General features: G+C 44.9%; 4 protein-coding genes across 5 annotated transcripts in view; 2 read left to right on the top strand and 2 right to left on the bottom strand.

Annotated features, from left to right (window-relative positions):
• The first annotated feature begins 57,200 nt into the window (after positions 1-57,200).
• Positions 57,201-60,514, top strand: LOC125536476 (GPN-loop GTPase QQT2). Its single transcript, XM_048699706.2, has 7 exons — positions 57,201-57,424; positions 57,534-57,657; positions 57,794-58,023; positions 58,366-58,656; positions 59,088-59,293; positions 59,358-59,647; positions 60,262-60,514. The coding sequence occupies exons 1-6, from the start codon at positions 57,362-57,364 to the stop codon at positions 59,644-59,646; spliced, it is 1,203 nt and encodes a 400-aa protein (XP_048555663.2). The 5' UTR covers positions 57,201-57,361; the 3' UTR covers position 59,647; positions 60,262-60,514.
• A 970-nt stretch (positions 60,515-61,484) lies between these two features.
• On the top strand, positions 61,485-63,049 carry LOC125536457 (uncharacterized). Of its 2 annotated transcripts, XM_048699694.2 has the most exons (3): positions 61,487-62,056; positions 62,165-62,260; positions 62,736-63,049. In XM_048699694.2, the coding sequence occupies exons 1-3, from the start codon at positions 61,624-61,626 to the stop codon at positions 62,858-62,860; spliced, it is 654 nt and encodes a 217-aa protein (XP_048555651.2). In that variant the 5' UTR covers positions 61,487-61,623; the 3' UTR covers positions 62,861-63,049. The 2 variants fall into 2 exon arrangements, with proteins under 2 accessions (XP_048555645.2, XP_048555651.2); XM_048699688.2 differs by having other exon boundaries at positions 61,485-62,260.
• A 1,118-nt stretch (positions 63,050-64,167) lies between these two features.
• On the bottom strand, positions 64,168-67,399 carry LOC125521989 (putative prolyl 4-hydroxylase 4). Its single transcript, XM_048687055.2, has 7 exons — positions 66,953-67,399; positions 66,780-66,837; positions 66,578-66,682; positions 66,179-66,236; positions 65,158-65,333; positions 64,922-64,979; positions 64,168-64,812 (listed from the first exon to the last, which is right to left on the bottom strand). The coding sequence occupies exons 1-7, from the start codon at positions 67,126-67,128 to the stop codon at positions 64,517-64,519; spliced, it is 927 nt and encodes a 308-aa protein (XP_048543012.1). The 5' UTR covers positions 67,129-67,399; the 3' UTR covers positions 64,168-64,516.
• A 1,753-nt stretch (positions 67,400-69,152) lies between these two features.
• Positions 69,153-71,471, bottom strand: part of LOC125521985 (type I inositol polyphosphate 5-phosphatase 10) — a 5,437-nt gene continuing 3,118 nt past the window's right edge. The window contains exons 8-12 of the mRNA XM_048687051.2: positions 70,985-71,178; positions 70,797-70,905; positions 70,516-70,664; positions 69,694-69,905; positions 69,153-69,564 (exon numbers count right to left, since the gene is read on the bottom strand). Of these exons, the coding sequence (XP_048543008.2) occupies positions 69,539-69,564; positions 69,694-69,905; positions 70,516-70,664; positions 70,797-70,905; positions 70,985-71,178 (690 nt within the window). The 3' untranslated portion in view covers positions 69,153-69,538. The remainder of the gene's footprint in view (positions 69,565-69,693; positions 69,906-70,515; positions 70,665-70,796; positions 70,906-70,984; positions 71,179-71,471) is intronic.

The following is a 71,471-nucleotide window of genomic DNA, read 5'->3' as shown; positions in this document are numbered from 1 at the left end:
TGGGACCGATCACTCATCTCGGTTAGACCGAAACGTTACGAAGGGAAACAGAGAGTTTGCAATCCCATCTCGGTGAGACCGAGCTGATTAGGGTTTCTGGCTATGGCTACGTCAAATGAACTCGGTGGCGCCAGATAGATCAAATCGGTGGGGCCGAGTTTGACTTTTGGTTTGGGACATATGTGGATATGAGAAAGTGGTTGAGGGTTTTTGGAGCATGTCACTAAGCATTTTGAGCAAGCAAGCCATTAATGTAGAGTCTTGAGCTTTTGCCAATATGTGTCCTTAGCATTTTGAGGGGTCAACATCCCTAGTCCATGCCATGCCAATCATTGAACTTTCTAAAATGATTATCTTTAAAGAGCATTAGTTCAATGAGCTATATGTTGTTAGGAATTACCAAAACCACCCAGGGATAGTTGCACTTTCACCAACGATTAGAAGCAATCTGGTCATCCAATCTGGCACGAAAGCCATGCAGCTAGTAGGTTGGTTTTCTTTTTGATCGCCTTCTTTTCGGTAACTGCTTCCGTTTATCACGCCAACCATATGGAATATGCTTTGTTTCCTAAACTTGCTTCCACAAATGACGTGATGCAGTGGCAGAGCTTACTGGAGGCCGACCTGAGCCATCACCCCCAAGCCCACGAGATTTGTTTAGATTATCCTAAAAAAGTGGCCCATCGAATCACTGAAATCCAGCCCATGCATTGTGTTGGTTGCCCTAGCCCATTGCCCTGCCACTAGCATGATGCATCATTTCTTGCGGAAATAATTTTGATAAATTGTAAATATTGATCATAGCTAAATATCGGAGTCCACTAAATATGATCTTTTAAAACGTATTTCTTCATGTATACCACATAAACATGTTTTTAAGCTGACCACAGAATCATCCCTATTAATGCATGGAAAGTAACTTTTTTAATGTGCCGAAAAATTGTTCACATGATAGTGCACACCTTTTTCTATTCTATGGCCACAATAGAAGTGTGTGAAGAAGCATCATTTTCCACTAGTTTTTAATTTACGAATGTGTATCTTACATATTTTGTCCAAGGTCAGTATAGTCAAAATGGTGCAACCCAAGTATGTGTGGTCCGTTGAATTGGGACGTGAGTACACCAACATGTGTGGTCAGAGAGCCGCATAAGAGGAGATAGGAAACAAAGGATGCATGTCGGTGTCAAAACCGGCGGATCTCGGGTAGGGGGTCCCGAACTGTGCGTCTAGGCCGGATGGTAATAGGAGGCAAGGAACACGATGTTTTACCCAGGTTCGGGCCCTCTTGATGGAGGTAAAACCCTATGTCCTACTTGATTAATATTGATGATATGGGTGGTACAAGAGTAGATCTACCACGAGATCAAGGAGGCTAAACCCTAAAAGCTAGCCTATGGTATGATTGTTGTATGATGAAGTTGTCCTACGGACTAAAACCCTTCGGTTTATATAGACACCGGAGAGGGTTAGGGTTACACAAAGTCGGTTACAATGGTAGGAGATCTTGAATATCCGCATCGCCAAGCTTGCCTTCCACGCCAAGGAAAGTCCCATCCGGACACGGGACGAAGTCTTCAATCTTGTATCTTCATAGTCCTGGAGTCCGGCTGAAGGTATAGTCCGGCCATCCGGACACCCCCTAATCCGGACTCCCTTAGTAGCCCCTGAACCAGGCTTCAATGACGACGAGTCCGGCGCGTAGATTGTCTTCGGCATTGCAAGGCGGGTTCCTCCTCCAAATTCTTCATAAAAGTTTGTAAACACCAAGAGTAGTGTCCGGCTCTGCAAAATAAGTTTCCACGTATTGCCACAGAGAGAATAATATTAACACAAATCTAATCTACTGATGTATTCTGCAGTGTGACATCACACTACGGCCAAGCCTTTATTCGAATCGTTTTCACTTTTCCACCTCAGCGTGTTTTGCGAGGCGGTTTCCTTGGCACGTCTTGTCAAAGCAGAGATCGTGTCCCCTTTATTTACGGGATTCTCATCAATACGGACGTGGGTAACCCAATCATGCCCGTTAGCATGTCTTCTCGATTAAAGGCGAGTCCCAAACGGTTACGGGAAGGGCTCCTGGTATTCAACCTCTTATAAAGAGACCAAGGCCTTACTCCTTTTCTCCAATCTCAAAACAAGTTCGCCCGTCGCCTCGAATTCCAACACCCTAGGTTCCAGATTCAGGCGCTTCGGACCTTCGACAATGTCCGGTTCCGACATTCAAGGCCGATGGATGCCCTCCTCCGTCACGGAGGAGGACGTGCTAAAGTTGAGAGAGGCTAAGTTCTTGACCGCCGAAATTTTTCATAGGTTGCCTGCTCAAAGGCAGGCTATTCCCAGTCCCCATCCCGGTGAGAGCGTAGTGTTCATGTCTCACTTCCTTCGGGGGTTAGGCTTCCCGATGGATCCCTTCGTGAGGGGGCTGATGTTCTATTATGGGCTGGAATTCCATGACTTAGCTCCGGAGTCCATCCTCCACATTTCCTCGTTCATCGTTGTGTGCGAAGCGTTCCTCCGTGTTACTCCTCACTTCGGATTATGGCTCAAGACTTTTGGAGTGGAGCCGAAGATGATCGAGGGACGGCAAGCAGAGTGCGGAGGCGCTGTCATAAGTAAGAATGCTGATGCTCCATGGCCCGAGGGCTCCTTTCAAGAGGAGCTCGGCTTGTGGCAACGAGAGTGGTTCTATATCACCGCTCCCAGGAGCGCCAAGTGGATGGCGCCTCCTGCCTTTCACTGGGGTCCCCCACCACGGCTAGCATCATGGGTCAACAAAAGATTAGATTGGGGGTTATCCAAAGACGTGCCCTTGTTGCAGGGCCGCATTAGGGATCTCTTAGAAAGAGACCTCAGCCTGGTCATGGTGACGCAGGTCATGCTGATTCGCCGAACACTGCCCGGCAAACGTCGCTCCCTTCGTCTGTGGGAGTTTAATCCGGAGGGACCACGAGCTCTCCAGCATTTTATGGGCGCAACGCCCGTGGAGATGTATAAAATGTTCTTCGGATCACAAGCAATGTGTCCGGATTTGACCGAGGACGCATGTTTAAGCTGCAATCGCCCGGATACTCAAGTAAGTAACCTTGTGCCCGGACTCGTTATCCGTAAAATTGTCATAAATTTGCCCCTAAAAGAGTTGTCCTTTTAAACAGGAGTGGATAGCGAAGGCAAAGCTGATCAGGTGCCCGGCTCCCCTTCCTGAGACCAGGCCGGATCCCGTGCTAGTCAGGATGTTGAAGATCGTGCCTTTGGAGGGAAGTGAGGGGGAGTACAAGGAAACTATGGCCTCCTCAAAGGAGGCTGCTCCGAAGGGAAGAACCGACAATTCCTTTCCTAAGGGGAAGAAGAGGGCCGCCTCTGATGACCCGGAGACCATGGCCTCAAAGCGGGGGAAAAAGTCCTCGTCAGAGGGTCCGACGCCGGGGGGATCCTCGGCCGAACTACGCCCTCAAAGGGATCAGCCCTCCAGCGAGCCGTAAATAGAGAAAGATTTTCCTTTAGAAGGATGAGAGAAATCCTTGCTTTTTATCTGAGAAGATTAACCGAAATTTTACTTTGTAGCTCGGACCTCAGCCCTTCTCAGCAGAGCTCGTCTTCGGGGGATCTTCTTCCGGAGATGATGGAGAGTGGAACGCCTCCCCCTGCCGTACTGCCTAGCGAGGCAGGCGACCCTGAGGTGTCGTCGCGGAGGGTTTCTCCGAATCCGGCAGGGGTGGAAGGTAGCCATATGTCCCCTCAAGGTTCTCCGCGTCCGGCCTTCGATGGAGGTCATAGGACGAGTCCGGCACCGTCCGATGCGCGGTCAGAGGAGCTGATGATTCTGCTGGAGCGAGATTCTATCTCAGAGGAGCACCATGCATTGATGGGTACGGTGATTTGAAGGATTTTGTCCGCAGAAAGCGGATTGCATGAGGCCGTCAGAAGTTTGCTGACGGGTTTTGAGGTACATTTGACAATGTACTTCTTTGTCAGTTGCGCATAATCGAGATGCGCCCTGTGTAGATAATAGCCCCTGAGACTCTGTGCGTTGTCAAAATTGACGGCGCGCAGAGGATCATAATCCCAGGTCTAAAATGTCGCCTTTGTATACAAGTGGCGAAGTGTCCGGAATCGAGCCAAACTAAAGTAGAAACTTGACGTGGCAGATGCCGACATCGCGCTCGTCAACGAGCGGCTTGATGAGGCTCAAGGTATGCAATTCCTCGGGCGGCATCTGGTAAGAGGAGCTTTATGCCAGTATCTTACAATGTGTGTGCTTGACGCAGATGGTGCGGCCGCCGTGGAGAGTCTTCGGGCAGAACTGGCTCGAGCTAAGGAACAAGCCAGGAAAAGTGATGCGGCTGCCGAGAAGGCCCTTGAAGAGCTGAGAGCCGAACAGGCTGCTCACTACTGAAGCAAGAAGGAGATGGACGTGATGGCCGTGAAGTTAAAAGGTGCCGCTGACCGTTGCAAGTTTCTTGAGAAAGAAGACCGGGCGAGACAGACGGACTTAGAGAAGGCCGTTGCTGATGCCAAAGACGCTCGCTCTGTGATGAGAGCTGCAAAGGAGGAGCTGCGTCAGGCCGGACAGATTGCGGCTGGAAAGCCCTTTATGCTACGGAGGAAGTTTTGCGATCCGAAGTTTGCTCCGTTGGACCGGATGTGGAGTGCGGAGGACACCTATCTGGATTTGGCAGCGAGTGCTGCTGATGCGACCGAATACTTTCGAGATCAAGAAGATCGCAAAGTGGAAAGGCTTTTCTGGTCGCAGTTCCAGAATCTAGAGCGTCCACTGGCAGTGGACGATCGTCTGGCTCAATGGGCCGAACTGAATAGGTTGTCCGGACTCGCCATGAAGTACGTCATGGGTCATCTGTGGCCGGGGAGATCGGAGCCGAAGAGTTATTTCAGCTTGGTGCAGCAATTCCTTGACGCGGTGCCACGTATCAATGCGATGAAGAGGTCAGCATGCATAGAGGGTGCACGGATGGCTCTTGCCCGTGTCAAGACATACTAGATAGAGATGGAGACCATCATTGTTGCATCCCGAGATTCGGACAAAAGCCGAGTACCCTCCGAGCACTATTTTCAGGAAGTCCTTGAAGGCGCTCATGTAATAGAGACGCAGTGCTCGAAGGATGCTATGTTCTGATAGCATATGTAATTATAAAGCAATATTTTGATGAATTGTAGTAGCCTTTTATACTTGTGCCTTCAAGTATTTGGAACACCTCCTGTGCGGCCGTTTTAAGATATATATACAAAATCTGAAAGATTGCGGTCGTTGGCTTCAGCCCCCACGCACATAGTGCGGGGGTGCTCGCAGAAGGCGCATTTTCACACTTAATCCAACGTCTTGGTCCTACAAAGGAGGTGATAGCACAGCGAGCTAGGCAACCGGACTATAATGCTTTAACACTTTCACTTAGCCATAGGAGCTTGACAATGGGACTATTTAGGTAGCCCCTGGTGGCGACTGCGCTCGCCCGAATTTGGGGCGCGTATGTGCCTGGCCGGGAAACGGCCCTTCGTTAATGCGGAGGAATCCTACAGATTCCGGAGAGTCATCGAGTGGTTGACCAGTCTCATGCCATATCATGACAGTCGGTTTTCGGCTTTCTCTACTGAGGTGCTCGCCTGGTCGAACCAGGGCACAATCGCAGTAGTTCTCCTGGTGTCGCCTTAGCCGATAGAGCGGAACGTAAGGCGGCCGAACACAGGAGCCGGGCAACCCAACATTTGACCAAAATCATGACTCGGAGCTGATGCATATAAGTCCAAACTCGCGACGCCGAACACTCCCTAAGGTATTCAGTCTTTATGAGAGCGGGCGAGGTAACGCTCTGAGGTATAAGCCCCTAGTGTCCAGGTACGCGCAAGAATTCTGACGTGGCCACATGCCAAGACGCCAGCCTCCTCCTTGGTCATAGAACCAGGGGATGTGTATCAACAAGAGGCAGTAAAAAAGGTTTACGCAGGGTCTTAATCTGAAAAGAATCCTTGGAACGGGTCCCTACTGCACGTCTGCGCCTGTGTCTCCGTTGTGCCGTATCCTGGACGGGCGCAGCACGGCGTTCATCTTAAAAAGAGAGCAACTAAGTTGAAAAAGGGGTGTGCCGAACAAAAGTTATATGAAATAAACAAAGTGTAAAGTAAAATATGAAAAATTGAGCTTTATCATCTCTTATTTTATACGTGTGAAGCCCCTAGTGCAGGGGTATATGGCCACTAAGCCTTTATCAACGATACTTTTGTGCCGGACTCGTCTATTCGTGTCTGTGGTCTTAATGACCTGTTCCGATGTTCTGGCTAGTGAAGCCATTGTATTGTGGGGCTGTTAAAGCGGCCGCACAATCCTCCGCTTGGGGGAGGTGTTCTCACTGCTTCCCCTTTAAGGAGATGATGCCGCGTGGACCGGGCATCTTAAGCATAAGAGATGCATAATGCGGTATTGCGTTAAAGTGGGCGAAAGCTTCACGTCCCAGTAGTGCTTGATAGCGACTTGAGAATGAGACGATGTGGAAAGTCAACTTTTCACGACGGAAGTTATCGGCAGAGCCGAAAATAACCTCGAGCCGGAGAAAACCCATGCAATGGGTGTCCGGACCTGGCGTTACTCCTTGAAAGGAGGTTTTGCTGTGGCGAATTCTTTTTGGGTCGATCCCCATGTGGCGGATTGAGTCCTGATATATCAGGTTGAGTCCGCTGCCACCGTCCATAAGGACATTTGAAAACTGGAGTCCGCCAATTATTGGATCGAGTACCAGGGCAGTCCAGCCTGGGTTCCTGACACTTCTAGAATAATCCAGATGATCGAAGATGATTGGTTTTGACAACTAGTGGCGGGATTCCTTTGGGATAGGCCGTGGGGCGCGTACCTTTATGGGCGCCGCACGTTTTGTTATGTGGAGTAAGTTTACTGTTTTTACTTCTTGTGGTAAATTCTTTTGTTTCCTGGTACTTTGCTTTTGGGGTTCGTCCTCGTCTTCGCTTGGTGTGTCGAGCCCCTTGTGTTCGGCGTTGAGTCTGCCGGATTGTTTGAAAACCCAACAATCTCTGTGGGTATGGTTAGCAGGCTTTCCAGGAGTGCTGTGTATTTGACATATCCTATCCAAGATTTTGTTTAGGTTGGATAGGTCGTCCCTGTTATCTTGGAGGGGCGGCTTTTTCTGATTTTGTCGTGAGCTTTTGAATCCAGCATTGACTGCCGTGCTCTACGGACTTTTTTCCTTAGTCCGGCGACGGTCCTTATTGCGTCGCAGTTTTCCGTTTCCATCCCTAGTTTCGGATGTACTTGGGTCACTGGTCCTGCATCTTGCCAACCAGCTGTCCTCTCCTGCGCAAAAGCGGGTCATGAGGCTTGTTAGTGCGGCCATTGTTCTTGGCTTTTCTTGGCCGAGGTGTCTGGCGAGCCATTCGTCTCGAACATTATGCCTGAAAGCCGCTAAGGCTTCAGCGTCCGGACAATCGACTATCTGATTCTTTTTAGTAAGAAATCTATTCCAGAATTGCCGAGCTGACTCTCCGGGCTGTTGAGTTATGTGACTAAGATCGTCTGCATCCGGAGGACGGACATAAGTCCCTTGAAAATTTTCTCAGAAAGCGTCCTCGAGCTCTTCCCAACTTCTGATTGTGTTTTCAGGAAGGCTTTTGAGCCAATGCCGGGCTGGCCCTTTAAGCTTGAGGGGTAAGTATTTTATGGCGTGGAGGTCATCTCCTCTAGCCATATGTATGTGGAGGATATAATCCTCGATCCAGACTCCAGGGTCTGTTCTTCCATCATATGCCTCTATGTTTACGGGTTTGAATCCCGCTGGAAATTCATAATCCAGGACCTCATCGGTGAAACATAGGGGGTGTGCGGCACCCCTGTATTTGGGTGTGCCGGATTCTGATAATGGCTTTATTGCATTGCTTACGAGAGCTTGCTTTCTTGGCCCGTAAATGGACCTAGCTGGGCCATGATGCGAATCCTTAAGTGGGTCGCATGCCGGCTTAAGTGCGGCGCTGCTTGCCGCTTTATGCTGGCCATGGGGTCGTCTATCCGACCGTGTGGCTTTCTCACTTTTGGAATGCGAGGGCTCTAAGGCCTCCTCGTCGAATTCAGGCAGTAGCTTTCTCTTCGGATAGCTTTTAGTGCGGCGACTGTCGCTGTATTTGTCTGCGGTATTGATTACTTTACTCCATCTGATCCTGAGTGCATCTTCCGCAGTTTTTAGCTTCCGCTTCTGCTTTTTCAGGCTGCGTGTGGTTGCAACGAGCCATTTTTGGAGGTTCTTCTGCTTCGTGGGCTTGTCTGGCGTAGGGTCGTCCGGAATGCCATTTTCGCCGGGGGAGGGATGTTTGGTTTCTCTATCCGGGTTGTCCTGTTGGGACGGTTTCTCTAAGGCATGCTCGTCGTCTACCGGCTCATCCTGCTCTATGGCTGGGTCATTATCGAGGCGGGGCTTGGGTCGGCGTTTACGCCGACGCTTTGATTGTTTTTCGAGAGATCGATCCCTCTTTCCATCCCCGTTTTCCTCGTTGTTGCTTCCTTTAGGGGTATCCACCATGTACACATCGTGAGATGAGGTGGCTGTCCAATGCGCTATAGGCGTTGGTTCTTGGTTGTCTCCTGCATCATCGTCCATACCGTCGATGTCTTCGGAGTCGAAGTCGAGCATGTCGGTTAAGTCGTCGACAGTGGCTATGAAGTGGGTGGTGGGTGGGTTTTGAATTTCTTCATCATCCGAATCCCATCCTTGCTGACCGTAGTCCGGCCAGGGCTCTCCTGATAAAGAGAGAGACTTTGGCGAATTCAGGATGTCGCCGAAGGGCGAGTGCTGAAAGATGTCTGCGGCGGTGAACTCCATTATCGGCACCCAATCGGATTCGATTGGCAGGGGCGCGGGGGGCTCGGAGTTCGAAAAGGAATCCGGCTCCTCGGAGTCACGGGCCATGCGGAGTGCGGGGCTGGAGTTCGGCTCGATCGCCTCTGAGATCGCAGCCCCTGAGGCAGCGTCCAACCGCTGATCCTCGATCGGTGCAGTAGGCTCCGAATCAATGGTCGGAACCGATGCGTGTGCGGCCTCCAAAGCGCTGTTCGGCGACAGAGCTATATCATGCCCATCGAGACAGTGCGGCGCGCTTGGCTGTGGCTCGAATCCGTCGAAGATCAAGTCCCCGCGGATGTCAGCCGTGTAGTTTAGGCTTCCAAACCTGACCTGATGGCCAGGGGCATAGCTTTCGATCTGCTCAAGGTGGCCAAGCGACTTGGCCCGCAGTGCGAAGCCGCCGAAGACGAAGATCTGTCCGGGGAGAAAAGTCTCGCCCTGGACTGCATCGTTGTTGATGATCGAAGGAGCCATCGGGCCTAAAAGCGACGACACGGAGGAACTCTCAATGAAAGCACCAATGTCGGTGTCAAAACCGGCGGATCTCGGGTAGGGGGTCCCGAACTGTGCGTCTAGGCCGGATGGTAACAGGAGGCAAGGAACACGATGTTTTACCCAGGTTCGGGCCCTCTTGATGGAGGTAAAACCCTACGTCCTGCTTGATTAATATTGATGATATGGGTGGTACAAGAGTAGATCTACCACGAGATCAAGGAGGCTAAACCCTAAAAGCTAGCCTATGGTATGATTGTTGTATGATGAAGTTGTCCTATGGACTAAAACCCTCTGGTTTATATAGACACCGGAGAGGGTTAGGGTTACACAAAGTCGGTTACAATGGTAGGAGATCTTGAATATCCGCATCGCCAAGCTTGCCTTCCACGCCAAGGAAAGTCCCATCCGGACACGGGACGAAGTCTTCAATCTTGTATCTTCATAGTCCTGGAGTCCGGCTGAAGGTATAGTCCGGCCATCCGGACACCCCCTAATCCGGGACTCCCTCAATGCACATCAATGTCCAAGCACCAGAAAAGGAAGAAATACAACCTCCTGTTTGACACTGTTGTCTAGCTAGTCGAGAGGGAGCGACAACGTGTAACTGTGTGTATCCTTCTTGCCTTGCCCTGCACATTACCATTCTACAGCTATCCCGGAGTGAGCAACAGTGCACCATGCGCATGTCTAGTGATTACATACATATACATCAACCCCTCTATGCCTCAATCCAATCCCTAGCTCCTAGCAACCGTAGCATCGCCACCCCACCTCCTCCTGGCCTGTTTAGCTCTCCCACTACACCTATAGGCTCCATGTCGTATAACCTTTGTCATCTAATGTCGTTGAGCCCACCGCCGTTCACCCGCACACCCAACTGGTACGTCTCGGTCTTTATCGTTCTTCTCCCGCTCAACATTCTAGCATTCCCATAGCAGGGATAGGGCAGGCATCCACAAGGGCATGTCGGTGTAGATCACTAGGCACGCAGTGGTAAGCGATGTCGCCAACTACCTTCGATTCTGGGCAGCATACATGGAATGAAGGGAACATACAGATGACCCAAAGAAGCACAACATCCTCAACTAGCACTTCCATCGCGTTGTTGGATCCTACTATGAACGAGTGCCACAATTGGCGCCGCATGGTGAACCTGTCTAGCTAGTCGAAGATCACCGCAAACCTCCCAAACCTCCAAGGCCACGCCATCGAGCCAAGTCCGGTGGCGTCCTCGTACACGAGAGTAGCCTTTTCATTTGGATTTTGAACCCGATCAGTGGGTAGCATTTCAACAGTTCGAACAAGTTCTCTTGCTCCCATGGTGATCCACCCTGCATTGGACACCACACAGGGGACTTCATGTACTTGTTTAAAGTGACAGGAGCCACGTTTGCCGGAGTGTCAATGATGGTCGTTCATTTAGAGTGGGATAAAATAGCTCTTGGCACCAGGCTCCAAGATGGTCTGCGAAGACCCGTTGCTCTGCTTGGCCTTCCCATTTCGTGGAAAGTTCTACTTCGCCGACCCACAGAGGGAAGGGCCCATGGTCGTGGACGCCGATCCTGATGAGGGGCATCATTTGTGGTTACTGCAGCGGGTTGCTTTTGTCATCGCTAGTTACCGTCAAACCCAACGCCAACTACTTCTAGTTCTATAACGATATCATTTCTACGAGTTTCTTGTGTGTGGTGTTTCTCGTGAAAGTGGAATGACCAGGCCGTTGACTGAAGCTAAAGCTCAAGGCTGCTTCATTCATGATCTGGCATCTTACGTGCCTTGGGATGGGTGCAAAATTGACGTGGTTAATGTTGATCAGTGGTGGCATTTGTTTTGATCATTTGCAACTGCAATAGTACCAATGAATGTTGATGTATGTTCTTAGAACAAAATTGTGTTCATGCATGTGGTGTGTGGCATGTGTTGATCAAGTCAAAACTTTAATGGACCGAGAGTTCTCTAAAAATGCTCTAGTTTATTTCTACAAGATCAGTTATAAGTATGCGTGGGTACAATATGTTACTCCATTGTTAATTACTTGATATATACATGATGGTGTGATGCTCTAATCATGTGTTTTTCCCATTATTTTTTGTTTCTTGAGATGAATGTGTTTTCTCCATTCATACATTTTAGCAACCCCTATGGACTAAAGAGGCCCATAATCTAGATTAACTAACCAAGTCATATTTATATTTGTATAATAAGCGAGTATCTTATGGTTATATTACAAAAATATGAGTTATAACATGGCTTCCTTTTGCCCACCCCTAATGCCGAAGACTCCAGAAACTCATGTCGTCAAATAAGGAAGTTGTAATTGACATCTATAAATGATGAGGGAAATTAATAATCCGTACCATCTATTAGTTTTTCTCCAAGTATAGGAGTAGAGGCTAGAGATTTGCGACCTCAATCAGGTTTTAATTATTTTAATTTATGCTCATAATATAAGAAAAACAGGAGAGCACGGATGGCACAAGCCCCTAAAATTTCTAATCTTTTAGTCTAAATTGTTTTAGTTCGAACATATTAAAAACTTAACTAAAACAACTTAGATTTTCAAATCATGTATAGATCTATGAAAGGATTCCCCTAATTAAACTAAAGATTATAAGCCGCTATGCATGAAAAGAATAAGCAGACCTTGAAGTCAGGGTGCAGGTGATTTCTCCGTCGCTCACGGCATTGCTTACCAATCTGTCCTGGGAGGTGTTTTGAAATCTCTGCCCATTTATGCTTTCCATGCCCAGTCGCCAATCTCTTGAGAAGTCTGCAAACAAGACAATACATCAAACAAGAAAATTAAACAAAACAACATACATACTGTGTGATCAAGCTGCTATTAAAATAAATTAGATTTTGTACTTTCACATACTTGTCCTCTTGCTGTAACCACCCACCTTTGCATGGTGCCACCGCTCGGTTATTCTTGGCGGAAGGCTTCTGTTGCCAGACCTCAAGGATCTCCACCGGGATGGCAGCAACGCCATAACCAGCGATCGAGAGGGGGCCCTCCGGTAAGGCGATCATGGAGGGAGACTCACTGAAGCCGGAAATGAGCGACCCCATGTCATGGATTCCGGTCGAAGCGGTGTCAGCTTGCTAGAAGTGAGAAAAACCATGGCTAGAGGTCGGGAAGTACCCTTCAACCCTCCCTTCCACCTCAGCCATCATGGTTGCCGTGCCGCAAGCTCCTCATTGAAAAGTATGTCCACCGACGATGCCATGGGCTCGGACGGAGGTTGGAAGCAAGTCAGGAACTGCGAAGGGGATGGAATTTTGAAGGTACCGAGCTAGAGATAGGAAGAGTATCACGAAGGGGAAAAGTCAAGTCGATGTCGAGATCCAGGATGCACATAATATAGAGGAGGAGGTGCCGCTTCATTCGTTCATCTATGGCCCCACTTTCATCAGACGACACAAGACCTTCCATGATATAACATTAGAATTACACACATTTCATGAATCGGTTCACGAGAAAGGTGAACATCGGGCCCATCACTATCCAACAATTTCTCTGTGGCCCATGTACACCGGTGCAACCAGTTGTATCAAGAGGTTAGCTGTTATGCTATGGGTCCCAGCTAGCTATCGGTACACCTCACTAGAGCTGTCAGGGAGACTTTGCTCGACTCAAATTTCCAACTCTCTGTGTGTTGTATGCACATAAAAGGCTCTTGCCAGTGGGATCCCTATGGAAATGGATCTAACTACTAATCTTTGCTTCCTATGAAATCGGTCGAAAGCCCTATGATTAGAAGCAATCTGGTCATCCAATCTGGCTCGAAAACCATGTGACTGGTGTGTTGGTTTTATTTTTGATCGCCTTGTTTTCGGCAAATTGCTTCCGTTTATCACGCCAGCCATACGGAATATGCTTTGTTTCCTAAACTTGCGTCCCCAAATGACGTGATGCAGTGGCCGAGCTTACTAGAGACCAACCTGAGCCATCACCCCCAAGCCCATGAGATCTGTTTAGATTATCCTAAAAAAAGTGGCCCGTCGAATCACTGCTATCGAGCCCATGCATGGTGTTGGTTGCCCCAGCCCATTGCCCCCACCAAAGAGGTTGCACAAGCTCCGCCACTAGCATGATGCATCATTGCTTGCGGAATTTTTTTGGTAAATTGTAATTATGGATCATAACTAAATCCATCAATTAAATATGATCTTTTAAAATGTATGTCTTCATATATACCACATAAACATGTTTTTAAGCTGACCAAAGAATCACCGTTATTAATGCATGGAAAAGTAACTTATTGATGTGGCCAAAAAAATTTGGCATGATAGTGCACACCTTTTTATATTCTTTGGCCACAATAGAAGTGTGTTAAGAAACATCATTTTCCACTAGTTTTTAATTTACGAATGTGTATCTTACATATTTTGTCCAAGGTTAGTATAGTCAAAATGGTGCAGCCCAGTTGTGTGTGGTCCGTTGAATTGGGACGTGAGTACACCAACATGTGTGTCGGAGAGCCGCATGAGAGGAGATAGGAAACAAAGGATGCAGATCAATGTCCAAGTACCAGAAAAGGAATAAATACAACCTCCCCTCTGACGTCGTCGTCTAGCTAGTCGAGAGGGAACGACAACGTGTAACCGTGTGTATCCTTCTTCCTATGCCCTCCACATTACCATTCTGCAGCTATCCCGGAGCTAGCAACAGTGCATCGTGCGCATGTCTAGCGAGTGCATACATACATACATACATACATACATACATACATACATATATATATCAACCCCTCTATGCCTTAATGCAATCCCTAGCTCGTAGCAACAGCAGCATTGCCATCCCACCTCCTCCTATCATGTTTAGCTCTCCCACTGTACCGATAGGCTCCATGTCCTATAACCTTTGTCATCGATTGTCGTTGATCCCACCGCCATGCACCCGCACCCCTGACTGGTATGTCTCGGTCTTTATCATTCTTCTCCCGCTCAACATTCTAGCATTCCCATAGTAGGGATAGGGCAGGCATCCACAAGGTCATCCGGAGTAGATCACTAGGCACACACTGGTAAACGATGTCGCCAGCTACTTGCAATTCTAGGCAGCATACACGGAGTGAAGGGAACATACCGATGACCCCAAGAAGCACAGCGTCCTCAACCACGCTTCCATCGCTCTGTTGGATCCTACTACGAATGAGTGCCACAATTGGCACCGCATGGTGAACCTGTCCGGCCAGCCGAAGATCAATCAGCGAGTAGCGTTTCAATGGCTCGAACAACTTCCGTTGCTACCGTGGTGAGCCACCCCTGCATTGGACACCACGCTAGGGACTTCCCATACTTGTTTAAAAGGACAGGAACCTTGTTCGCTAGAGTCTCAATGTTGGTCCTTAATTTAGAGTGGGATAAAAAGCTCTTGGCACCAAGCACCAAGATGGTCTGCGAAGACTCGTTGCTCTGCTCGGCCATCCTGTTTCGTGGAAAGGTCTACTTCGCCGACCGGCAAAGGGAAGGGCCCATGGTCATGGACGCTGAGGCTACATTGTTGAAGCTGACAATAACCACAAGATGTCCGCCGGTGGTGTTCAAGTTCGTGCAGAACTTCTGGTTCTGACCTACAACGTTGATGACAAGAAAGGGAGTGAGTATTAGACGACAGAGTTCGGCACATTCCGACTGGACATGGGTGCCAGGGCACTGATTCTGATGAGGGGCGTCGTTGGTGGTTACTGCGGCGGGTTGCTTCTGTCGTCCCAAAAGTTACAGTCAAACCCAATGCCAACTACTTCTAGTTCTATCACGATATCATTTTGACAGTTTTCATGTGTGTGGTGTGTCTCATGAAAGTAGAACCATGATACGTCTCCAACGTATGTACAATTTTTTATTGCTCGATGCTATTATATTATCTGTTTTGGATGTTTATGGGCTTTATTATACACTTTTATATTATTTTTGGGACTAACCTATTAACCGGAGGCCCAGCCCAAATTGTTGTTTCCTTGCCTATTTCAGTGTTTCGAAGAAAAGGAATATCAAACGGAGTCCAAACGGAATAAAACCTTTGGGAGAGTTATTTTTGGAACGGAAGCAATCCAGGAGACTTGGAGCAGACATCAGGGAAGCTTCGAGGAAGCCATGAGGCAGGGAGGCATGCCCCCCACCCTCGTGGGCCCCTCGTGGCTCCCCTGACCGACTTCTTTCGCCTATATATGTCCATATACCCTAAAAACATCAGAGAACAGAATAGATCGGGAGTTCCGCCGCCAGAAGCCTCCATAGCCACCGAAAACCAATCTAGACCCGTTCCGGCACCCTGCCGGAGGGGGGAATCCCTCTCCAGTGTCCATCTTCATCATCCTGGCGCTCCCCATGACGAGGAGGGAGTAGTTCACCCTCGGGGCTGAGGGTATGTACTAGTAGATATGTGTTTGATCTCTCTCTCGCGCGCGTTCTTGAGGTGGTATGCTCTTGATGTATCGCGAGCTTTGCTATTATAGTTGGATCTTATGATGTTTCTCCCCCTCTACTCTCTTGTAATGGATTGAGTTTTCCCTTTGAAGTTATCTTATTGGATTGAGTCTTTAAGGATTTGAGAACACTTGATGTATGTCTTGCATGTGCTTATCTGTGGTGACAATGGGATATCACATGATCCACTTGATGTATGTTTTGGTGATCAACTTGCGAGTTCTGTGACCTCGTGAACTTATGCATAGGGGTTGGCACATGTTTTCGTCTTGACTCTCCAGTAGAAACTTTGAGGCACTCTTTGAAGTTCTTTGTGTTGGTTGAATAGATGAATCTGAGATTGTGTGATGCATATCATATAATCATACCCGCGGATACTTGAGGTGACATTGGAGTATCTAGGTGACATGAGGGTTTTGGTTGATTTGTGTCTTAAGGTGTTATTCTAGTATGAACTCTATGATAGATTGATTAGAAAGGATAACTTTGAGGTGGTTTCGTACCCTACCATAATCTCTTCATTTGTTCTCCGCTATTAGTGACTTTGGAGTGACTCTTTGCTGCATGTTGAGGGATAGTTATATCATCCAATTATGTTATTATTGGTGAGAGAACTTGCACTAGTGAAAGTATGAACCCTAGGCCTTGTTTCAAAGCATTGCAATACCATTTACGCTCACTTTTATCATTAGTTACCTTGCTGTTTTTATATTCTCAGATTACAAATACCCATATCTACCATCCATATTGCACTTGTATCACCATCTCTTTGCCGAACTAGTGCACCTATACAATTTGCCATTGTATTGGGTGTGTTGGGGACACAAGAGACTCTTTGTTATTTGGTTGCAGGGTTGTTTGAGAGAGACCATCTTCATCCTACGCCTCCCACGGATTGATAAACCTTAGGTCATCCACTTGAGGGAAATTTGCTACTGTCCTACAAACCTCTGCACTTGGAGGCCCAACAACGTCTACAAGAATAAGGTTGTGTAGTAGACATCAAGCTCTTTTCTGGCGCCGTTGTCGGGGAGGTTAGCGCTTGAAGGTATATCTTTAGATCTTGCAATCGAATCTTTTGTTTCTTGTTTTATCACTAGTTTAGTTTATAAAAGAAAACTACAAAAAATGGAATTGAGGATACCTCATATGCTTCATCTTTTTACCGTCTTTCATGAAAATAAGGATTCCGATAATTGTGCCAAAGTGTTAGAAGAAGAATGCATTAGAATGTTTGGCACTAAATATTTGAATGATGAGCATGATTTCAATGTTGTTAGTACGAATTCCTTGAATATCCATGATGCTAATGATATGCAAAGCCACAAGCTTGGAGAAGCTATGTTTGATGTAGATGATATTTTTTGTCCCCCAAGTTTTGATGAGCAAATTTATTATGATGAAATCATGCCTCCTATTTATGATGATTATATTGATGAAAGTGGATTTGGAGAGGTCATGACTTTATTTAGTGATGAATCCACTATTTCGGAAGAGGTTCCAATTGATTATGAGAACAAAGTTGCTATCTATGATGATTATTGTGATGACATGTATGCTATAAATAATAATGATAACCATGAAACTTGTCATCATGATCTTAGTTTTCAATTAGATTATGCCTCACATGATAGTTATTTTGTTGAGTTTGCTCCCACTATTATTAATGAGAAGAATTTTTCTTATGTGGTGAGTAGTAAATTTTCTATGCTTGTAGATCATGAAAGCAATGCTTTATGTGATGGTTATATTGTTGAATTCATTCATGATGCTACTGAAAATTATTATGAGGGAGGAATATATGTTTGTAGGAATCGCAATAATACCAAGTTTCCTCTCTATGTGCTTAAAGTTTTGAAGTTATGCTTGTTTTGCCTTCCTATGCTAGTTGATTATTGTTCCCATAAGTTGTCCGCTCACAAAATCCCTATGCATAGGAAGTGAGTTAGACTTAAATGTGCTAGTCATATTCTTCATGATTCTTTCTTTATGTTTCAATTCTTATCTTTTATGTGAGCATCATTAAAATCATCATGCCTAGCTAGGGGCATTAAACAATAGCGCTTGTTGGGAGGCAACCCAATTTTATTTTAGTTCCTTGACTTTTGTTCCTGTTTAGTAATAAATAATTCATCTAGCCTCTGTTTATATGTGGTTTTATGCTTTTAATTAGTTTTCATGCCAAGTAGAACCTTTGGGAAGACTTGGGTGAAGTCTTTGTGGTCTTGCTGTAAAAAACAGAAACTTTAGCGCTCACGAGATTAGCTGCCATTTTTTACTGGAGAGTGCTATTAAGTTGATTCTTTTTGCAGAGGATTAATAGACAAATTCCTCAGGTCCACCAATTTATTTGATAATTTTATGAGTTCCAGAAGTATACGTTTGATCCAGATTACTACAGACTGTTCTGTTTTTAACAGATTATGTTTTCTATGTGTTGTTTGCTTATTTTGATGAACCTATGAGTAGTATCGGAGGATATGAACCATAGAGAAGTTGGAATACAGTAGATATTACACCAATATTAATTTAGAATGATTTCACAACAGTACCTAAGTGGTGATTTATTTTCTTATACTAACGGAGCTTACGAGTTTTCTGTCAAGTTTTGTGTTGTGAAGTTTTCAAGTTTTGGGTAAAGATTCGATGGACTACGGAATAAGGAGTGGCAAGAGCTTAAGCTTGGGGATGACCAAGGAACCCCAAGGTAATATTCAAGGAAAACCAAGAGCCTAAGCTTGGGGATGCCCCGGAAGGCATCCCCTCTTTCGTCTTCGTTCATCGGTAACTTTACTTGGAGCTATATTTTTATTCACCACATGATATGTGTTTTGCTTGGAGCGTCATTTTATTTTATTTTGTTTTTCTTGATGTTTGAATAAAATACCAAGATCTTAAATTAATAAATGTTAGATAGTCTTCACATAGTTGCATAATTATTCGACTACTCATTGATCTTCACTTATATCTTTCGGAGTAGTTTGTCATTTGCTCTAGTGCTTCACTTATATCTTTTTAGAGCACGGCGGTGGTTTTATTTTGAAGAAATGGATGAAATCTCATGCTTCACTTATATTATTTTGAGAGTCCTAAACAGCATGGTAATTTGCTTTGGTTATGAATTTAGTCCTAATATCATGGGCATCCAAGATGGGTATAATAAAAACTTTCATATAAAGTGCATTGAATACTATGAGAAGTTTGATACTTGATGATTGTTTTGAGATATGAAGATGGTGATATTAGAGTCATGCTAGTGAGTAGTTGTGAATTTGAGAAATACTTCTGTTAAAGTTTGTGATTCTCGTAGCATGTATGTATGGTGAACCGTTATGTGATGAAGTCGGAGCATGATTTATTTTTTGATTGTCTTCCTTATGAGTGGCGGTCGGGGATGAGCGATGGTCTTTTCCTACCAATCTATCCCCCTAGGAGCATGCGCGTAGTACTTTGTTTTGATAACTAATAGATTTTTGCAATAAGTATGCGAGTTCTTTATGACTAATGTTGAGTCCATGGATTATACGCACTCTCACCCTTCCACCATTGCTAGCCTCTCTAGTACCGCGCAACTTTCGCCGGTACCATAAACCCACCATATATCTTCCTCAAAACAGCCACCATACCTACCTATTATGGCATTTCCATAGCCATTCCGAGATATATTGCCATGCAACTTTCCACCGTTCTGTTTATTATGACATGCTTCATCATTGTCATATTGCTTTGCATGATCATGTAGTTGACATCGTATTTGTGGCAAAGCCACCATTCATAATTCTTTCATACATGTCACTCTTGATTCATTCCACATCCCGGTACACCGCCGGAGGCATTCATATAGAGTCATATTTTGTTCTATGTATCGAGTTGTAAGTAAATAAAAGTGTGATGATCATCATTATTAGAGCATTGTCCCATGTGAGGAAAGGATGATGGAGACTATGATTCCCACATAAGCCGGGATGAGAATCCGGACGAAAAAAAGAAAAAGAAAAGAGGCCATAAAAAGAGAAAAGGCCCAAATAAAAAAATAAAAAATGAGAGAAAAAGAGAGAAGGGGCAATGCTACTATCCTTTTACCACACTTGTGCTTCAAAGTAGCACCATGATCTTCATGATAGAGAGTCTCCTATGTTGTCACTTTCATATACTAGTGGGAATCTTTCATTATAGAACTTGGCTTGTATATTCCAATGATGGGCTTCCTCAAAATGCCATATGTCTTCGTGAGCAAGCGAGTTGGATGCACACCCACTTAGTTTCTTTTTGAGCTTTCATATACTTATAGCTCTGGTGCATCCGTTGCATGGCAATCCCTACTCACTCACATTGATATCTATTAATGGGCATATCCATAGCCCATTGCTACGCCTAGTTGATGTGAGACTATCTTCTCCTTTTTGTCTTCTCTACAACCACCATTCTATCCCACCTATAGTGCTAAGTCCATGGCTCACGCTCATGTATTGCGTGAAGATTGAAAAAGTTTGAGAACATCAAAACTATGAAACAATTGCTTGGCTTGTCATCGGGGCTGTGCATGATTTAAATATTTTGTGTGATGAAGATGGAGCATAGCCAGACTATATGATTTTGTAGGGATAGCTTTCTTTGGCCATGTTATTTTGAGAAGACATGATTATTTTGTTAGTATGCTTGAAGTATTATTATTTTTATGTCAATATTAAACTTTTGTCTTGAATCTTTCGGATATGAATATTCTTGCCACAATAAAGAGAATTACATGGATAAATATGTTAGGTAGCATTCCACATCAAAAATTCTGTTTTTATCATTTACCTACTCGAGAACGAGCAGGAATTAAGCTTGGGGATGCTGATACGTCTCCAACATATCTATAATTTTTGATTATTCCATGCTATTATATTATCTGTTTTCGATGTTTATGGGCTTTATTATACACTTTTATATTATTTTTGGGACTAACCTATTAACCGGAGGCCCAGCCCAAATTGTTGTTTCCTTGCCTATTTCGGTGTTACGAAGAAAAGGAATATCAAGAGGAGTCCAAACGGAATGAAACCTTCGGGAGAGTTATTTTTGAAACGGAAGCAATCCAGGAGACTTGGAGTAGACGTCAGGGAAGCTTCGAGGAAGCCACGAGGCACGGAGGCATGCCCTACCCCCTGGGTGCGCCCCCCCACCCTCGTGGGCCCCTCGTGGCTCCCCTGACCGACTTCTTTCGCCTATATATGTCAATATACCCTAAAAACATCAGAGAATAGAATAGATCGGGAGTTCCACCGCCAGAAGCCTCCGTAGCCACCGAAAACCAATCTAGACCCGTTCCGGCACCCTACCGGAGGGGGGAATCCCTCTCCGGTGGCCATCTTCATCATCCCGGTGCTCCCCATGATGAGGAGGGAGTAGTTCACCCTCGGGGCTGAGGGTATGTACCAGTAGATATGTGTTTGATCTCTCTCTCTCGTGTTCTTGAGGTGGTACGATCTTGATGTATCGCGAGCTTTGCTATTATAGTTGGATCGTATGATGTTTATCCCCCTCTACTCTCTTGTAATGGATTGAGTTTTCCCTTTGAAGTTATCTTATCGGATTGAGTCTTTAAGGATTTGAGAACACTTGATGTATGTCTTGCATGTGCTTATCTGTGGTGACAATGGGATATCACATGATCCACTTGATGTATGTTTTGGTGATCAACTTGCGAGTTCCGTGACCTCGTGAACTTATGCATAGGGGTTGGCACATGTTTTCGTCTTGACTCTCCGGTAGAAACTTTGAGGCACTCTTTGAAGTTCTTTGTGTTGGTTGAATAGATGAATCTGAGATTGTGTGATGCATATCGTATAATCATACTCGCGGATACTTGAGGTGACATTGGAGTATCTAGGTGACATGAGGGTTTTGGTTGATTTGTGTCTTAAGGTGTTATTCTAGTATGAACTCTATGATAGATTGATTAGAAAGGATAACTTTGAGGTGGTTTCATACCCTACCATAATCTCTTCATTTGTTCTCCGCTATTAGTGACTTTGTAGTGACTCTTTGTTGCATGTTGAGGGATAGTTATATGATGCAATTATGTTATTATTGTTGAGAGAACTTGCACTAGTGAAAGTATGAACCCTAGGCCTTGTTTCAAAGCATTGCAATACCATTTACGCTCACTTTTATCGTTAGTTACCTTGCTGTTTTTATATTCTCATATTACAAATACCCATATCTACCATCCGTATTGCACTTGTATCACCATCTCTTCGCCGAACTAGTGCACCTATACAATTTGCCATTGTATTGGGTGTGTTGGGGACACAAGAGACTCTTTGTTATTTGGTTGCAGGGTTGTTTGAGAGAGACCATCTTCATCCTACGCCTCCCATGGATTGCTAAACCTTAGGTCATCCACTTGAGGGAAATTTGCTACTGTCCTACAAACCCCTACACTTGGAGGCCCAACAACGTCTACAAGAAGAAGGTTGTGTAGTAGACATCAAACGACCAGGCCATTGACTGAAGCTGAAGCTCAGGGTGGCTTTATTCATGATCCAGCATCTTATGTGGCTTGGGATGGGTGCAAAGTTGACGTGGTTAATGTTGATTAGTGGTGGCATTTGTGTTGATCATTTGCAACTACAATAGTACCTATGAATATTGATGTATGTTCTTAAAACAAAATTATGTTCATGCATGTGGTGTGTGGCATGTGTTGATCAAGGCTAAACTTTAATGGAGTGAGAGTTCTCTGAAAATACTCTAGTTTATTTCTACAAGATCAGTTATAAGTATGCTTGGGTACAATCTGTTACTCCGTTATTAATTCCTTGATATATATACAAGATGGTGTGATGCTCTAATCATGTGTTGTTCCCATTATTTTTTGTTTCTTGAGACGAATGTGTTTTCTCCATTCATACATTTTAGCAACCCCTATGGACCAAAGAGGCCCATAAGCTAGAGTAACTAACCAGGTCATATTTATATTTGTGTAATAACACTACTAGGGAAAACCCTAGTAGTAGTGCGGGGTAATTGCTAGCAGTAGCGCGGGGGGCTGCGCTACTGCTAGGGCGCTACAGCTAACTTTTAGCAGTAGCGCTGGTGGTACCCGCGCTACTGCTACTACTACTTAGTTGTAGCGCGGGTCAGAGCCCCACACTACTACTAACTAATTCAGAATTAAAAAAATTAATTGCAGCCATGGCGGCTGCTTCTGCTCGGCGTCATCGTCCTCTCCATTCATGGCTGCTACTGGTCCTGGAGGGGATGAGGTTGTTCGTGGTGATGGTGCTTCCCCACCCAACTTGTGCCCGCAGCTCTCGTCTACTGCTGCTACAAAAGAAGAGAAATTTATTAGAAAGAGGAAGAGAGAGATAGAGAGAAGTAGGAGGAGGAACTCACTGGTGGCCGCCAGAGTTGGTGCCGATGCCTGAAACCCTAGATGAATCTCGGTCACCTGCTGCTGCTTGTCGTGGGACCCTTGACCTGGTGAGGAGGTGCAAGTGGTTGCATCCATGGAGGATCTGGCCGTCGCCATGTGGATGACGCTCTGCTGGTTTCTCTCTCCTTCCAACAGCGGAGAAGAAGGAGGATGGAGGGGTAGGGGAGGGGTCTGCGAGAGGAGGTCGCCAGATTTGGAGTGGCGCCAAGGTGCGAGGCCGGCAGTGGTGGTGGGCGAGGAAGGGAATGGCGAGTAGGAGGAGAAGGGGAATCAGAATAATGTGGGTTTGGATTTGGACCTCAGCACGCTATGTGTACATATGTCTTCGTGGGTCGATAGTAGTAGCGCGGTTTTATAGCCCTCGCTACTACTATGGCATGTCCCGGGTGGGCACAGTAGAGACCACTTAGTAGTAACGAGGGTTATAAACCCGCGCTACTACTATCAACTTAGTAGTAGCGCGGGTTTATACCCCTCGCTACTACTATGGCATGTTCCGGGGGGCACAGCAGAGACCACTTAGTAGTAGCGAGGTTTATAAACCCCCGCTACTAATATCAACTTAGTAGTAGCGAGGGCTATAAACCCGCGCTACTAGTAAGTAGCAACAGCGAGGGGTATAAACCCACGCTACTAGTAAGCGTCTATCTATAAGCTTTTCCCTAGTAGTGTAAGCAAGTATCTTATGGTTATGTTTCAAAGATATGAGTTATAACATGGCTTCCTTTTCCCACCCCTAGTGCCGAAGACTCCAGAAACTTGTGTCGTCAAAATAAGGAAGTTGTAATTGACATCTATAAACGACGACAGAAATTAATAATACGTACCATCTATTAGTTTTTCTCCAAGTATAGGAGTAGAGGTTGGAGATTTGCGACCTTAATCACGTTTTAATTATTTTAATTTATGCTCATAATATAACAAAAACAGGAGAGCACGGATGGCACGTGCCCCTAAAATTTCTAATCTTTTAGTCTAAATTGTTTTAGTTCGAATATAATAAAAACTTAACTAAAATAACTTAGATTTTGAAATCATGTATAGATCTATGAAAGGATTCCCCTAATTAAAATAAAGATTATAAGCCGCTATGCATGAAAAGAATAAGTAGACCTTGAGGTTAGGGTGCAGGTGATTTGTCCATCGCTCACGTCATTGCTTCCAAATCTGTCCTGGGAGGTGTTTTGAAATCTCCGCCCATTTACGCTTTCCATGCTCAGCCACCAATCTCTTGAGAAGTCTGCAAAGACAATACATTGATCAAGAAAATAAAAAAAATATACATACCATGTGATCAAGTTGCTATTAAAATAAATTAGATTTTGCTCTTTCACATACTTGTCCTATTGCTGCAACCACCCTCCTTTAGACGGTGCCACCGCTCGGTTGTTCTTGGCAGAAGGCTTCTGTTGCCAGACCTCGAGGATCTCCACCGGGATGGCCGTAGCACCATAACCAGCGATTGGGAGGGGCCCTCCTGCAAGGCGATCATGGAGGGAGACTTGCCGAAGCCGGAAACGAGTGACCCCATGTCATGGGTTCCGATTAAAGCGGTGCTAGGTTGCTAGAAGTGCAAAAAAACCATGGCTAGAGCTCGGGAAGTACCCTTCAACCCTCCCTTCTGCCTCAGCCATCATGGTTGCTGCGCCGCAAGCTCCTCATTGAAAAGGATGTCCACCGACGACACCATGGGCTCGGATAGAGTTTGGAAGCAAGTCAGGAACTGCGACGGGATGGAATTTTGGAGGTACCGAGCTAGAGATAGGAAGAGTATCGCGAAAGGAAAAAGTCAAGTCGATGTCGAGATCCCGGATACACATAATATAGAGGTGGAGGTGCCGCTTCATTCGTTCATCTATGGCCCCACTTTCATTAGACGACACAAAACCTTCCATGATATAACACTCCAATTATACACATTTCATGAATCGTTTCACAAGAAAGGTGAACATTGGGCCCATCACTGTCCAACATTTTCTCTGTGGTCCATGTACACCACCACAACCAGTTGTCTCAAGAGGTTAGCTGTTGCGTTGTGGGTCCCAGCTAGCTATCGGTACAACTCACTAGAGCTATCAGGGAGGCTTTGCTTGACTCAAATTTCCAACTCTCTATGTGTTGTATGCACATAAAAGTCTCTTGCTAATGGGATCCCTATGGAAATGGATCTTACTACTGATCTTTGCTTCCTATGAAATCGGTCAAAAGCCCTAGGCTTAGAAGCAATCTGGTTATCCAATCTGGCATGAAAGCCATGCGGCTGGTGGGTTGGTTTTTTGATCGCCTTATTTTTGACAACTGCTTCCGTTTATCACGCCAACCATATGAAATATGCTTTGTTTCCTAAACTTGCTTCCATAAATGACGTGATGCAGTGGCGGAGCTTACTGGAGGCCAACCTGAGCCGTCACCCCCAAGCCCACGAGATTTGTTTAGATTATCCTAAAAAAGAGTGGCCCATCGAATCACTGAAATCCAGCCCATGCATGTGTTGGTTGCCCCAGCCCATTGCCCCGCCAAAGAGGTTGCACAAGCTCCGCCACTAGCATGATGCATCATTGCTTGCGGAAATAATTTTGATAAATTGTAATTATGGATCATAACTAAATCCATCAATTAAATATAATCTTTTAAAACGCACGTCTTCATATCTTACATTCTTAAGAAGTTGATCCCCACTACAACCAATTCTCTCTACATGCGCACTGTCCACATCATCATCATGCCACCTCACCAATTCAGCAAACTCAACAACTCTCAACACATGCACGATGTCATGTCATGATGTGTTTCGTTTCCAGCATTGAATAATGATGGACACCTCGGTAAACATGCAGCATGACACACCGTCTTCATATGGTGGTTCTTTTCATCTCCTATCCATAAATAAATCTCCACGGTGGTTCTTTTCATCTCCCATGCATCAATAAATCACCACCAAGATCTTCCAGATTCATCTTCTCTCCTATTTATGTATGCTGCCCACTCTCCACCTACTAGGTCGTTGCAAGAGAACTGCGTGTTGACCCTCTCCGGGAGTGCTAACCCAAGCCATTTGCCCCTGTATCCACCCAACCTCTCAGCGAACCATGCTTGCCACCATCGGCATCCTGCTTCAAAATCATGCGCTCTAGAGGTGGGGGCTCTCTTTCCGTTCTATCTCCTCTTATCTGAACATCTTTCTTTTACTAAGTTGGTTGGTTGGTTGGAAGCTTCCATTCCCAGCCGAAGTGTAGCTCGGAAGGACGAGGGTGCCAGCCCCAGGTGAAGTTTGGCGGCATTGATGGAGTCTGTCCGGATGCCGACCATGCATAGGACCATCGGATCCCAATCGAACTAGTGTCTCAGTCGCCAAGGTAGGAGCAGGAACTAGTGTCTCAGCAGGATCCCAACCATCTCATAAGCTTTTCTGTCCGGATCTCCACATTTGTGTTTTCCCCTCAAGGCATGGACATCACGTAATGTGACAAAGGACAAGATGTGTATTTGCTTTTTTAGTATATATAAGAGATGCATATTTGTTGTCCCTGTCTAATGTGTATTATTGTTTACACAGGTTCTTTTTAATTTTTTAGCGATTGGTTTGTGCTTGAAGTACATGTATTGCAATTCATAATTGGATTAAGGTCATGTAAAAATTCTAAGATGTATGCAATGTGTTGCTACTAGACTTCTGCATATTTTATGCTTTCGCTTTTGACTGGTTTGTGTTATAAACTTAATTATAATTCAACAATCATTTGTGTTAGTGGTTTTGTTTGCCCTCAAGCTAGGCTTCATGGTTTTGTCTCGCCTCAAGCTATTTTTGGACCTCCCGGCTTTTGTATTGGGTCTAGCTTGGTCTGTGCTTTCACAGAATCATCATGTATCAGACCATGCCTGGGCATGTATTTAGATAAATTCTCATCAAATTATATGTTCATTTTTCCATATTAGTGGTGCATTTAAAATTCTCCATAGAAAAAGTAATGTATTCTAAATTACGTATACATGGAGATACTCACAATATACTGAATTTTTTACTTTCTGTATCATACCATCAAAACTTCAATTAGACATGTATAATATGTATGTATTTATTCATTATTTACTATTTTTCACTGCACAATCCTCCTTCTATACAATGCTACAAATTCCGGCAGCAAAGCACGGGTTGTCACCTAGTATACCACATAAACATGTTTTTAAGCTGACCACAGAATCATCCCTATTAATGCAGGGAAAAGTGACTTTTTTAGTGTGCCCAGAAATTGTTGGCATGATAGTGCACACCTTTTTCTATTATATGGCCACAATAGAAGTGTGTTAAGAAGCATCATTTTCCACTAGTTTTTAATTTACGAATGTGTATCTTACATATTTGGTCTAAGGTCAGTATAGTCAAAATAGTGCAGCCCAGGTGTGTGTGGTCCGTTGAATTGGGACGTGAGTACACCAACATGTATGGTCGGAGAGCCGCATGAGAGGAGATAAGAAACAAAGGATGCACATCAATGTCCAGGCACCAGAAAAGGAAGAAATACAACCTCCCGTCTGACGCCGTCGTCTAGCTAGTCGAGAGGGAGCGACAACGTGTAACCATGTGTATCCTTCTTCCCCTGCCCTCCACATTACCATTCTGCAGTTATCTCGGAGAGACCAACAATGCACCGCGCGCTTGTCCAGCGAGTACATACATATATATCAACACCTCTATGCCTCAATGCAATCCCTAGCTCCTAGCAACAGCTGCGTCGTGACCCCACCTCCTCCTAGCCTGTTTAGCTCTCCTACTATACCGATAGGCTCCATGTCCTATAACCTTTGTCATCGACTGTCGTTTAACGCACCGCCGTGCACCCGCACCCCGACTGGAACATCTCGGTCTTTATTGTTCTTCTCCCGCTCAACATTCTAGCATTCCCATTGCACGGATAGGGCAGGCATCCACAAGGTCATGCCAGAGTAGATCACTAGGCACGCACTGGTAAACGATGTCGCCATCTACCTACGATTCTGGGCAGCATACATGGAGTGAAGGGAACATACTGATGATCCCAAGAAGCACAACATCCTCAACCAGCACTTACATCGCTCTGTTGGATCCTACTACGAACGAGTGCCACAATTGGCACCGCACGGTGAACCTATCCAGCCAACCGAAGATCAGCGCACGAGAGTAGCCTTTTCATTTGGATTTTGAACCCGATCAACGGGTAGCATTTCAACGCTTCGAACAACTTCTGTTGCTCCTGTGGTGCGCCACCCCTTCATTGGACACCACACCAAGGACTTCCCGTGCCTGTTAAAAGTAACAGGAGCCACGTTCGACAGAGTCTCAATACTGGTCCTTCATTTAGAGTGGTATAAAAAGCTCTTGGCACCAAGCTCCAAGATGGTCTGTGAAGACTCGTTGCTCTGCTCGGCCTTCCCGTTTCATGAAAAGGTCTACTTCATCGGCCGACAGAGGGAAGGGCCCGTGGTCGTGGATGCCGAGGCTGCATTGCCAAAGCTAACGCTAACCATACGATGTCCGTCGGTGGTGTTCAAGTTAGTGCAGAACTTCTGGTTCTGACCTACAACGTTGATGACAAGAAAGGAAGTGAGTATTAGATGACAGAGTTCGGCACATTCCGACTGGACATGGATGCTAGGGAACCGATTCTGATGAGGGGCATCATTGGTGGTTACTCCGGCGGGTTGATTTTGTCGTCTCAAAAGTTATAGTCAAACCCAACACCAACTACTTCTAGTTCTGTCACGATATCATTTCGATAGTTTTCTTGTGTGTGGTGTGTCTCGTGAAAGTGGAACAACCAGGCCATTGGCTGAAGCTAAAGCTCAGGGCTGCTTCATTCATGATCCGACATCTTATGTGCCTTTGGATTGGTGCAAAGTTGATGTGGTTCATGTTGATTAGTGGTGGCATTTGTTTTGATCATTTGCACCTACAATAGTACCTATGAATATTGATGTATGTTCTTAAAACAAAATTATGTTCATGCATGTGGTGTGTGGCATGTGTTGATCAAGTCTAAACTTTAATGGACCGAGAGTTCTCTGAAAATGCTCTAGTTTATTTCTGCAAGATTAGTTATAAGTATGCTTGGGTACAATATGTTACTCCGTTATTAATTCCTTGATATATACTAGATGGTGTGATGCTCTAATCATGTGCTTTTACCATTATTTTTTGTTTCTTGAGACGAATGTGTTCTGTCCATTCCCCTGTTCAAGAATTCATCCGATTAACCAGTTAACTTGCCGATTAATCCCTACTCATAGGGTCACCGAGTAGCCGATAAACTGAAAAATCGTCCGATTAATTGATTAAATGGCCGATTAACTTGCCGATTAGCCAATTAATCCCCTACTCGCTAGCCAACCGAGCAGCTACCAGTTAACGATTTCCTCAACAATGGTCCATTCATACATTTTACCAACCCCTATGGACCAAAGAGGCCCATAACCTAGATTAACTAACTAGGTCATATTTATATTTGTATAATAAGCGAGTATCTTATGGTTATATTTCAAAGATAGGAGTTCTAACATGGCTTCCTCTTGCCCACCCCCTAATGTCGAAGACTCCAGAAACTCATGTCGTCAAAATAAGGAAGTTGTAATTGACATCTATAAACAATGAGGGAAATTAATAATCCATACCATCTATTAATTTTTCTCCAAATATAGGAGTAGAGTTGGAGATTTGCGACCTCAATCAGGTTTTAATTATTTAATTTATGCTCATAATATAACAAGAATAGGAGAGCATATGGATGGTACGTGCCCCTACAATTTATAATCTTTTAGTCTAAATTGTTTTTGTTTGAATATATTAAAAACTTAACTAAAACAATTTAGTTTTTGAAATCATGTATAGATCTATGCAAGGTTTCCCCTAATTAAAATAAAGATTATAAGCCGCTATGCATGAAAAGAATAAGCAGACCTTGAGGTCAGGGTGCGGGTGATTTGTCCATCGTTCACGGCATTGCTTCCCAATCTGTCCTGGGAGGTGTTTTGAAATCTCCACCCATTTACGCTTTCCATGCTCAGCCCCAAATATCTTGAGAAGTCTGCAAACAAGACAATAGATTGATCAAGAAAATTAAACAAAACAACATACATATCGTGAGATCAAGATGCTATTAAAACAAATTAGATTCCGCTCCTTCACATACTCGTCCCCTTGCTGCAACCACCTGCCTTTGGACGGTGCCACCCCTCGGTTGTTCTTGGCAGAAGGCTTGTGTTGCCAGACCCCGAGGATCTCCACCGAGATGGCAGCAGCGCCATAACCGGCAATCGGGAGGGGGCCCTCCGGCAAGGAGATCATTGAGGGAGACTTGCCGAAGCTGGAAACGAGCGACCCCATGTCACGGATTCTAGTCGAAGCGGTGCCAGCTTGCTGGAAGGGCGAAAAACCATGGCTAGAGCTCGGGAAGTACACTTCAACCCTCCCTTCTGCCTCAACCATCATGGTTGCCACACCGCAAGCTCCTCACTGAAAAGGATGTCCACCAACGACGCCATGGGCATGGATGGAGGTTGGAAGCAAGTCAGAAACTGCGAAGGGGTGGAATTTTGGAGGTACCGAGCTAGAGATATAGGAAGAGTATCATGGAGGGAAAAAGTCAAGTCGATGTCGAGATCCAGGATGCACATAATATAGAGGAGGAGGTGTCACTTCATTCATTCATCTATGGCCCCACTTTCATCAGACGACACAAAACCTTCCATGATATAACGTTCCAATTACACACATTGCATGAATCGGTTCACGAGAAAGGTGAACATTAGGCCCATCACTGTCCAACAATTTATCTATGGCCCATGTACACCAGTGCAACCAGTTGTCTCAAGAGGTTAGCTGTTGTGTTGTGGGTCCCAGCTAGCTACCGGTACACCTCACTAGAGCTATCAGGGAGCTTTGCTCGACTCAAATTTCCAACTCTCTGTGTGTTGTATGCACATAAAAGGCTCTTGCCAGTGGGTTCCCTATGGAAATGGATCTTACTACTGATATTTGCTTTCTATGAAATCGGTCGAAAGCCCTACGGTTAGAAGTAATCTGTTCATCCAATCTGGCACGAAAGCCATGCGGCTGGTGGGTTGGTTTTCTTTTTGATCGCCTTCTTTTCGGCAACTACTTCCGTTTACCACGCCAGCCATACGGAATATGCTTTGATTCCTAAACTCGCTTCCACAAATGATGTGATGCAATGGCGGAGCTTACTGGAGGCCAACCCGAGCCATCACCCCCAAGCCCACGAGATTTGTTTAGATTATCCTTAAAAAAGTGGCCCGTCGAATCACTGAAATCCAGCCCATGCATGGTGTTGGTTGCCCCAGCCCATTGCCCCGCCAAAAAGGTTGCACAAGCTCCACCGCTAGCATGATGCATCATTGCTTGCAGAAATAATTTTGATAAATTGTAATTATGGATCTTAACTAAATCCATCTATTAAATATGATCTTTTAAAACGTATTTCTTCATATACATATATACCACATAAACATGTTTTTAAGTTGACCATGGAATCATCCCTATTAATGCATGGAAAAGTAACTTTTCAATGTGCCCAAAAATTGTTGGCATGATAGTGCACACCTTTTTCTATTCTATGGCCACAATAGAAGTGTGTTAAGAAGCATCATTTTCCACTAGTTTTTAATTTACGAATGTGTATCTTACATATTTTGTCCAAGGTCAGTATAGTCAAAATGGTGCAGCCCAGGTGTGTGTGGTCAGTTGAATTGGGACGTGAGTACACCAACATGTGTGGTCGGAGAGCCGCATGAGAGGAGATAGAAAACAAAGTATGCACATGAATGTCCAAGCACCAGAAAATGAAGAAATACAACCTCCCATCTAACGTCGTCGTCTAGCTAGCCGAGAGGGATCCACAACGTGTAACCGTGTGTATCCTTCTTCTCCTACCCTCCACATTACCATTCTACAGCTATCCTAGAGCAAGCAACAGTGCACCGTGCGCCTGTCTAGCGAGTATATACATATACATCAACCCATCTATGCCTCGATGCAATCCCTAGATCCTAGCAATAGCAGCATTGCCACCCCACCTCCTCCTGGCATGTTTAGCTCTCCCACTATACCGATAGGTTCCATGTCCTATAAACTTTGTCACCGACTGTCATTGAGCCCACCGCTGTGCACCTGCACCCTCGATTGGTACATCTTGGTCTTTATCATTCTTCTCCCACTCAACATTCTAGCATTCCCATAGAAGGGATAGGGCATGCTGGAGTAGATCACTAGGCACCCACTGGTAAATGATGTTGCCAGCTACTTGCGATTCTAGGCAGCATACAGGGAGTGAAGGGAACATACCGATGACCCCAAGAAGCACAACGTCCTCAACCAGCGCTTCCATCGCTCTATTGGATCCTACTACGAACGAGTGCCACAACTAGCGCCGCATGGTGAACCTGTCCAGCTAGCCGAAGATCACCGCGAACCTCCCTCACCTCCAAGGCCTCACCATTGAGCCAAGTCTGGTGGCGTCCTAATCCTTGTCCTTGTACAAGAGAGTAGCCTTTTCATTTCGATTTTGAACCTGATCAGTTGGTAGCATTTCAACGGTTCGAACAACTTCCATTGCTCCTGTGGTGAGCCACCCTGCATTGGACACCATGCCAAGGACTTCCTGTACCTGTGTAAAGTGACAGGAGCCACGTTTCCCGGAGTCTCAGTGTTGGTGCTTCATTTAGAGTGGGATAAAAAGCTCTTGGCACCAAGCTCCAAGATGGTCTGCGAAGACTCGTTGCTCTACTCGGCCTTCCCATTTCGTGGAAAGGTCTGCTCACCGACTGACAGAGGGAAGGGCCCATGGTCGTGGACGCTGAGGCTGCATTATCGAAGCTGACACTAACCACAAGATGTCCGCCGATGGTGTTCAAGTTTTTCCACAACTTCTGGTTCGGACCAACAACGGTTATGCCAAGAAAGGAACTAAGTATTAGACGATGGAGTTCGGCACATTCTGACTGGACATGGACGCTAGGGCACCGATCCTAATGATGAGCATCGTTGGCCGTTATTGTGGCGGGTTGCTTTTGTTGTCCCAAGTTACCGTGAAACCCAACGCCAACTACTTCTTGTTCTATCACGATATCATTTCGACAATTTTCTTGTGTGTGGTGTGTCTCGTGAAACTGGAACGACCAGTCCATTGTTCGAAGCTGAAGCTCACGACTTCTTTCATTCATGATCTGGCATCTTATGTGCCTTGGGATGGGTGCAAAATTGACGTGGTTAATGTTGATCAATGGTGGCATTTGTTTTGATCATTTGCAACTGAATAGTACCAATGAATGTTGATGTTTGTTCTTAAAACAAAATTATGTTCATGCATGTGGTGTGTGGCATGTGTTGATCAAGTCAAAACTTTAACGGATCGAGACAATGTTGGGGATATCGCTAATCAGGAACTTATCGGTCGACCCAAGATAAGGGATAGATCGGCCAGTTTATCGGCATATCGGCCGATTTATCGCCATATCGGCAATATCGGCCGATTTATCTTATCGTGAGACAACGGTAAGCAATAAATCGGCCGATTTATTGGAATATCGGAAGATATCTTGAATAGTGGACCGAGAGTTGTATGAAAATGCTCTAGTTTATTTCTACAAGATTAGTTATAAGTATGCTTGGGTACAATATGCTACTCCGTTATTAATTCATTGATATATACAAGATGGTGTGATGCTCTAATCATGTGTTTTCCCCATTATTTTTTGTTTGTTGAGACAAATGTGTTTTTTCCATTCATACATTTTAGCAACCCCTATGGACCAAAGAGGCCCATAAGATGTATTAACTAACCAGGTCATATTTATATTTGTGTAATAAGCGAGTAGCTTATGGTTATATTTCAAAGATATATGAGTTATAACATGGCTTCCTTTTGCCCACCCCTAATGTCGAACACTCCAGAAATTCGTGTCATCAAAATAAGGAAGCTGTAATTAGCATCTATAAACGACAAGGGAAATTAATAATCTGTACATCTATTAGTTTTTCTCCAAATATAGGAGTAAACGCTAGAGATTTGCGACCTCAATCAGGTTTTAATTATTTTAATTTATGCTCATAATATAACAAAAACAGGAGAGCACGGATGGCACGTGCCCCTAAAATTTCTAATCTTTCAGTCTAAATTGTTTTAGTTTGAATATATTAAAAACTTAACTAAAACAACTTATATTTTCAAATCATGTACAGATCTATGCAATCCCCTAATTAAATTAAAGATTATAAGCCGCTATGCATGAAAAGAATAAGCAGACCATGAGGTCGGGGTGCAGGTGATTTGTCCATCACTCACGACATTTCTTCCCAATCTGTCCTGGAAGTTGTTTTGAAATCTCCGCCCATTTACACTGTCCATGCTCAGCCGCCAATCTCTTGAGAAGTCTGCAAACAAGACAATACGTTGATCAAGAAAATTAAACAGAACAACATACATACCTTGAGATCATGTTGCTATTAAAACAAATTAGATTCCGCTCTTTCACATACTCGTCCTCTTGCTGCAACCACCCTCCTTTGGACAATGCCACCGCTCGGTTGTTCTTGGCGGAAGGCTTCTGTTGCCAGACCTCAAGGATCTCCATTGGGATGGCAGCAGTGCCATAACCAACGATCGGGAGGGGCCCTCCGGCAAGGCGAGCATGGAGGGAGAATTGCCGAAGCCGAAAACGAGCGACCCCATGTCATGGCCTCCGGTCGAAGCGGTGCCAGCTTGCTGGAAGTGCGAAAAACCATGGCTGGAGCTCGAGAAGTACCCCTCAACCCTCCCTTCCGCCTCAGCCATCATGGATGCCACGCCGCAAACTGCTCGTTGAAAAGGATGTCGAACGACGACGCCATGGGCTCGGACGGATGTTGGAAGCAAGTCAGGAACTGCGAAGGGGATGGAATTTTGGAGGTATCGAGCTAGACATAGAGGAAGAGTATGACAGAGAGAAAAAGTCAAGTCAATGTCGAGATCCAGAACGCACATAATATAGAGGAGGAGGTGCTGCTTCATTCGTTAATCTATGGCCCCAATTTGACAACACAAAACCTTCCAAGATATAATGTTCCAATAACACAAATTTCATGAATCGGTTCATGAGAAACGTGAACATTAACCCCATCATTACCCAACAATTTCTCTGTGGCCCATGTACACCAACGCAACTAGTTGTCTCAGGAGGTTAGCTATTGCGCAGTGGGTCCCAGCTAGCTATCGGTACACCTCACTAGAGCAAGAGCAAGTCTTGGTGAAGAATTTTTTACGGCTGTCAGCGAGGCTTTGCTCGACACAAATTTGCAACTCTCTGTGTGTTCTATGCAAATAAAAGGCTCTTACGAGTTGGATCCCTATGGAAATGGATCTTACTACTAATCTTTGCATCCTATCAAATAGATCGAAAGCCCTACGATTAGAAGCAATCTGGTCATCCAATCTGGCACGAAAGCCATGCGGCTGGTAGGTTGGTTTTCTTTTTGATCGCCTTCTTTTCGGTAACTGCTTCTGTTTATCATGCCAGCCATACGGAATATGCTTTGTTTCCTAAACTCGCTTCCACAAATGAGGTGATACAGTGGCGGAGCTTAGTGGAGGCCAACCTAAGGCATCACTCCCAAGCCCACAAGAGTTTTCAGATTAACCTAAGAAAGTGGTATGTCGAATCACTAAAATCCAGCCCATGGATGGTGTTGGTTGCCCGAGCCCATTGCCCCCAAAGATGTTGCGCAAGCTCCACCACTTGCATGATGCATCATTTCTTGTGGAGATAATTTTGATAAATTGTAATTATGGATCATAACTAAATCCATCAATTAAATGTGATCTTTTAAAACGTTTTTATTTATATATACCACATAAACATGTTTTAAGCTGACCACATAAACATGTTTTTAAGCTGACCACATAATCATCCCTATTAATGCATGGAAAAGTAACTTTTTTAATGTGCCAAAAAATTGTTCGCTTGATGGTGAACACCTTTTTCTATTCTATGGCCACAATAGAAGTGTGTTAAGAAGCATCATTTTCCACTAGTTTTTAATTTACGAATGTGTATCTTACATATTTTGTCCAAGGTTAGTATAGTCAAAATGGTGCATCCCAGGTGTGCGTGGTCCATTGAATTGGGACGTGAGTACACCAACATGTGTGCTCGGAGAGCCACATGAGAGGAGATAGGAAACAAATGATGCACATCAATGTCCAAGCACAAAAAAATAAAGCAATGCAACCTCCCGTCTGACGCCGTCGTCTAGCTAGCCGAGAGGGAGCAACGTGTAGCCGCATGTATCCATGTTCCTTTGCCCTCCAGATTACCATTCTGCAGCTATCTCGTACAGAGCTACAATGCACCGCGCGCCTGTCTAGCGAGTACATACATATACACCAACCCCTCCATGCCTCAATGCAAACCCTAGCTCCTAGCAACAACAGTGTCGCCGCCCCACCTCCTGTCGGCCCTGTTTCACACTCCCTCTATACCGATAGGCTCCATGTCCTCTAACCTTTGTCTTCGACTGTCGTTGAGCTCACCACCGTGCACACGAACCCCCGACTGGTATGTCTCGGTCTTTATTGTCCCTCTCCCGCTCAACATTCTAGCACTCCCATAAGAGGGATAGGGTAGGCATCCACAACGCCATGCCAAAGTGGATCACCTGGCACGCACTGGTAAACGATGTCGCCAACTACATGCGATTCTGTGCAGCATACACGGAGTGGAGGGAACATACCAATGACCCCAAGAAGCACAACGTCCTCGACCAGCACTTCCATCGCTCTGTTGGATCCTACTGCGAACGAGTGCCACAGTTGGCACCACATGGTGAACCTGTCCAGCCTGCCAAAGATCACCGCAAACCTCCCTCGCCTCCTAGGCCAAGCCAAGTCATGTGGCATCCTCGTCCTTGTCCTCGTACACGAGAGTAGCCTTTTCATTTAGATTTTGAACACGATTAGTGGGTAGCATTTCAAAGGTTCGAACTCCTTCCATCGCTCCCGTGCTAAGCCTCTTGCATTGGACACCACGCCAAGGACATCATGTACGTATTTAAATTACAAGAGCCATGTTCGCCGGAGTCTCAATGATGGTCCCTCATTTAGAGTGGGATAAGAAGCTCTTGGCACCAAGGTCCAAGATGGTCATCTGTTCGGCCTTCTCGTTTCATGGAAAGGTCTATTTCACCGACCGACGAAGGAAAGGGCCCATAGTCACGGACGCCGAGGCTGCATTGTCGAAGCTGACGCTAACCACAAGATGTCCGTCAGTGGAGTTCAAGTTCGTGCACAACTTCTTGTTCTGGCCAACAACGTTGATGACAAGAAAGGAAGTGAATATTAGATGGCGGAGTTCAGCACATTCCGACTGGACATGGACGCCGGGACATCGATCCTGATGAGGGACATCGTTGATGGTTACTGCGGCGGGTTGCTTTTGTCGTCCAAAGTAGTCCTGGCCATCTCAGGCCCGGCCCTGTCGGCCCACCCAGGCCCGGCCCTAAAATCTAGGGCCTAGGCCCGATGGGCTTGTTCGTGGGCCGGGCTTGGGCCTGAGTTTTGAGCCCATCAGCAGGGCTTGGACGGGCTTGGGCTTGGCATATTGGCATTTTAAGGAAGAGGCCCGACCCACTTCCCTAAGCCCTAAGAGCTTTTCGGGGCTTTTTACGAGATGGGCCGGGCTTGGGCTTGAAAAGTAGGCCCGCTGGTAGGGCCTGGGAGGGCCTGGGCCTCAGTTTTCTGTCATGGGCTTTTTTTAGGCCCGGCCCAAGCCCGGCCCGGCCCGGCCCATGGCCAGATATAGTCCAAAGTTACCATCAAATGCAACGCCAACTACTTATAGTTATTTCACGATATCATTTTGACAGGTTTCTTGTGTGTGGTGTGTCTCGTGAAAGTGGAACGACCAGGCAGTTGACTGAAGCTTAAGCTCAGGGTTGCTTCATTCATGATCCATCATCTTATGTGTTATGGGATGGGTGAAAAAATGATGTGGTTAATGTTGATCAGTGGTAGCATTTGTTTTGATCATTTGCAACTGCAATAGTACCTATGAATGTTGATGTATGTTCTTAAAACAAAATTATGTTCCTACATGTGGTGTGTGGCATGTGTTGATCAAGTCTAAACTTTAATGGACCGAGAGTTCTCTAAAAATGCTCTAGTTAATTTCTACAAGATTAGCTTATAAGTATGCTTGGGTACAATATGTTACTCCGTTATTAATAAATTGATATATACAAGATGGTGTGATGCTTTAATCATGTGTTTTCCCCATTATTTTTTGTTTCTTGAGACGAATGTGTTTTTTCAATTCATACATTTTAGCAAACCCTATGGACCAAAGAGGCCCATAAGCTAGATTAACTAATCAGGTCATATTTATATGTGTATAATAAGCGAGTATCTTATGGTTATATTTCAAAGATATGAGTTATAACATGGCTCCCTTTTGCCCACCCCTAATGCTGAAGACTCTAGAAACTCATGTCATCAAAATAAGAAAGTTGTAATTGACATCTATAAGCGATGATTGAAATTAATAATCAATACAATCTATTGGTTTTCCTCCAAATATAGGAGTAGAGGCTGGAGATTTGCGACCTCAATCAGGAGTTTAATTATTTTAACTTATCCTCGTAATATAAAAGAGCAAGAGAGCACGGATGACACGTGCCCCTAAATTTCTAATCTTTTAGTCTAAGTTGTTTTAGTTCGAATATATTAAAAACTTAACTAGAACAATTGAGATTTTCAAATCATGTATAGATCCATGCAAGGTTTCCCCTAATTAAAATAAAGATTATAAGCCGCTATGCATGAAAAGAATAAGCAGACCTTGAGGTCAGGGTGCAGGTGATTTGTCCATAGCAAACGCATTGCTTCCCAATCCGTCCTGGTAGGTGTTTTGAAATCTCCGCCCATTTATGCTTTCCATGCTCAGCCACCAATCTCTTGAGAAGAAGTCTGCAAACAAGACAATACATTGATCAAGAAAATTAAACAGAACAAGATACATACCGTGAGATCAAGCTGCTATTAAAACAAATTAGATTCTGCCTTTCACATACTCGTCCTCTTGTTGCAACCACCCTCCTTTGGACGGTGCCACCACTCGGTTGTTCTTGGCGGAAGGCTTCTATTGCAAATCCTTTAGGATCTCCATCAGGATGGCAGCAGCGCCATAACCAACAATCGGGAGGAGGCCCACCATGGAGGGAGACTTGTCGAAGCCGAAAACAAGCGACACCATGTCATGGATTCTGGTCGAAGCGGTGCCAGCTTGCTGGAAGTGCGAAAAACCATGGCTAGAGCTCGGAAAGTACCCTTCAACCCTCCCTTCCGCCTCGGCCATCATGGTTGCCGTGCCGCAAGCTCCTCTTTGAAAAGGATGTCCACCGACGACGCCATGGGCTCAGATGAAGGTTGGAAGCAAGTCAGGAACTGTGAAGGGGATGGAATTTTGGAGGTACCGAGCTAGAGATAGATGAAGAGTATGACAGAGGGAAAAAGTCAAGTCAATGTCGAGATCCAGGATGCACATAATATAGAGGAGAAGGAGGTGCCGCTTCATTCATTCATCTATGGCCGCACTTTCTTCAGACGAGACAAAACCTTCCAAGATTTAATGTTCCAATTACACACATTTTACGAATTAGTTCATGAGAAACGTGAATATTGACCCCATCACTATCCAGCAATTTCTCTGTGGCCCATGTACACCAGCGCAACCAGTTCTCTCGGGAGGTTAGTTGTTGTGCAGCGGGTCCCAGCTAGCTATCGGTACACCTCACTAGAGCAAGAGCAAGTCTGGGTCATGAATATTTTACAGCTGTCAGCGATGCTTTGCTCGACACAAATTTGCAACTCTCTGTGTGTTGTATGCACATAAAAGGCTCTTGTGAGTGGGATCCCTATGGAAATGGATCTTACTAGTGATCTTTGCTTCCTATGAAATTAGTCGAAAGCCCTAAGATTAGAAGCAATCTCGTCATCCAATCTGTCACGAAAGCCATGAGGCTGGTAGGTTGGTTTTCTTTTTGATCGCCTTCTTTTCGGTAACTGATTCCATTTATCACGCCAGCCATATAGAATATGCTATGTTTCCTAAACTCGCTTCCACAAATGAGGTGATACAGTGGCGGAGCTTAGTGGAGGCCAACCTGAGCCATCACTCCCAAGCCCACAAGATTTGTTCAGATTAACCTAAAAAAGTGGTGTGTCGAATCACTAAAATCCAACCCAGGGATGGTGTTGGTTGCCCCAGCCCATTGCCCCCCAAAGATGTTGCACAAGCTCCACCACTTGCATGATGCATCATTTCTTGCGGAAATAATTTTGATAAATTGTAATTATGGATCATAACTAAATCCATTAATTATATATGATCTTTTAAAATGTTTTTGTTTGTATATACCACATAAACATGTTTTAAGCTGAGCACAGAATCATCCCTATTAATGCATGGAAAAGTAACTCTTTTAATGTGCTCAAAAATTGTTCGCATGATAGTGAACACCTTTTTCTATTCTATGGCCACAATAGAAGTGTGTTAAGAAGCATCATTTTCCACTAGTTTTTAATTTACGAATGTGTATCTTACATATTTTTTCCAAGGTTAGTATAGTCAAAATGGTGCAGCTCAGGTGCGCGTGGTCCATTGAATTGGTACGTGAGTACACCAACATGTGTGGTCGGAGAGATGCATAAGAGGAAATAGGAAACAAAGGATGCACATCAATGTCCAAGCACCAAAAAAAGAAAGAAATACAACCTCCCGTCTGACACCGTCGTCTAGCAATCCGAGAGGGAGCAACAACGTGTAACCGCGTGTATCCTTCTTCCTTTGCCCTCCAGATTACCATTCTGCAGCTATCCCGTAGAGAGCTACAGTGCACCGCGCGCCTATCTAGCGAGTACATACATATACACCATCGCATCCATGCCTCAATGCAAACCCTAGCTCCTAGCAATAGTAGTGTCGCCTTCCCACCTCCTCCCGGACCTGTTTCACACTCCCACTATACCGACAGGCTCCATCTCCTCTAACCTTTGTCGTCGACTGTCGTTTAGCTCACCGCCGTGCACACGCACCCCCGAGTGGTACATCTCGATCTTTATTGTCCCTCTCCCGCTCAACATTCTAGCACTCCCATGGGAGGGATAGGGTAGGCATCCACAAGGCCATGCCAGAGTAGATCACTTGGCATGCACTAGTAAACGATGTCGCCTACTACATGTGATTCTAGGCATGATACACGGAGTGGAGGGACATACCGATGACCCCAAGAAGCACAACGTCCTCGGCCAGCACTTCCATCACTCTGTTGGATCCTACTGCGACGAGTGCCACAGTTGGCGCCGCATGGTGAACCTGTCCAGCCTGCCGAAGATCACTGCAAACCTCCCTCGCCTCCTAGGCCATGCCATCAAGCCAAGTCCGGTGGCATCCTTGTCCTCCCGTTTACGCTTTCCATTTAGATTTTGAACCCGATCAGCGGGTAGCATTTCAACGGTTCGAACTCCTTCTGTCGCTCCCGTGCTAAGCCGCCCTGCATTGGATAGCACGCCAAGGAGATCACGTACCTGTTTAAAGTTACAAGAGCCACGTTCGCTGGAGTCTCAATGTTGGTCCCTCATTTAGAGTGGGATAGGAAGCTCTTGGCACCAAGGTCCAAGATGGTCAGCGAAGATTCGTTGCTCTATTCGGCCTTCTCGTTTCGTGGAAAGGTCTACTTCATGACCGACAAAGGGATGGGCCCATGGTCGTGGGCGCCGAGGCTGCATTGTCGAAGTTGACGCTAACCACAAGATGTCCGCGGGTGGTGTTCAAGTTCGTGCGCAACTTCTAGTTCTGATCAACAACGTTGATGACAAGAAAGGAAGTGAGTATTAGACGGCGGAGTTCGGCACATTCCGACTGGACATGGACGCTCACGGTAGACCTTGAGGTCAGAGTGCAGGTGATTTGTAAATCGCTCACGGTATTGCTTCCCAATCCGTCCCGGGAGGTATTTTGAAATCTCCGCCCATTTACGATTTCCATGCTCAGCCGCCAATCTCTTGAGAAGCCTGCAAACAAGATAATATATTAATCAAGATAATTAAACAGAACAACATACATACCATGAGATCAAGCTGCTATTAAAACAAATTAGATTCCGCTCTTTCACATACTCATACTCTTGCTGAAACCACTCTCCTTTGGACGGTGCCACTACTCGGTTGTTCTTGGCGGAAGCCTTCTGTTGCCAGACCTCGAGGATCTCCACCGGGATGGCAGCAGCGCCATAACCAGCGATGGGGAGGGGGCCCTCCGGCAAGGCGATCATGGAGGAAGACTTGCCATCATGAAATAATTTTGTGCGCTTGCATGTGTAGGAGGGAATGGGCAGGAATCCACAAGGACATGCCGGAGCATACCACCAGACACGTTTTGGCAAACAACGTTGCCAACTACCCGCAATTTCTCATGACATACACGCATGGAGGGAAAACACTGATGACCCCAAGCAGCACAGTGTCCCGAACAGCTCTTCCACTCATGCCCTTGGATCCAATTTCTCTCGAGGGCCATAGTTGGCGCCACATGGTGAATCTGTCTAGCGAGACGAAGATCGTTGTGGACCTCCCTCACCTCCTGGGCCACGCCATCATGTCTGGTCCGACGTCGTTGTCGTCATCCTCATATACTAGAGTAGCCTCGTCGTCCGGCTTCTGAACCCGCTCAGTGGGCAACACTTTGATGGTTCGACCTCTCTTCCATCGCTCCCGTGTTGAGCCTGTGTTGAGCCTCTCGTGGACTGGGAACCATGACAAGGACTTCTTGTGCCTGTGTAAAGTGACATGAACCACATTCTCCGGAGACTCAGCGGTGGTCCTCCATTTCAGATGGGACAAGAAGCTCTTGGCACCAAGCTCGGTGAGGACCATTGGAAGATATACAGTGAAGCCTCATTGCTCTGCTCATCCTTCCCGTTTCGTGGCAAGGTCTACTACACAGAACAACAGAGGGAAGGGCTCATGGTCATGGATGCCGAGGCTACACTGCCGAAGCTGACACTAGCTGCGAGATGGCCCGTCGGTGGTGTTCAAGTTCGCGCACATGGCCGACTTGTCACGCATGCTTCTGGTTCTGGCCAACAACTTCGATTACAAGAAAGGAAGTGGGGATTACACGGTGGAGTTCAGACCATTCTGGGCGGACGCGAACAACGGGGCACTGATCCTGGAGAGGGACATCGGCGAGCGTGCAAGGTTCGTTGGCGATTACTACGATGGGTTTGTTATCTCGTCCAAATTAAGTTTCCTTCGAACTCAACGACATCTACTTCTAGTTCCGTCACCACAGTTTTGATAGGTTTCTTATGTGTGGTGTGTGTGGTGGAAGTGGAACGACCAAGCCGCTGACTGAAGTTGAAGCTCAGAGCATTTTCATTGACGATCTAGCATTTGTGTGGCTTCGAATGGGTGCAAGATGGACATGGTGAACGTTCATCAGTTATCACACTTGTTTTGATCATCTCCAGCTGCAATAGTACCTCTGAAATGTTGATGTATCTTCTTAAAAGAAATTATTTGTTCATCCATTCACTAGTAGAAAAAGGGGCTTTCGTTCGGGTCTGGCCAGCCCATTAGTCCCGGTTCTGCCACGAACCGGGACCAATGGATGCATTTGTCCCAGTTCGTGAGTCCAGGGGGCCGACCAAGGCCTCGTGGGCATTGGTCACGGTTCGTCTAGGGCCATTTGTCTCGGTTCTTGGCACAAACCGGGACCAGTGGGCCCCGTTCCTGGCCCACAATCATTGGTCCCGGTTCGTGGCAGGAACCAGGACAGAAGGATGGCCTTTAGTCCCGGTTCCAGCCACAAACCGGGACAAATGAGTTGCCTATATATACCCCATCACCGGCAAGCAGAGCACCCCACATTGCTCTGTTTTTGCTGGCCGGCGAGGAAGGGCATTTGGGTGCTCTAGCTCACCTCTTATGCATGTGAGGTGTTCGATGAAATGCCCGAGTCACACTAGTTAAGCTTTCTCCTCTCGAAACTCGACCTCCGAGCTCCATTTTTCCGAGATTTGTCTAGGGTTAGCGGTCCGTCCGCTCCGTCCTCGTCTTCACCGCCGTCGATCGCCCGCGCCGATCTCGTCGCCGACACCACCGTGGTGAGCCTCTTGTTCTTATCTTCTTTCTGAAAGAAAAAAAATCTTACTTTAGATAGATACTTGTCTAATTTTCTTACTTTTGACACACATAATTATATATAATGCACGCAGATGAACCGCCAATGGATGTACGGTGACAGACACACCTCCGAGTACATTAAGGGCGTGCATAAATTTCTCGAAGTGGCTGAGGCAAACAAGCAGAATGGTTTTATGTGTTGTCCATGCCCTGATTGTGGAAATACGAGGTCTTACTCTGACAAGAAAATCCTTCACACCCACCTGCTTTATAAGGGTTTCATGCCACACTATAATGTTTGGACAAAGCACGGAGAAATAGGGGTTATGATGGAAGACAGCGAAGAAGAAGAGGACGATGACAACTATGTGCCACCTGAATACGGTGATGCTGCAATGGGGGAAGCTGAAGATCAACAGGAAGCTGAAGATCAAGAGGAACCAGACGATGTGCCCGATGATGATCTCCGCCAGGTCATTGTTGATGCAAGGGAAAAGTGCGAAAGTGAAAAGGAGAAGCTGAAGTTCGATCGCATGTTAGAGGATCACAAAAAAGGGTTTTACCCCAATTGCGAAGATGGCAACACAAAGCTCGGTACCGTACTGGAATTGCTACAGTGGAAGGCAGAGAATGTTGTGCCTGACAAAGGATTTGAGAAGCTACTGAAAATATTGAAGAAGAAGCTTCCAAAGGATAACGAATTGCCCGACAGTACGTACGCAGCAAAGAAGGTCGTATGCCCTCTAGGATTAGAGGTGGAGAAGATACATGCATGCCCTAATGACTGCATCCTCTACCGCGGTGCGTACAAGGATTTGAACGCATGCCCGGTATGTGGTGCATTGCGGTATAAGATCAAACGAGGTAACCCTGGTGATGTTGAGGGCGAGCCCCGCATGAAGAGGGTTCCTGCGAAGGTGATGTGGTATGCTCCTATAATACCACGGTTGAAACGACTGTTCAGAAACAAAGAGCATGCCAAGTTGATGCGATGGCACAGTGAGGACCGTAAGAAAGACGGGAAGTTGAGAGCACCCGCTGACGGGTCGCAGTGGAGAAAAATCGAGAGAAAGTACTGGGCTCAGTTTGCAAGTGACCCAAGGAGCGTATGGTTTGCTTTAAGCGCGGATGGCATTAATCCTTTTGGGGAGCAGAGCAGCAATCACGGCACCTGGCCCGTGACTCTATGTATGTATAACCTTCCTCCTTGGATGTGCATGAAGTGAAAGTTCATTATGATGCCAATTCTCATCCAACGCCCTAAGCAACCCGGCAACGACATTGATGTGTACCTAAGGCCATTAGTTGAAGAACTTTTACAGCTGTGGAATGGAAATGGTGTACGTGCGTGGGATGAGCACAAATAGGAGGAATTTAACCTGCATGTGTTGCTGTTTGTAACCATCAACGATTGACCCGCTCTCAGTAACCTTTTAGAACAGACAAACAAGGGATATCACGCATGCACGCACTGTTTAGCTGACACCGAAAGTATATACCTGGACAGATGCAGGAAGAATGTGTACCTGGGCCATCGTCGATTTCTCCCGACCAACCATCAATGGCGAAAGAAAGGCAAGCATTTCAAAGGCGAGGCAGATCACCGGAAGAAGCCCACCATGCGTACCGGTGATCACGTACTTGATATGGTCTCTGATTTACACGTAATATTTGGAAAGGGTCCCGGCAGAGTAGCTGTTCTGAATGACGCTGAGGGACGCGCATCCATGTGGAAGAAGAAATCTATATTTTGGGACCTACTCTACTGGAAAGAGCTAGAGGTACGCTCTTCAATCGACGTGATGCACGTGACGAAGAACCTTTGCGTGAACCTGTTAGGCTTCTTGGGCGTGTATGGGAAGACAAAAGATACACCTGAGGCATGGAAGGACCTGCAACGTTTGCACGAAAAAGACGGCATGGCTCCAAAGTAGTATGAAGGTCCTGCCAGCTACGCTCTTACCAAAGAAGAGAAGGAAATCTTTTTTGAATGCCTGCTCAGTATGAAGGTCCCGACTGGCTTCTCATCAAATATAAAGGGAATAATAAATATTCCAGAGAAAAAGTTTCAGAACCTAAAGTCTCATGACTGCCACGTGATTATGACGCAACTGCTTCTGGTTGCATTGAGGGGGCTTCTACCGGAAAACGTCCGATTAGTCATTGTGAAGCTATGTGCATTCCTCAATGCAATCTCTCAGAAGGTGATCGATCCAGAAACATACCAAGGCTAAGGAGTGATGTGGCGCGATGTCTTGTCAGTTTCGAGCTGGTGTTCCCACCATCCTTCTTCAATATCATGACACACATCCTAGTTCATCTAATCGACGAGATTGTCATTCTTGGCCCCGTATCTCTACACAATATGTTCCCCTTTGAGAGGTTCATGGGAGTCCTAAAGAAATATGTCTGTAACTGTGCTAGGCCAGAAGGAAGAATCTCCATGGGCCATCAAACAGAGGATGTCATTGGGTTTTGTGTTGACTTCATTCTTGGCCTTAAGAAGATAGGTCTCCCTAAATCGCGGTATGATGGGAGACTGACTGGAAAAGGCACGCTAGGAGCGGACTCAATAATATGTAGGGACGTGCATTCTTGGTATCAAGCACACTATACAGTTCTACAGAACTCTACCTTGGTGACCCCGTATGTCGATGAACACAAGAACAGTCTGCGCTCCAAACACCCGGAGCAGTGTGACGACTGGATTACATGTGAACACATCAGGACTTTCAGCGGTTGGTTGGAAACACGTCTCAGAGGTGACAACACTGTTTGTGATGAGTTGTACCCATTGTCCTAGGGACCATCTTCGACTGTATTAACTTACAAAGGATGCGAGATAAATGGGAATACATTTTACACGATCGCCCAAGATCAAAAGAGCACCAACCAAAACAGCAGTGTCCGCTTTGATGCAGCAACCGAGAGGGGAAAGGACACATATTATGGTTACATAGTGGACATATGGGAACTTGACTACGGACATGATTTTAAGATCCCTTTGTTTAAGTGCAAATGGGTCAATCTGTTAGGAGGCGGGGTACAAGTAGACCCACAGTACGGAATGACAACAGTGGATCTGAACAATCTTGGGTACACTGACGAACCGTTCGTCCTAGCCAATGATGTGGCACAGGTTATCTATGTGAAGGACATGTCTACTAAACCGAGAAAAAGAAAAGATAAGGAAGCGAATACATCATATGATGAGGCAAAGCGCCACATAGTTCTTTCAGGAAAAAGGGACATCGTGGGCGTGGAGGGCAAGACAAACATGTCTGAAGATTATGAAAAGTTTCATGAAATTCCTCCCTTCAAAGTCAAGGCTGGCCCAAGCATCCTGATAAACGATGAAGATTATCCATGGTTACGGCGCAATAAGCAAAGCACACAAGCGAAAAGTGAAGACTTTCTCTCCAAAACTATTATGATGATACCATGCCAACTTTCAACATTTTCGTAGTTCATTTGAAATGCCTATTGTAACAGACGAGTTTCCATACAAATCCTGATACTTCGAAACAGATTGTCCGTTTTGTACACGAAGTGCATCCAGTTTTTGCTGTAACCCTCTCTACTTTCTTGCACATGCTATGTGGGTGAAATGATTATACCATGCCAACTTTCAACCTTTTCAGAGTTCATTTGTAGTGCTTTTCAATTTCATGGTCTTATAGCTCAAAATAATCAATAAATGCATGGAAAATAACAAATGAAGTCAGAAAGGGTTGAAAATTGATGATGTGGCTTTGAATGGTGCATTTTGAACACACAAGAAGTCTGGAGTTCAAATAAGTTTAAAAAAATGAAATCCCTTTGTAACAAATGAGCTTTCGTCCGAAACCCTCATACTTCGAAAGAGATTGTCTGTTTTGTACACGAAGTGCATCTAGTTTTTGCCGTAACCCTCTCAACTTTCTTGCACATACTATGTGGGTGAAATGATGATACCATGCCAATTTTCAACCTTTTCAGAGTTCATTTGAAATGCTTTTCAATTTCTGGGTCTTATAGCTCAAAAAAGCACTAAATGTATGAAAAATAACAAATGAAGTCAGAAAGGGTTGAAAATTGATGACGTTGCTTTGAATGGTGCATTTTGAACACACAAGAAGTCTGGAGTTCAAATAAGTTCAAAAAAATGAAATCCCTTTGTAACAGATGAGCTTTCGTCCGAAACCCTGATACTTCGAAAGAGATTATCCGTTTTGTACACGAAGTGCATCTAGTTTTTGTTTTAACCCTCTCAACTTTCTTACAGATGCTATGTGGGTGAAATTATGATACCATGCCAATTTTCAACCTTTTCGGAGTTCATTTGAAATGCTTTTCAATTTCCGGGTCTTATAGCTCAAAAAAGCAGTAAATGCATGAAAAATAATAAAATGCATAAAACTATAATATTTGTTATGATAAACTAAAAAACTAAAATCAATTAAAATATTCTGTTATGATGAACTAAAATAAAACTATAATATTCTTCAATAGCAAAAAGAATCAACTAAAAAGCTTTTATAAAACTATAATAGCAAAAGGAATCAACTAAAAAGCTTATATAAACCTCTAGTATTTTTTAAACTAAAATTATATAAAATTTATGCAACTTATATTAACAAAGTATTTTTTGTTCAAAAAATTAATAGCAAAAAGAATTTAATAGCAAAAAAATTAACAAAATCTGGTTTTGATTAAAATAGATATTTAAAATAACCTAAATTACCAAATTGAGTATAATGATAAAACATAGTAATATTAAATATCGGGAAATGGAATCACTCAAAAATCTATTTTTATAGTAAATTTATTCATAAAACTGGTGATTCACATACATTTCAAATTTTAAAAATAATGGCACTAACAGAAAGTTTATAATTTTTGTGACCTAAAAGCAAAAAGAAATAACTAAAAAACTATAAGTATTTAGTTTTAAGTAGAAATAAAAAAAGAAAAAGAAAAAGAGGAAAAAATGCCACCTACTGGACCTCCACGTCCTGAATACGACTAGAAACCCTACAATGGGCCAGGATTCAGGCACGCGGAAGGCCCAATAGGCCCAACAGGCATGGCAAAGTAGAGATTAGGCACGTAAGCCTGCAATAGAGAGGAGCTCGAGAGGGTGGCGGCAGCAAAGCTTATAAACCACCCTGAGCCCCTCCCAAGTAGCGAGGTGGGACTAAACTTCCCGCCGCACCGTCCAGCACAAGGCCTATGGTTCCGGTTCGTGCCACCAACCGGGACCATAGGTTGGCATTCGTACCGGTTCGTGGAACCAACGGGGTACCAATGCCCACCTATGGTCCCGGTTCGTGCCACCAACCGGGACCATAGGTCCCAGTTTCCCGCCCTTTAGGCTGCCGAAAAGAGACCTTTGGACCCGGCTGGTGGCACGAACCGGGATCATAGGTGGGCAATGGTACCGGTTGGTGCCACAAACCGGTACCATTGGTTTTGCTATATAAGGTAGCACTTGTGAAAATTTCGCCAACTGCTCCCATTCCCCCCCGACGTCGCCAGACCGTTCCTCGTCATCGTCGACGTCGCCGCCCCGAGCCCCTGCCCTGACGCCGTCGGCGCACCCCTGACCCGCCGTCGACGTCGTCCTCGCCGTCGCCGACGCCGTCGCCGCCCTCGAGCCCTCGCCACGCGCGTAACCCCTCCCCCACGAGCCCACCGTCCTCGTCGCCGTCATCGTCGCCGGCCTCGTCGTCGTCCTCGTCACCTGCCTCGTCGCCGTCCTGCCTCAAGCCCCCAGTGAGCCCCTTCACAGCCCGATCCGTGCGCTGTCGCCGCCCCTGTGCGCTGCCGCCGCCCCCTGTATGCATGTATATGGGTGTATATATGTATGTGGATGTATGTATGTATATGGATGGGTATGCATGTATATGGATGTATGTATGTATGGATGGATGGATGTATGTGTATGTGTTCATAGTTTTTTTTGTTCATAGTTTTTTTTGTTCATAGCATTTTTAGGTTGTATAGTTTTATTTTTGTTCAATGTTTATGGTTAGAAGAGGAGAGGAAAAAATTGTGTTGCAAAAGTTACATTTAAGGTTAGTTGATTTAGTGCACTTTAGGTTATTAGTTCTACTGTTAGTGCATTTAAGGTTAGTTTATTTTTAGTTGAACCAGTTGATTAATTAATAAAACTACTTTATTTTACTATATATATAAGTAGTTTATTTTTAGTAAGCACTACTTTATTTTATTTATAGTAAGTGCTTAGTAGTTGAACTAGTTGATTTAATAAAACTACTTTATTTTACTATATATAGAAGTAGTTTATTTTTAGTAAGTACTACTTTATTTTATTTATAGTAAGTACTTAATTAGTAGTTGAACTAGTTGATTTAATAAAACTACTTTATTTTACTATAGAAGTAGTTTATTTTTAGTAAGAAAATTAATAGAACTAGTTTATTTTTTTAGTTCAAGCAATTATTCCCGCATCGACGTCGATGATGCCTATCCCGCATCCTCGTCGTCGACTCGGCGGAGGAGGCCGGCTTGATCAGAGGGGCCATGTCCGGGACTGGGCTCCGCCGGGCTGGTATTGGGAGGTGCTACCTTCCGGGAGGCGTAGGTTGGTGAGGAGCCAGCCCGTCGTTGACCCGATCCTTGTTTGGTGGCGGTCGCGTGGGCCAGTGATGGTGCCGAGGCTTCCGGACACCGTGGAGGTGGTACGTCACCGTGTCAGCGAGGAGGACGAGCACGTCCGTCGTTACATGGTTGTGTTGGAGGGCAGGTTCGACAATACCTGGCAGCTTCTTCAGGGATCTCATTGGAGTGATCCTGTGATGGTTCCTTCTCTTCGGGTGTCCACCGCCCGCGCCGATACCCGTCGGGCGCTACGGTTCTAGCTGTACTAGCGATGCTATACATATGATAGTATTCGAGGTGTATTAGTGATAATATTCAACGATGAACGGACGCAAGAGATGATGTAGTTTTGCTTATAATTGAATGCATCCTAATTTTAATACTACTTTATTTTGCGATGTGATTTTTCTTATTGAATATTCAAATTGGAAAACTACTCCTACTTTGAATGCTAAAATTAGAGAGCACTATGCAAGGCGTATGCATATGATTAGTTGATAGCTTATAGGGTTTTTGTTTTCGCAGAAATCTAGGAGCCCCCCTCCATCATCCCCGCCGTCGTCCCCGTCACCGACCCCCTCCGACCTCGAGGTGAGACCAGCCAAATCTCCATGTCAATATGAGTCCTATAATATGAGTCCTTGGGTTGACTTTAAGTGTGTCGAGTCTCCACCATATATGAAAGGACGAAGAATCCCGACTGTTGTCATGGGGGTAGCTTCTCCTTCGTTCCCGTGATGAATAATAATGATCTAAATTAGGTTTTTTAGTACATATATTTAATTGTAGATGTTTAATATTTGAATTATGAACATAGGAAATGTCGTAATCGGACGACGAAAGTCTACCGGAAGAGTGCGACTGGTGCCACGACGACCGAGGTCAGTGCGACAGGCCTCACCTGGACGAAGATCGGCGCTTTAGCATTAAGCTGGAGGAGACCTTCGATATTGAAACGGTACGCAACAATGACAAGTGTTATTTTTCCATAATTAAGCACGAGTTCAAATATTTCAACGTGTACTTTTCATGTTTTACAATTCGACTAGCTTATCCCATGCCATGCAAGACACTATGTCTTGGAGAGGATGGGTTTTGAAGACCATGAAAGTTTCGAAACAAAGAAAATTCACCTAAGGACCCATCATGGTGTGGATTTTGAAGTAAAGCTATACAATTCTGAGAGCGTAACCCATTTTGATTGCAAAAACTGGGAAGCACTTTGCAAGATGTATGGTTTTGATGAGGGTATGCTTGTCACCATGGATCTTGGTGATCCTGAAAGCGAGCAAGACAATATGGACATTTGGGTCCTTGTTGATACGCCTCCAATTCTACCGCTATGAGAGTTTCTCAAACATAGTTATTAGCTAATTTATATTGTTTATTTCAAAATAGTTGACAACTTATTTCCATTGACAGCTTATTTTGATTGTTCAAACAATGTGCGGAACATGGTAGACAAAACCCACTACACCGATGGCTCCGAATTAACTTGTCAAGAGAAAAATCATCTAGTCGGATTTTGTACTGATATTGAGAATTACAATATCTACAATCAAACTCCTCAACATTATGGTCAATACGTGCCACTAGTGCACGTGTTGAACTACGATAACTACCATGGAGATACCCTGGTAAGATTTTTTACTATTACGACATCCATGCATCTTTTGCATACTTCTAAAACTAGTACATCATTGCTAACTATGAAGTTATTACTATGTTTTCCAACAGAGAATCACAAAGGATTGTGTGCCTTATTTGATGTATCAGAATGGCAGCCTTCGTGTTTTGAACATATATCCAGGTCATCCTATGAATCTCAACTGTCCATACCGGATTTCTCAAAGAAGTGGAGACATGCTAATCAAAAAATGGAAAAAATGTATGGACAGTCGTAAGGAGGTTCTTGGAAGCAAAAGGAAGCGAAGCGCAAGAATTGGAGACAGGATGATCTCCATTCTCCATAATGGAGAGTCAGGGTCTATATTGTTTTATGTTATTTTACCTTAAAGAGGGTATTTAGGTCCTACCTAATACTGATGATCATGTGCTAAGAACAATTAAGTAGGGTTGGTTCGATGACTATCAGGATGATGATCGTATGACTTGTTATTAATAACAAGTAGAAGTTGTATGATGATGATTAGTAGGACTTGTTATTATGATGATGCATGATGCGAGCATGAAGAGTTATTATATATCTGTGGGTGAAATGAACATGGATTGGATTGAAGTGAAGGCAACATGCATGTGGTGCATGTCGAAAGTAGTACAATCCAAACTTGATCAAGTTAGGATTAGTATTACTTTCGACATGCACCACATGTTGCCTCACTTCAATCTAAGTCATGTTTAGGCATAGCAGTAGCAGTAGCACGGAGATAAGAGAGGACACATCTCTCTATTAGCTACCTATACCAACCTAAATTAACCCCCAAAACCCCTAAACCACCTCCTTTAAAAAAACCATCCCCTGAAATGCTGACGCGTGGAAGCTTATTGATCCCGGTTGGTGCTACCAACCGGGACCAAAGGCCCTCGTGCCTGGGCTCGCCGGAGCGGCCACGTGGAGGCCCATCTGTCCCGGTTAGTATAAGAACCGGGACTAAAGGCCTAGGGCATTAGTAATGACCATTTAGTCCCGGTTCCCCAACCGGGACAGATGGGCCTTATGAACCGGGACAAATGGCCCTTTTTCTACTAGTGATTTGTTGTGTGGCATGTGCCGATCAAGCTTAAACATTAATGGCCCAAGAATTCTCTGGAAATACTATAGTTAATTTTGGCAAGCTCGGCCTATAAGTATGATTGGGTATAAATATGTTACTTTGTTATTAAGTCGTTGATATATACAAGATGGCATGATGCTCTAATCATGTGTTTGGCCATTCTTCTTCGTTTCTTGAGAAGAATGTGTTTGTCCCATTCATACATTTTAGCAACTCATATGGAACAAAGATGCCCAGTAAGCTAGATTAACTAACCAGGTCATATTTATATTTGGATAATAAGCGAGTATATTATAGCTTGATTTCAGACACATGATTAGAGCGAGTATATATATATATAGGTAAATTGTTTGGGGCACCTAGGTGCCTGGACACCTAGGGCTGTTATGGCAAGTCATATTAGTTAGTGCATATCATACAATTGACAAAATGATGGCTTTCCATATTTTGTTTGCATGCATTAGTATCCTAAATGGTCAATGATCTCTTTTCAAAACACAAATAATCTGAACATTCGTACTTGGGTGGGTATATATGTACATGTACCCAAGATATAACCACATGTACATGTTATTTGACCATGATACTAGTTAGTGGGTATTATACCTAACTAAAATATGTACGTGTTGTTTTATACTCAATGAAAATATACACATAAATGTCATACCTTTTAGTGAGTATTATATTGGTGTTATACCCAATAGAAATATACACATAAATATACATACCTTGATGTGAATATACACATGAATAAACATAACTCAATGTTAGTATACACATGAATATCTACGCGTTAGTGTTATACCCAATAAAAATATACACATAAATATACATACCTCGATGTGAATATAAACATGGATATATATACCTCGATGTTGGTATACACATGAATATCTACGCGTCCGTGATATACCCGATGAAAATATTCACATAAATATATATAACTTGATGCGGATTTTATTTGTATATATCCATAAATTGCACACCTTTTAATAAGTGGTACATGTACCCGAGATACCCACATGTATTTTATTAAACCGTGATACCGGTTAGTGAGTATTATACCTAATAAAAATATGCACGTGTTGATGTTATACCCAATGAAAATATGTACGTGTTGACGTTATACCCGATGAAAATGTATACATGCTAAAAATATTACATGGTCTTTTATTAATTAATTATCTTGCATTTACCATACATGCCAAAAAGTATGATAATTAATTAATTACAATTTCCTATTACAAAGGGACAAATAATGACATGTATTAATTAGACAACGTTATTACTTTCCATAGCAGTAACGCCATGCAAAAAAATAGAAAAGTAATAATGCAGGTATGCATGCCAAATTTAAGCACATCTTATCAGCGAAAGCTAGTAGATCCAACGGCATCTAGGCAAGGAGCATGGGCACCTAGGTGTCCCAAATTGTCATAGAAGTGTATGTGCACTTGACACTCGCGCTTGCATTTCATGTGAATTTCTCAAATATATCAAACATTACAGGATATAATCATCTATAAAACATAAGTCCTACTTTGGAAGATGGGAATTTCTCAGACATTAATATGTTACTATGTTGTTAGTTTTGAAGTCATTGTTCTAAGTGGATTGTTTAAAGTTCATTATAATAGCTCATATGGTACAATTTGCTATTGTGTATTTTCATGTGCTATGTTCATTGCTGATTACTACAGTGGGTTGGTCATGTCGTCCAAAGGTATCGTCAAATCCAATGCCATCTACTTCCGGTTCCAGCGCAACTGTTTAGACAGATTTTTTGTGTGTGGTGTGTCTAGTGGAAGTGGAACTACCAGGCCATTGAACGAAGATAAAGCTCGAGCGGCTTCATTGACGATCTAGAATCTTATGTGGCTTGAAATGGGCGCAAGACGGACGTGCTGCAAGGTGATCAGTGATCACATTTTTTTGGTTATTGGCAAATGCAATAGTACCTTTGAAATGTTGATCTATCTTCTTAAATCCAATTATATGTTCATACATGTGTTGTATGGCATGTCTTGATCAAGCCTTAATTGTCCCGGAGTGGCTGACACTGTCCTAGTTAATTTCAACAAGATGGGTCTTATGTTTGATTGGGCACAATATGTTATTCTGTTGTTACGTTTTTACCTCAATTGATATATACGAGATTCCGTGCCGCTCTAATCATCTGTTTTTCCCATTGTTTTTTTAGAAGAATGTTTGTTCCCCATTAATACTCCCTCTGTTTCTTTTTAGTCTGCATATAAGATCTAGTCAAAGTCAAACTTTGTAAAGTTTGACTAACTTTGTAGAAAAAATATCAACATCTACAATACTAAAGTTATATGGTATGAAAATTAATTTTATGATGCATCTAACGATATTGATTTCATATTGTGAATCTTAATATTTTTTCTATAAACTTAGTCAAAGTTAACAAAGTTTGACTTTGACCAAATCTTACATGCAGACTAAAAAGAAACAGAGGGAGTACATATTAGCAATCCGCTCTAATCATATGTTTTTCCCACATGGGTGCCACATGTCCACCGGAGTACACCGTCCGCCCTTCGTTTGCTAAGATGCTTCGGCGGGCTCTCAACAAAGAGAGTTATTTGTGTGCTCATGTTTGCGAGAGCTGGAACTCAGCGCACCATCTACGGAAGAACCCCAACGATCCCTCTTTGACGAGATCTTTCATAAGGGTCTTGACAAAGCCTTTGTCTAGTGACCAAAGCGTGATACGTGGTGCCTTTGCCAAGTTCTGTACTCGGCATAGTTCTTTTTCTAAGTACAGAACTCGGCAAAGCTTTCATCATCATTTTAAAAAATCAAATCAATTATCCTTGCAAGAAAACAAATATGTATATATCAATTATATCACCGCCAAATCACATACAATTCCTCAAGCTCAGAAAAGCATCATATATGGTCACACAAGCATCATACCAAGTCACTAAACCCCAATGCGACTAATAAATGTTACATACAATCAAATGATATAAGCAAACAACACAGTTATGATGAGTTGTACGAAGATTATGAAGTTCTTCACCACACTCAACCTGATGTGGCCTGGAATGCAAGCAACAACATTTTAAAGCAAATGTGCCAGGTTCACGTAGACTAAATGGGCCATTTACAAATGGTTATGGAAACCAATGCGGCCTGGAGTGCGGTGTGGATGGGGTTCCAACTGGTCCTGGCCATGGGAAGCCCGGCCTGAAAAAGCCCAACACGGCCCAATCTTAGGCCTAGATTTTGAGCTCGATGGTCGAGCCCAGACCCATTATTTTTACGCTTTTCTGAAAAGGCCCGACCCAAGGCCCGGCGGGCTTTTACACGTTCGGGCCGGGCTTGGGCCCAAAAAACAGGCCCGATGGCCAGGCCGGGCCCGGGCCTAGGTTTTTTGCCTCAGGTTTGGCCAGGTATAGTTCCAACCCGCAAAAATGCAACGGATCGAACTCACGGGGTTGGGTCGAACCCACACTTGTCACGAACAGGAGCCCTCTTCCCGTCCCCGTACGCCGCACTCCGTTCCCCGATTGGTTCGCCGCCGCCGCCCCCGTCCCCGTCAACCTCCTCGATTCCGGCCGCCGTCTCTCGGCACCACCCGAGCTGCCCATGGACATCGACTCCGAACCGCCCGCCGAGAGCAAGCCCACCCAGATGGACCTCGAGGACCAGGCAAGCCGCCGCCGCCCGCCAACCTTTTCTCGGGGAATTCCCCCATCCCTTTCTTCAGGGTTTTGTTTCTGATTGCCTCTGGGCTTCCTGTCCTGTATGGCGTGCGCAGGCGGACGCCGACGGGAAGGGGGAGGACGAGGAGCTCGCGGACTCCATCGGGAGCCTATCCATTGCCCCCGGCCGCACCAGCTTCAAGAAGAAGCCGGTGGTCGTCCTCGTCATCGGCATGGCCGGTGCGCTCGATTTCGTTCGCCACTATTCAATTTCTATAATTACAGTAGCACGGATGGCCCAGCGAACCTGCGACATGTTAGCTTTTGCTGAGAGATTTTGGGATTGGAAGCTTACTGATCTGCTCTAACAATGCAGGGACGGGGAAGACCACCTTCATGCACCGTCTGGTGTGCCATATGCAGGCATCGACAAACATGAGGGGATACGTGCTCAATCTTGACCCTGCGGTGATGACGCTGCCATTCGGGGCCAACATTGACATCCGCGATACCGTGCGGTACAAGGAGGTGATGAAAGAGTACGGACTCGGTCCCAATGGTGGCATTCTTACCTCACTCAACCTCTTCTCAACCAAGTTTGATGAGGTACCCATCCTATATGTATATCATATGTCTAGAATGGTAATGTGCATCATTGAAATCCTCCTTTAGGCTATATAAAATGGAAGATGACTGAGCTGTTTCATGTGTTCTTTTTGGTAATTGATTCATGTCAATTTCTACCATTCAATGTAAACTGTTGCATGAATTGTGCTTAATTTATAGCCTAATGCTGAGCTCATAGAAAATTATTTGATTGCGTGTTGAATAATGCCAACTTCTTTCTGCAAAATTTGTATGCTGCATTTCCGGGTATTTGGGACACGACTTTTCCCTCTATTCTTGTAGTACCATTCGCTAATGTATGTCCAATATTCATCCTTGTAGGTTATATCTGTTATTGAAAGCCGAGCAGACCAGCTGGATTATGTGCTGGTGGATACCCCAGGGCAGATTGAAATCTTCACTTGGTCGGCTTCAGGAGCTATCATAACTGAAGCTTTTGCATCAACATTTCCAACAGTTGTTGCATATGTGGTTGACACCCCCAGGTCAACAAACCCTGTAACCTTTATGAGCAACATGATGTATGCATGCAGTATCCTCTACAAGACCCGTTTGCCTCTGGTGCTGACATTTAACAAGGTTGATGTAGCCAAGCACGAGTATGCTCTTGAGGTAGGTACACCCTTGTGATGATTTCAGTTTCGCTATTCTTGATTATGTACACTGCTATTGCATTTAGCTACTATCATGTATATTCCATACTGTGTTGTACTCCCTCCGTTCCGAATTACTTGTCGCAGGTATGGATGTATCTAGATGTATTTTAGTTTTAGATACATCCATTTCTATGACGAGTAATTTGGAATGGAGGGAGTACTTGTATGCAGTGTGCACTGGAGTCTGGACCTCTTTTGGCTATTCTTTTGTCATTATGTCACATTTGAGCTGCCATGCTGGCGTGTATGGTTTAGGTTTATCGAACAATCTGTATTGTGAAATGTGAAATATACTTATAAAACAGGGTTTTCATCTGTGACATGTGTCCATGATGTTTCATTCTTCAAAGTTTTTGTAACTTGGCCTTCAATTTTTTGCTGGACCAGTGGATGCAAGACTTTGAAGCATTTCAGGCAGCTTTGGATTCCGACTCGTCATACTCCTCTTCATTTACCCGCAGTCTCTCCCTTGTGTTGGATGAATTCTACAAGAACCTACGCTCTGTTGGAGTATCAGCGGTATCTGGCACTGGAGTTGCTGCATTTTTTGAAGCTATAGAAGCAAGTGCCAAAGAATACATGGAGACTTATAGGTTTGTCCTCTATGATAGATGCCAAAAAACTTATTAGTTACTCTTATCTAACAATCTTTATCAGGACTGATCTTGACAAGAGGATTGCTGAGAAGGAGAGACTAGAGGCTGAGCGCAGGAACGAGAACATGGAAAGACTGAGAAGAGATATGGAGAAGTCCAAAGGACAAACTGTGGTGCTCAGCACTGGTTTGAAGGACAGAATTCCCTCTTCAGAAATGATGGGCGATGTGGACGAGGAGGAAGAAGAGGAGGCGCTGGAGGATTTCAGATTTTGCGAGATTGATGACGATGATGAAGAAGATGAAGACGAAGAAGGAGAAGATGAGGAAGTGGCTCATTTTGGCCTTTAAGGTACTCCCTCCGTTTTTATTTACTCCGCGTATTAGCTTTGGTCAAAGTCAAGCTTTGTAAACTTTGACAAAGTTTATAGACAAAAATATTAACATATACAATAACAAATCAATACCATTAGATTCGTTATTGAATGTACTTCCACATCATATAGATTTTTTACGGTAAATGTTTATATTGTTTTCTATAAAGTTGGTGACTAAAGTCAAATCTAATATGCGGAGGAAATAAAAACAGTGGGGGTATCTAAATATATTTATAGCACTTCTCTTTATAATGCGCTTTAAAGATGTTGTCATTAGTTGAATATCTATCACAGCCATCCGCGCATTGATTATGCCTGCACTGTGACATAACCATGAACTAAAGGGGTTCGAGTGGTTTTTCTCAAGGGATATACACAGGCTATCTTAATTAATATACGGATTCGCACTTTGTGTGTAGTTTCATTTTGCAAATCTGAAATCTCAGCGAGGGTGGCGTTATAGTGCCGGCTTGTGATGACTTTACAGGTGTTGATAGGATGAGAACTCGAGCTGTTGATTTTCCTATGAATGGAAAGAAGAATCTGTCACTCCATTCTGATGCCATTAAGCTGTCTTACTCTTTGACAGGTTGATGGAATCGAACAGAAGAGGGCGCTTGCTTCTGGAGGACCCTGTCAGGAGTGGTGTTTCTGTTTCGAGGTTATTACGGTGGAAATGAAATGCTGTCGATATCACTCTGTAGGTCGCTGACCGACTGACGCTAGCAGTAGCCTGTAAATCAACCTGCACTACGTCGAACCCGCTGGAATGAATCGATCCCATTCCCATCCGATCGATGAGCTGAATTGGTTTCACGTACGTACTAGGTATGAATTGTCTCCTTGACCTGTCTTGCAAACAAAACAATCAGCCGCTCTGCCATCACTGTCGATATCACTGGTATGGTAGGGAATTTTGTTGGCAGGCTCCGTGCGTGCAGCCTGTAACATAAATGCTCTCCCCTGATCTGCCATCGCTCAGCCGTGCACCGCCCAGCGCGACGTGACGCCATTGATTCCCAGGGAGAAAGAAGGCACGCACTCCACTTTGACACTGCTATTTTTTTGCTTGATCTGAATGCCTGCCCGTGTGAGCAAGAACAGCTGTGTGTGCACTGCCATGCACGCATCGCGCATGCCAAAGTCAAACTGTGTCTGTCGTCCTCGTCCTCCTCCAGCCAGGCGTCGTCGACCGGTCGTGGAGTGCGCCGCCGGGAGCGCATTTATCGCCGGACAAGGAAGAAGAAGAGCAGGAGGAGGAGAAGACGGACGTTCCATTCCGTCAGTAATGGGAATGGCGGGATAGATCGACCATCGCGTTCGTTATGAGCAACGGACTGGTTCTAACCGTGCTCTTGCTGCCGTCATTGCCGCCATTGCTAACAAACAGCCTCCAAAGCTAGCAATAGGACACCATCCTCATCCACAACACGTACTGGAAAGCACCATGCACGGGGTCATTATTTCTCCCACGAACTCAATCTCCATTTTGCAGCAAGAATTCAGTGTCCATTGTAGACACACGGAGAGCTTTCTGAGTGGTTGCAGAGCTTGATGGGATGTGAATTCTCGTATCCGCTTCCTGCGGGATTCATGCCAAATTCTCACCAAATTTGTGTTCAAAAAAAAACTAACCAAATTTCACGTGAAATTCCTGCGAATCCTAGAGATAGATATGCATGCCCTTGAAATGCACCGAAAGTTGGCAGCCGCCGCTCGCCACGTAGTCCGCTCATTCGATGGCACACAACATCTGGCTGGTGCAGCCCAGTTGCCACCTCCCCCACGCTGCACGGCTATATAAACGCCACCTCCGATCCGCCACTGCACTACTACACTCCAAGCCGCACCGCTCGCCCGCATCCTCCCTCCCGTCCGCCACCGCATTAATTCGCTCCCACCGCTTCCCAACAAACCCGCCGCCCGCCCTTGACCGCCGCAGGCCGCAGCCATGGCGCTCGCAGCGACGCCACGCCAGCGGTCGGCGCCGGCCGTGCTGGTCGCGGCGGCGCTGCTCTCGCTTTCACTCTCACTCTCATGCGCGCAGGCGCAGGCGCCGCACGTGGCGGTGCCACCCTCGGCTCCCCCGAAGGCGGCGGCGGCGGCGGCGCCGGGCCCGGCCGCGGGGCTGAGCGCGGCGTGCCTCAACTCGCTGCTCAACATGACGGACTGCCTGCCGTACGTGCAGGCCGGGAGCAAGGCGCGGGCGCCGGACAAGCCGTGCTGCCCGGAGCTGGCCGGCATGGTGGGCTCCAACCCCGTCTGCCTCTGCGAGCTCCTCTCCGGGGCCGCCGACTCCCTCGGCATCGCCGTCGACTACGCCCGCGCGCTCGCGCTCCCCGGCGTCTGCCGCGTCGCCACCCCGCCGCTCAGCACCTGCGCAGGTAGTAATAAACTAACTCGAGCCCTTCCGCTGCAGGTTGCCGCTGGATTTGCTGCTCTACGAGTCTCTATTGAGGTGGATTTGATCTGTGTGGATATTATTCTCGCAGCAATGGGATACAATGTTCGTCTGGGCCCATCTCCGGCGCCCGCGCCGGGATCTCCCTCGCCCATGTCGCCCGGCGACAGCCCGCAGTACCCTGCTGGTAAGCGCCGCCGCATGCAGTACTAGTAGAATTTCAGTTGTGGCTTCAGTTTAATAATTCTTTCTGGCTGCCCAAGAGTCAAAGACCAAGAGGAATGATTAATTACAAGAAATTGATAGTACTAGATACTCCCTCCGGTCGGAATTACTTGTCTTGAAAATGGATGTATCTAGAACTAAAATACGTCTAGATACATCCATTTTTGCGACAAGTAATTCCGAACAGAGGGAGTATTAGTTAAATATAATATATATATATATATACATAAATAAAAGAAGAGAAAAACCGAAGTAAGGCTGAAGCATTCGGTGGCCACATGTATGCTCGTAGGTGCAGAGTATAGACACACAGTCATGCACACAGTTTCAGTTCACGTGCTTGTCATCACGTACTAGTGCCATGGTGGAGCAGAGTACTGCGGTGGTATAGTAGGCGTACAACTAATATTCTCCTGTATATGCCATCTCCGTCGCAGGTCCTTCGCCGTTCGCCTCGCCGCCGGCGTCGCCGAAGCCCAGCCACGCCGCGCGCAGCATCCACGCCGCCGGCGTCCTCGTCGCCCTCGCCGCCTCCTTCGCCGTCGGGATCGTGTTCTTCTAAGCGGACAAGGCCAGCGAGGCTGTTCATCCTTCGATAAAAAAACTGTCGCGTGAATGATTGGCATGCTTCTCAGTGTGTGCTAGTACTCCAGTATGATGATTCTAGGTAGTAGATAAATACAGTACCAGTTATTTCCGGCCAACATGTTATGTGCTATGCTAATCAATTGATCCGTCGCTCACTCATAAACTCGTTCGTGACCTGAGGTGTAGCAACTCTCGATAACATTGTCGTGTGCGCATGCGCCCTCGCATCACACCTTCCTCGTGACGCCGAGCCGTGGCCCGAACAAACATCAGTCGCATCAACTAAGCGTGCCCCCGTCCGGTTGCCATGCTCCATTACAGCACGAAATTCCTTCTAATTTCGTGCTGTACTCTACTAACACGGTACATTACGTATGAGTGCATGAATGTATGCTCAATCATTCATATCGCGGGGACATTTAGATGAGATTGTCAGATCAACCCTAAAAAATCATATTTAGATGTTCTTTAAAAATCTGAAATTATTTGAGTACATCCATGTGGGGTATGTCTGCAACTCCGGAAAAAAAATCAGCTGAAAACTCGATGTACATTTAGAGATTCAAAAAAGACAAATTCAAATGCGAACAGTGAAAGCGTGGGTGAATAGCACTTTGATATTATTCAAATTCGATTCTTTTTTGTTTCCATTAATGTAAGTTGAATTAGGAGCTGAAACTTTTTTGAGATTGTACATCAAACGTTGATGTGTCTACACAATTTTTCAGAATCTTTGAGCATGTTTTTCTTTTCAAAAAAATCGATCTCATAGATCTCACACAAAGTCTCCCCCTTCGGTCGCAACCTCGCAAGTCAGGCAAGGCGGCAACCGCAAGGTGGCTACAGTAGTAGCCATTTCCGCATTTCGGGGGCGATGAAGAATTGAATTCAAGGCACTTTCTGCGGTTGCAATGAATGAAAGGCATCACCAGCCAGCAATCCCTCTCGTGATCCAGACGAGAGGCATTCAATTCCCTCATCTGCAGCAGTTCCGTGCAAACCGCCTCCTCTTCAGCATCATCACACCACGGGCAAGCGCCCAACGACATTCTCTTCTGTGCACATGAATGATTCAGGGGGTGTTTGGTTCAGAAGTCCTAGGACTTTTTCTAGTCCCAGGAACTAATCAAAAAAGACTCTTCAGTAGAGTCTTTTTCTAGTCCCTATAAAAAAAGTTCCTCCCATTTGGTTCCTAGGGACTTTTTAGGGGCTTTTTCTAGTCTCTGGGACTAAAAAGTCCCTGAACCAAACACCCCCTCAGTTCGTTGTAATAGTGCCACAGTAGTCAAATTCAGGGCGTGCTCGTGCTACATATATATACTAGTATAGCACAAGAGTGCGAAAAGAGATTACAGTCCCTACAGTCTACCCACACAAAACGGCACCACAAGCTCATGAAACCTGTCATGGACCAACTCTAACAATCAATCCATCTCTGCCTGCCTAGCACAAATCAATAAATAAACATTGGTAGCCAGGAACCAGCTTGTCATCAGGGAGTAACAAGAAACCGGTACCATCTGGACGACCAAACCTCGTGGGACACCAGCTCAGTTCGACCCGCCATTGCCGCTCCTTCATGAACCCCAACTCCAGCAACAAGGGGCGTTCCAAGGATTCCATTCCAGCGCTAACACACGTTGCAGCTCCTTCTACAGTGACCGGGCAGCGCCGCGGTTCCCACCATGTACGCCGGGTTCTTCGTGCACTCTCCCAGCGCCGCCCACTGCGAGCAGCTGTTGCTGTTGTCGGTGCAGTTGCCTGGCATGTGATAGACCTTGTCGAACGAGGCCACGCGGATCCATTTCGTGGCAGACCATTTCTCCCCCTTGATGACCTCGCATCCGCCATGGAGGCTCGACGGGTCTGTCTCCGCGTCGGGGCGAAGGTTGAAGAACAGAAGGGCGTCCCCTTTTCGTGGTTTCACTAAGGAACGATGGATACAGGTGCATGTCAGTCAAGAAATGTTTCGGGTGTCTAATTGATAACTCGGGAATTAGGACCGCCAAAAAGGAAAAGAGCACGAAAATTATACCTGCAAGTCCTTTCTGTGCACATTCTGACAAATCTTTATGGTGTGATCCTTTACGTGCCTGTTTGACAAATGAATAGGCATATCTAGGAATAAGTACAGGAGTCATCGCAAAAATAGAAGTACAGGAGAACACTACGGTGCTAATGGCTACTTGCGACTGGCTCAGACGAAAAATCAGCAATCTGACACATTTTCTATCTTATTGAGCACCACCACTGTGAAGAAAGAAAATTTACCTTGGCTAAGGGGAAAACCGTTTCCCCTCCTTCTGCAACGTCTGTCAAGTACAAGAGTACAGTAGCTACACGATGTCCACCACGGATAGTGTTAACACTGTCGGTGAAGAAATCATGGTGCGGTTCATACTTCTCACCACGCTTATATCTTAGAACTTGCATATCTTCGCCGTTCTCTGGTCATTTTATAACACTTATAAGCAAAACTGAAAACAGTAAGACTCTCAGACCCTTGAAGTTCAACTTTCTACCATACACATAAAATTGGAATATATAAACAGAAGTGCAGCAAATAAATAACCCTGAAAAATCCTCTTTATCAAGCCCAGGATTTTTATGACATGACATTCAAAGTCCAAACTAATGCTAATGCTCAACAGCAAAAGGTGTTGTAGTGCATTGGGTTTGAGTGTTTGACACCACAACAGATACATGATATGTCCAAGTAACAACACGTAGCTGTTCTACAGGTTCTCAAGTCAAATGTGGACATGATCAAAGAGGGTAAAACACCATGGCTCTTAACCCTTTGCATTGAAAACTTGTGCAAAGCACAAAATACAATTAGGAAAACAAATGGAAATGGTGAACATAGTGTGTGACATGTTGTGGTAGTTTGAGCATAGAATTTGGCCAACTAGTACAATGTCGTAGGGTAACTAGGACAGTATGATGTTTTAGCTCTTTTTCTACACCTTGAGCTGCTAGATGCACTTGTATCTCCGTGTGAAGTGAATTTGTACTTCATACTCTTTTCTCAACTTTTTTAGAGAACTCCTTTCCTAACTTGATGGAAAGGCAAAAGTTCTACCTCTTTTGGACATTTTTTATGTTTCTATGAAGATCTGTCCACAGTTTGGTTAGGTCCGTTGGACTGGATTCTAACCAGCTAAAAAAAGTTCTTCCCCTATCAAACTCAAATACAATTCACAAATGGAACATATTTTTATTCTCTACAACTGCAATAATAAGCACCCCCGAAATGCATGAATAGAAAAGTGCAATGTTATTGTCTCACAACCTTTTGGAAGAAATGTCCATGCGGCAATTTTATCCTCTATACCAGCAACAATTGGATCCTACAAGTTTGGACATGATTGGTCATCGGATGAAAAAATTGATCATCAGAAGAAAATACCTGAACTGTACTGTACTCCTGGACCCCAGCTATGGCTAGTCACTAAATAAACAAGATATTGTTCCCTTGAGAAATAAAAGAACATGAAGAGTACATATATAGACAGTGCCCTATAAGAGAGTACATATGACATATGAGTAATTGCTATGGAACATGAAAATTGTAGTACTACATAAGATGCTGAGCTCAAATTTCAGATGAAACATGCAAGAGAGATGACCAATCCATGGAATTTTCTTTTCTAAGATATAATGCCTATGAGCTGAAAAGCAAATGGCCGACCTGGCCCTTGCCGATGAAGGTGCCGGAGCTGGTGCGGACCTCGCTGAGCTTGCTCTTGCCGGACGTGTCATCGGCGACCGCCGACCTCTTGAGCTCCGCCCTGGCCTAAACAAGCAGGAGAACCCCAGAATCAGACACAGCCCCACAGCAATAGCTCTCTGAGTTTCTATGGGGGACTGGGAGCAGCGGGAGAAGCACTGACGAGGGAGACGAGGTGGTTGGCCTCGTCGTCGGTGAGGAAGTGCGGGTAGAGGAAGGCCCTGCGCAGGACATCAAGCACGTATCAGCCGTCTGGTTGGACGACCCCGCCCAAATCGAGATCGGAGGCGAGATGAAGCAAGGCGAGCGCAGGGGCGGTGGAAAAAATCGGCTGACCTGGGATGCCAGGAGATCTGCCTGGAGTGGTGCGGGTAGACGACGGGGGCCGGGTACACGGAGCTTCCCCTTCCTCCGCCGCCGCCGCCGCCCCCGGCAGCGCCGCGGCGGCCGACGAGGAGGAGGATGACGGCGAGGAGGGACAGAGCGGGGCCAGGAAGGGGAGCCCGCGCCATCGCAGTTAAGCCGACCTCTCCCTCTTTGTCTAGCCGACGCCGGCGACCAATGGAGGCGGGGAGGCGGAGAAGACGCCGCGGCGACGGCGGCGGTGGCGGCGAGGTGGAGCCTGGGAGTGGTCGCCAGTGGCCACGCTTCAGGGGGGAGGGAGGGAGTGGGGGACGGGGCTGCGAGGCGGGAGAGATCCGCGCCGCTCACGTGGCAGAATCCGACGATCCAACGGCCGTCACGCAGCGAAGAAACGTGCGCGCACGCCCGGCGAAATCATGGGGGGCACCGACCGCCAAACGTGCGCACAGAGATGTCGTGTTCCACTGGCCCCGTGGAGTTTTTATTTAGAGTTGTACAAAAGTCTGCATCAAATTTTGATATTATAGTGGTAGCTTTGAGTTGAACATCGACTTTCTGCCTGGAAAAACCCTTCTCATCTTTGAAATCAGCGCCTCGACCACATCCGGGACGCTTGATGAAATAATTATGCTTAAAGTCGGGGCCGACGACGTGGTGAGAGCACCGGACACCGCCATCGCGGCCATAACCGCCGATTTAAAGTAACCACTACACGTAGCAATATGTTTATCAAAAGCTTAGACGCGATGTCTATTCAGAATTTGTATTTAAAACCATTTGATTCAGCACCGTACGATATGGTGCTTTTCACGAGAACGTGCCAAGTTTACGACTCGAACCGAGGTGGGTTGGTTCCATCATAAGAAAACTAACCATCTAAACTAGGCTTAGTTTGTGTGTTCCTACACTACTTGTGGACCTGGTTTTCAGGTTAAACACCCCTTTGATTTGTGAAATCTTGTGTTTTGTTGACTGAACTTAAATCGCAAGAAGCTTTTATGGCATCGGTAGTGATGCGATGATTTTTGGTAAAAGGAAAAAGGATGCGATGGAACACAAATTGTGGATATAATATTTCTGAACTCAAATCATTTTATCATTCTGCATCATCTATTTCTTTCGACTTACTGCCCACGAACGTTTTTCCTCTACTTTGCTTGGAGCAAAGCTTTCCTCAAATACCAGCCAAGAACAGCAGACAAACAGCGGCAACAGATGCAATTGGCTGAATGAGGTCACGAACATAAAAGGCACTCACAAGAAATGACCATCATACTGATATTGTGTTCATTCACAAAATGGAAAATCAAGATGAGAAAAAACCCTACACTGTTCTGGTTTGGATATCTGCTCATTTGGTTTCTTAGTCAGTTTAGAGTCGAGTTCTTGCAAACTTGTTCTGGAATATTGTTTGATTTCTTTAAATGAAATCGGAGGGGAAACCCTCTTTTGCTAAAAAAAAACATTTTGATCGGATGCCTTGTTTTAGTGCAACAAAAATTTTGCGGGTAAATTCACAGTGTCCATACAAGCAGCACCGGCTAGCTCTAAAGAATCTGACGGGCCAGAACCAATCCAAGTCATAGTTCTGCCCTCAATTCTAGCAAGTTTAGCTAAGCTCAAACTTGCGGTTATCACAATATCGCGTAAAATACTTGCCAAGCCTCCAATTTGAATTTCAAGCCATCCGACTCAAGACCGCATTACACGATGTTTATCGCACAAATATATCCTTACAATATTTGTAGACCCAATCTTCAAGTTAAAATGCCTCTTTGATTTGTGAATTTTTCTGTTTGTTGCCTGAATTTAACTGTTCCATATAAAAACCATATGAGTTGAAGCGCCCTTGCTGCTTGTGTGGTTTTATGTGTAAATTCGCAAGTGGCTTTTATGGCATGGGTAGTAATGCATATATTCTTTCGTAAAAACAGAAAAATGTGGTTGAACACGAATTGTGAGAATAATTATTCCTGAACTCAGATCCTTTTATCATTCCGCATCATCTATTTTGGGCTTACAGGTCATGAACCAAGTTCAAGAATTATGTGCTTCCTCTTTGAAAAGAAACATGTGGACTTTATTTGGGGCTTTCCCTCTACTTTTACCAAATGAGATCACGAACACAAAGCAAGGAAAAAAAAGGAAGAATATGAATAGTATTCACAAGAAATGACCATCACACTGATCTTGTGTATCAAGATGAGAAAGAATGTATTGTACAATTTGATTGGATGCCTTCGTTCAGTACAACTTTGCTCCAGACAAAACTCAAGCTTGACACATCTACAACTACAGTGGTTTGTAAGACACAACTTGCAAAACTGTGGAGAGGCTTTCTTGCTCTACCCGAACCAACAAAAAAGAATATCGTGGGAATTTTTCAAGTATATAACCTAATCTTGCCATTGGAAAACTACATGTGATTACATTTACTGTACAACATAATAATCACCTTTCTCTTTGTGAGAAAACAATTTGCTGGAAACAGATACCAAGCAGCAGCCGCAGAAAGTTTCCTCAGCACCTTCCTCCATGAGTGGCATGACATGAGCCGATTTATTTTGTGGTTTTGGTCCCAGCACCTGCAGTGTTATTATGATCATACTTATTAACTTGTCTATGCATATACTGGAGTTTCCATTGCTTTATGTAAACTTTCATAGGTGCGCTTTATTTTGCACATATTAACTGAAAATAAAGAAGGTGCACACCTTTGGTAACCTTATTCTTACTCGTCGGTAAGAGCTCTTCAGCACCAATTCTAATATTAGTGTTAGATGTGCGCCTCTTTGATTTGCCGTCCAGCAAATACACTTCCACAGTGAATGATCCACAGACAGGACGATGGTCAGAAAATTTAGACTCCCCACGGAAGTAGGATGACTGCGCAATCCCATCTCCGTGCCATAGTATTCTATCACACCTGAACAAGTTGAACTACTTAGCTTACATGAACTGATAACTCATTAATACTCCCTCCGTCCCATAATATGAGCATTTTTTACACTAGTGTAGTGTCAAAAACGCTCTTATATTATGGGATGGAGGGAGCGGTTCATTGTATAGTTAGGTCTTAAATTGCAAGACAAAAAGATACATCAACTGAAATGTAGACTGAGATTTTTTAAACATCCTCTTTGTAAGTTATGTGATGATGTGAATAGTTCTATTGTTTTTGCTTCCACAACTTTAACCAATATGCTTGTGCTAATATACCTGGTTTTATCTCAAGAGAACAAACTATGTCTAAGCTTCTTCTGGCACACAAAGATGGGCATGCATGATTATTGAAGTCATACACAGATATATAATATAATTTGTGGTCATACCGTCATAATTAATTATTAATACTACTCCCTCCGTTCATTTTTATAAGTCATTTTAGACAACTGAAAATGAGCTACTTCGCACCCTGTCTGAAATGTCTTCAAGGCCTTATAAAAGTGAACAGAGGGAGTACTAAAGGTTGTCATGGCTGTTAAAGTAGGAGTTATTTGTAAGATAAAATGAATTAATATGAACAAGATAAATACCAGGCTGGGGTTCTCCTCTTTTTCTTTGAGGTTGCAGTTTCTCCAGAATAAGAATCTGAGTTAAAAGTGTACTTGTATGTGGGGGCAAAATATATCTTCTCTTCGCTCCAACCCCTGAATACCCTTCCAGAATCGCGCTCAGTGTTAAGCTGAAAATGAAAATTCTACAAAGTCAAGTCTTTTCTCATTCCATTACTTTACTTGCTTAGTTCCTCGTTGGGGAAATTGAGTTGCGCTCAACTAATTACAAAAAAATGGGCACCATTTTTTTAGGTGCTTACTTGATCCTTTTGAAAAAGGGCATCCCAGTTATTTTCCGTCAGAAGTTTCTTGGTATCTTCATAGCTCAAGGAAATACGGTAGTTCAGATCCCCCAACCATATCACCCGGCTAAAATAAATAGCACAATAATCAGATAACAGCACAATAAAATAAAAGCTTTAAAATAATTGTAGCATTAGTATCTTACTCATGGTCAATAATTTTTTCAGGGATTCTTTGCCCAGCTCTTCTGCAAATTCTTGGAAACTGCGTGGCCCTCAGTATCTCTAAAACATCTGAGTTGCGCCGCAACTCGTCGCCTTCTTTCTCACCTGAAGCCAAATGGCTACAGATGAAACAAAAGCTTGTCTGGTGCAGTGTCATGCTCACTGATATACATCCCTGAAGCCAAAAGGTAAGTGCAAGGCATAAAAGAATTAAGGGATCTACCATTTAGGATGCTTCAGAGTTTTTTCCAGTTCTGTTTTTTTGGCGGAGTTGTTATTGTTGTAGCCAAATGTTGAATCCGATAAAGAACATGATACAGGAAACAGAGCATGAGCATAGTACTACATAATTGTCTTTGTTAATGTCTTTGCAACTATCATAACATTTTATCTCGCATCTTTAGTTCCATAAAAATTTAGGGCATGCTACACCTTGCATAATCAAAAGGAATTACTTGGATACAGATT

The sequence above is a fragment of the Triticum urartu genome, chromosome 1A (genome assembly GCF_056163025.1).
Source record: "Triticum urartu cultivar PI428250 chromosome 1A, HENAU_Tu73, whole genome shotgun sequence".
Lineage (NCBI taxonomy): Eukaryota > Viridiplantae > Streptophyta > Magnoliopsida > Poales > Poaceae > Triticum > Triticum urartu.
Note: the sequence above shows the minus strand (reverse complement) of the source record. Positions and strands in the feature narration are given on the sequence as shown.

Excerpts from the sequence above, each read along its gene's own strand:
- LOC125521989 (XM_048687055.2), bottom strand. The coding sequence starts at position 67,128 with ATGGCGCGGGCTCCCCTTCCTGGCCCCGCTCTGTCCCTCCTCGCCGTC. Across the intron at positions 66,683-66,779 it reads CCAACCACCTCGTCTCCCTC|GCCAGGGCGGAGCTCAAGAG; the intron begins GTCAGTGCTTCT and ends CTGCTTGTTTAG. Across the intron at positions 64,813-64,921 it reads TGCACAGAAAGGACTTGCAG|TGAAACCACGAAAAGGGGAC; the intron begins GTATAATTTTCG and ends ATCGTTCCTTAG.
- LOC125536476 (XM_048699706.2), top strand. The coding sequence starts at position 57,362 with ATGGACATCGACTCCGAACCGCCCGCCGAGAGCAAGCCCACCCAGATG. Across the intron at positions 58,657-59,087 it reads AGCACGAGTATGCTCTTGAG|TGGATGCAAGACTTTGAAGC; the intron begins GTAGGTACACCC and ends TTGCTGGACCAG. Across the intron at positions 59,294-59,357 it reads GAATACATGGAGACTTATAG|GACTGATCTTGACAAGAGGA; the intron begins GTTTGTCCTCTA and ends AATCTTTATCAG.
- LOC125536457 (XM_048699688.2), top strand. The coding sequence starts at position 61,624 with ATGGCGCTCGCAGCGACGCCACGCCAGCGGTCGGCGCCGGCCGTGCTG. Across the intron at positions 62,261-62,735 it reads CAGCCCGCAGTACCCTGCTG|GTCCTTCGCCGTTCGCCTCG; the intron begins GTAAGCGCCGCC and ends TCTCCGTCGCAG.